We start from the raw sequence: 71241 nt of genomic DNA, 5'->3' as shown, positions 1-71241 counted from the left end.
ATATGCTGGTGACTCTGAGTTACCCTGGGCACCCACACATGAGTACATGGCTGTACACAAGGGGAGACAGGGAGGAGAACTCTGTATTTTTCAAATTGTAGCTTGGGAAAAGGTGATGTATATTAGTGTAGCCTCCTAACCTCGTCTGCTCATTTCCTGTAGCAGTGGAGCTTCTTTGCTTCTGTCTTCTTAATAGGGGAGGGCAATTATTTCTCTTCTGTGAATAAAATATTTGACCTCCCCCCTCAGTTGTCTCAGGTCAAATTAGTCATATAGTTGCATCTGGAAACTATTTTTGGCCTAGGTTTACAACTCTGCAGAGGATATCCAGATACTTCACCAAATATTTAAGGCACTCAGCCAGGGTGTGGGAGATGCAGGTTCAAATCTCTCTGGAGAAGTGGAGGTAACTCTCATCAGCATCTTGCTGTGTAGGGAATGATGAGGGAGAGAAAATGAGTCAAGCAGCCCAAGGTCTGAGCAGCTCATTGTCCCACCTGAGCTGTGTGCCTTTCCTCAGCTCCTGGGCTGCAGGGGAGGTGGGAGGAGGACAAAAGGGGCAGGAGGCTCAGTTTGACCCCCCCAGGCTAAACCAGACACTTGTACATTCAACCATCATCGTTTCAGCCACGCAGAGCTGAGCCTGGGCTCACTCTCACCCCTACCCCTCTCCTAGAGAAACCAGGGGTTTGTTGCTGTGTTTGATTTCCCATTAATCCTCCTTAAACTGGAACCCAGAGGTTATCTGCCACCGAGCCAGGATCCTTACTCATCCTGGCAGAGATCAGGTTCTGACCTCTGGAACATCAAATAAAAGGAAGAAGGGAAGTAATATTTATTAGCCTTGTTAGTAACACAGAGTGAAAGACACTCAGGTGGGTAAAACTGGAGTGACTCAGTACCTGCTGAGTGCACAGCAAATGCTTGACCTCTCCTGCTGATATTTCACTACATGTGTCCCACAGCCTTGCTCCTCAAGTTTATCTTGAGTCAAACAGCTCACCAGGTTAACCCATACTTTTTGTGCAGGATTCCTAAGTTAGCTGGATGTTTATCATCCTTGAGGAATCTTGCCTGTAGAGGTTTGATTAATTTTTTTCATACACACATAAACAGATTCAAGATGTTCTTGCTCAGCCAGAGGATAAAGATTTCTCCTGCTATCTCAGTTCTTCATCAGAAAAACAGTCAGTCTCAATATGCCAAGATTCTCCCAAAGGCATAATTGCCATCATCTGCACTGACTAACACAGGCTTACAGGCATCCTGATTAACAAGGACACTGTCCTTTCTCAGCAGGAACTCTGAGGTGTGGATAGTTGGAGGCCTGAACTGCTTCTGAGGTGTACCCAGACCCAGGAGAGCTCTCAGATAAGACCAGGACACCCCATCCACATTGCAGAAGTGATGTTGGTCAGCTTTGATCAGTGGCCCAGACTCTCAAGAGCAGAAATGTTAAACCTGTGATTTCAGTTTGGAGAAGTAAAGAGCATGACCTAAACCTTCTTGGTTCACTCAAGATCTTCCCTTTTCCTCCTGAGTTGCCAAATCCCATTGTCAGACACTGCTTAGCTGCTGATGTGGTTTTGTGCTGTCAGTGGCACAAAGAGAGTCATTATTATCATCAGTGAATCTGCATGTGCTGTAGAAAAGCTCTACAACATCATTAAAAGCTCATCAGAGGACTGAGCCACGTGCATCCACCCAGAGCTCCCCAGGATGCTCCAGCCCCTTCTCCTTTCCTGCAGGGCAGAGAGCAGGCTGTGTGTCCAGCACAAATCCAGCCAAACTAACAGTCTCTAAGTGATTTCACTGGTCTTAAATGTAGAAAAGATTATTTGGTCTAGGATGCACAAAAGTAAAAAATTTCCACCATTCCACCCTTTCTTGCCAACCCCCAAATGTTTACATTGACTGTAACTGGACAAAAAAAAATCCAAAAAACCCCCAAGAACCAAAAGTGAGTATTTTGATTATCTGGGATCTCAACCTTCTTACTGAGAAATTAGGTTGCAGAAAGTGGAAAAGAAAGTACATTTTAGAAATCCTTAATTCCAATGCTACATCCTTGCTCTTCTGTCAGTGTCCCAATGGGACATGAGGTCATCATTTGAGGATGGAAGGCTCTTCTGACCAGTTCTTTTTAATTCTTTGTGGGAGGAGGAGGTGCCTGCCTATACAATCTACTGTAGCCTGCCTATACTGTCTCATTTCCAGCCTAATCAGCAGCAGCACAGCTGTATTTCAAGCTGACAGAATGTGCATCCAGGTTCAGGATCTCTGCTCTTTTCTCCCCTTTTATTTTTCTTTCTGATTTGCATGCATGCATATCCACATTTCAGGTATTCCCAATTATATCAGGCTTTGAATCTTCCCCTATCATTTGCTGTCACAGAGAATTGTGCAAACAAGAATTCTAAGTTCTAAAAGCCCAGAGCTTGTCAAAGCACTCCTCTGCACCACTTTCTACTGATGTGTGTTCATGTTAACAAAATAAAATGCCAGAGTTTGGGATTCTCTGCAGCATGTGAACAGCTTTCCACAGCAGTCTGGGGAAGGAGCTTGTACACTGATTGCTATACCTATAAAATGTTAGAAAATGTCGTTATTAATATATTTGCTTTATTAGGCACAATAATATGAATTCTTCCCTCATAAATTTTTGCAGTAACTCCTCCCTACACAGGGCTTCAGTTGATGAGAATTGTAGGTCTAATTATTGGAACATGTGCTTTAATGTGTTTTAATGTCATGTTTTCTTTTAATTGTATTATATTGTAAGCCTGCTCTAGAAATAACACTATTAAAGTTCCCTTTCAAAACAAAGATCAATCAAAGAGACAAGCAATTATTTCATTATCCTTAAGAAGCTCATAACATAATGAAAGGAATGTTAAAAATAAACTAAATGGGTGTACTTGATTGAAAGAATAGATCGGTCCTAGTGACTTTTCTCAGAGAGTAAAAAATCTTCCAGGATTACGTTTTCACAGCTCTGAGCATATTATGGATTCTCTGTTTCTAATAATTAAATAGGGAAGCCTTTCTCCAATAATAAACTACGAATGAAATTAGCACCAGTTGTATCTGAAGGGAAGCAAACACTGAGAAAGAGAAGCCAGAGCTGGAGTTCTGGGAGCAGGTGGGGTTAGAGGGTGTCTGGGGGACTGAGTCCTCTGCAGCCTGGCTTGGAGAGACCCCACGTGTGACTGCACACCCTGGGGCTGTGGCAGGAGGGCTGGCCTGGCCTGAGGGGTGTTCAGCTCCTGCCAGCAGGTCTCTGACCTTTGGGTGCCTCCAGCACGACTTGGGGGGAGGTTGAGGTGCAAGGCAAGGGGAAGGTCCCCAGCAGGAGCCCTGCTGGGGTGTCTGCTCTGGGGCTTTGCTGGGTCACTCTGAGCAGGCTGTGCTGGGAGCAGCCCTTTGGACACCAGCTCTACAGATGGAGCCATTGTTACCAACATAACTCTCTCAGACAGGTGTGTTTTTTCTCCTCTCAGCAGGACTGGGCTGGTAGTGCCTTCCTGATGTTGGCTGGACCTGAGCTTGGGGTCAGAAATAGTCCAACCAATACTGCTTACACTGAAAATAGTAAATAAATTCCAGTATCTCCAGAGATATTTCTTTATATAGAACCAAATACAGAGCTAAGCTCCAGAATAGGTTACTCTCTATGTTGTATATATTTAAATGTCCCTTCAAAGCTGGTCAGATTGTTTTTAGCTCCCACTGTTCCCATTCCCCTGAGCAAGGAGTGGGAGCAGCTGGGGGTGGCCATGACCCAGCTGTGGGAAGGGATGGCAGGCTGTGTTTGGGGGTTTGTTCTGCACACAGACAGCAATGATAAGGGTTTCAACACAACTAAACTGGACCCTGACTTCCAGAAAGAAAACCTCTCTTGGCATCACTGCATCCCAGCACGAAACCATTGTTGGTTTAACCAGTTTCTCAATCTATATAACCAGCTCATCCTGCCTCAGGTCTATGCATCAGTGTTCATTAAAGTGGACTCTTGCATCTTGTGTTTGCTGAAGAAAACTCTCTGCTTGACCCTTTGCACCTTTTGCTGTTTCTTTCTTTCCCTGGGGGGGGGCTTGCCCATGGCAATTTCTTTCATATGTAAAAGCTGTTGATTTTCTAACACTAAACACTATACATTTTCAAAAGCTTAGTATGAAAGACATATTTCTAAGTCATGTTTCTTGCCAGAGGAGTAGTGAACACTGAATGTTGGCTGTAGACAGTGGTAGACATGGGATTTGGTAGTTAACCAGTAAAAATATTAAAACAGGCAAAGTCTGTCATCGTGTAGGAGACAGCTTTCAACTTTACTAAATGTCTTTCTACTTACAAAGTTAATGGAAACCAGTCACAATGATAAAATCTGTGACTGTCTTAAATAGAAAGAATTCTTGGTTCCTTGTGGTAGAAAGAAGACTGGAATTTATATTCTTGGGCTTTCCCTTCTCATTTTTAATTCCTTTCATTTGATTAAAAGAAAGTTTTTTAAATGAACAGTCCAATGCAGGAAGAAAGAGAAACATACATCTTAGCAAGATAAAACCCCATAAAACCCCAACCCTTTAAAAAAATACCCAAACCTCGCAATTAGGAGAAATCCAACAGCCCCAAAACATGTGGACCCAGAGCAGAAAAAGAAGGTAAACAAAACCTTGGGCAAAAATGGGCAAATGCAGGAATGTTACTGGAGAATGCCTGATAAAAACATGTCAGAAGAAACCACCATGAAAACCACTTTCAGCTCAGGAAAAAGAATGGCAACGAGGCAGAGATGGGAGTCGCAGATAACAACGTGTGGAACATTTCTGAGAGAAATCAGGGAGAAAAATAAGAGCAATATTCAAATAAAGAGAAACCTAAGACACCCAGATGTGCTGAAATACCAACAGCGAAGAGAAAATCAGGAGGGAAAGAAATAGTGAGAACATGTTGAAAAGTTGTGATATCCCTGGGGAGCCTCACTGGTCACTGAGCATCAGGGAAGGAGGAAAAGCAGGGTGGATCTTCTGCCTCACCTCACACATCTCTGCCTGAAGAAGGAGGTGGGACCACGACACAGTGCTGCTGTTGCAGCCTTACTACAGGTCAGGGCTGTCAGAAAGCCTCAGCTCTGCTCTCCCCTCCCAGAGGCCACTCTGAGCTGTTTAACCTGCTCAGCACGCTGCAGGCTCTGTCCCTGCTGGGAGCTCTGAGACAACAGTGATGGCCCAAATCACACATAACAGAGCAGAGTCTGAACCTCACAGCACCAAAACTGAATGAACTGACTCCTGGCAGCCTAGAAAAGATAACACTGGCCATTGCACAGAAGCCAAGATGCAGTCAGCTGGTGTTAAGTGCAGATTTTTTGCCTGCCCTCTGCAATACTCAGAGTGATGAAAGGGGAAGTAATATTTTCTACCCTGTGAAAACTTCTATTGTAAAAATGGTCTGATCTGGTCTGTGCTAGAATGGAGCCATGACTCCCTGATGTTTTCCATTGACAATTGGAGAAAGACTCTCATCACAGCACATATTACCCAATGACCTTGACACCTGCCTGGTAAGACCTACTGCTGAGGTCAGCTCTCCCGAATCTCAAGTGGGTCACCACAAGGCTTTTGTGTCTTAATTTGATATATTGGAGGCTTTTTATAATGGAACTGGAAGGATCCTCAGTCTAACCCAAGTCTATGGCAAACCAGAGTGGAATTAATCCCTGTGTGCTTTGGCAGTGCAGTTTAACAACGGGGTGACTCGTGGGTGTTCAGCTACGTGCCTTCTTCCATTCATGGAGAAACAGAGGCTCCAGTGAGTGAGACTGTGAGAAACCAGGGAATGAGTCAGCCCACCCTGAAACAGGTACCTGCAGCAGGTGACTCAGCATGGTTACTGCTCTCTGGCTCCACGGACCAGAACAGCAGCTTAAGGATTTGCTCAGTTTAAATATCCAGCTCACATATGTCTCATGCTCAATCAGAAGAGTCCACTCAGAGGACTCTGACATGTTTGGATCAGACCCTACAAGGGCATGTGCATTTGGAAGTAGAATTTGCTGGGGGAAAGGTCAGTTAAGCCCTTTTATTTGGAGGAATGTCTGTATGGCTGCTTCTCCAAATTAAAAACTCTTTTTTTGGTCAGGCAGGAGGACCATGTTGGTTCTAACAGCAGCTGGGGAAGATTTCTCAGTCCAGGCTAGAATTGTTATCAACATGAAGAAAAGACCCCAGCCACAAGAACTGAAGGTTCTGCAGTCAGAACTGTTCCTGTTGGAGGAACATGAGTTTCATTTGGGAGGCCAAAACAACATCTGAAAGCCAAAGATACAAACCTGTCAGAATGGCATTCACTAAAACTAGGTTTGTCTTTGACTCTCTGCCTCATGCTCTCCTCTAGTGAATGGCCCTGTATCTTAGCAATGTTAACATTAAAGTGTTAAAATATGCTGGTTACCTCTGCAAAAGCTTCAATTTGACTTTAAGAAGTACCTCAGCAAGTGGTCAAGTGTAGCTGGCACATATTTATGCTGCAACATAGCTCTTAAATGATTCCTCTTAAATGTTTAAACTTAGTAATTTCAGTCAATTCTGAGAAATATAGGTAGTTTTACTAGTTTTTAGTAGTAATGGACAGTACAGAATTACTAAAAATGTAATATTTTTACACCTGGGTTCTTTTATGATAGTGTTACTCCCGTACAAAATTAAATGTCAGCAAAAGAAGAGTGATTCTAAAATGTAATTTTAAATAAATGTATTATTACGCTGAGGAGGTAATATGGTGATTTAATATGGTGACTAGTCACACCTGAATAACTAAAGAGTTTGTTTTTACAGGGAAGCACTAAGTTTACTAAAGCAAAGGAAAAGTATTTTGTTACAAATAGATTATCTGAGTGCTTTCACTCAGTTTGCTGCAAAACTTCATGTAGAAACTGGGATTTGACAAAAGTGCAGCTGGGAAAAAGGAAAAATAAAAAAGCAAAGGAAATACAAGTTATCAAAGCAAGGTCACTAAACACAAAATGCTGTGGAGGAGAGCAGTCAAGGACCTTCCTCCCCAGCTGTGGGTCCGTGCTGAGACCCCACGAGGTCCCACACGAGTTCCTGAACAGCCCAGCCAGCAGGGCATGGGACACCCACAGCTCCTGGGGGTGAGGTGGGCACTGCCCAGGGCTGGAGCACCTCCCTCTGCCACTGCCAGTGCTCAGCCTCCTGCTGCCAGAGCCTGCTCTCCACACACTCCAACCTACAGGGCTGGGGAATTTGGGATTGCTCATCTTTAAATTCTGTTTAACCAGTGCACACCAGGTGCTGAATGAATGCAAAAGAACATCATATTTTTTCATCTAGAAATTTCTGGAAGGAACCTAGTTTGTTATGGACATAAATTCCATCAATCCCTGTCATGACTGCATGGTGCAGTGGAGTTCAGGGTGCAGTGGAGTTCAGTGGTGCAGTGGAGTTCAGTGGTGCAGTGGAGTTCAGTGGTGCAGTGGAGTTCAGTGGTGCAGTGGAGTTCAGTGGTGCAGTGGGGTTCAGTGGTGTACTGGAGTTCAGTGGTGTACTGGAGTTCAGTGGTGCAGTGCAGTTCAGTGGTGCAGTGCAGTTCAGGCTCTGCAGAGGAGTTCAGGCTCTGCAGTGCTGAAGGTTGTTCTTGTTCTGACCGGAAAGGGCCTGTTTTCCTTGTGGCTCTCAGAGCTGGCAGGCAGGTTTGTCCACAGGCATGTCCACTGTTCCTCCTGCAGGAAGGAGGGATGTGTAAGAGGCCACACCACTGAACCATTAGTGAGAGCCAGAGGGTGCTCCCCTGCTTTTCTGACAGCAGACCAGAATGTGTGTCATTTATATAATCTCGGATTTTTTTTCCTGTTTTTCTGTTTCAGCAGCACAAAAGCTGTGCAGGAGGTATTGGGGACCCTCAGCCCAATGACAGCAGAAAGATTCTGAATGTCTTTCAGAGTAAAAGAAGAGCGAGAGTCTTCATCCTACAGAAATTTTTTCTGCTTTCTCCTGAAATGGCCTCTAATTTTTTACAGCTTCCTTATTTTCCATCAGTGCAGTTTTCCTTCTTTGCTGATTTCTTGCATCAGACTATTCATTAGATAGGAGGATGTAAAAGAGAATTAAAAAATAAGGAGAAAATAAGGATCTGTTCCCAAAGCCAGTGAAAACAATGGGAGTCAAAGAAACTGGCACTGACTAAAGATTTTATTTCTCTCAGGAGAGAAAGAATGGTCCTAGCCAAAAGTTTATGAAACAACGATTCCAGTAATAAGTGCAACAGAGCAAAACATAAATGGACATCATATTTAGGTTCTTTCTTCCTTGCTAACAGTGACACACACCTCAGATTATATTTGATGAGTACAGTAACAGTCGTCATTATTGTATTAACTGCACACAGCAGGGCCTTTAATCTTCCTATGGGATTTTAGGCTGAACTACTGCACATATCATTTCTGACTGCTGAAAGCTGAGGGTAACCCCTAAAAGAGATAAAATCTCTTTTTGTTTTTTAGCTTTGGAAATTACAAACAGAAGAGCCTGTGATGTAGAGACACACACAGAAGGAAATGATCTGAGAGAGGAGACTTTAATAAGCTAAATAGGTTCAGCCTAATGTAGATTCATGTCTTCGTTAATTTAGTGGATGATTTTCAGAAGAGTGAGCCTCTCTTCCCCTGGTGTAGGCAAAATGCAGCTAAACTCACCCCCTGCTGATTTGCTATGGGTAAAATCATCCAGAAATCACTTAATCTGAAAGCAAAAATCCTCTTAGGTATTTTCCCCAATACTTCCCTGAATGGGCTGAGCACAGGCAATCGTCTGTGGGAGATGCTGCTGGAGCTGAAGGTTTTCCTGCAGCACAGTCCCTGCTCGGCTCCTCTTGCTCAGCTGCAAACCAGGGCTCTCCTCCCCTGGCCTGGGGCAGGAGCAGTGGCTGCCTGTGCCCCGAGTGACTCACAGCTGAATTCAGATTAATAAACCAAGCTGCAGGAAGTCTCTTGAGAGGGAGCTGTCACGTTGGGGCACACAGATGGAAATGCAGCACTCAAGGAGCAGGCATGTCTGGGGATGTGGGTGCCAGAGCACTGCTCTGAGGAGCTGGCTGGATGGCAAGAACATCCCTGTTTCCATCCCATCTCTGTCCTCATTCATCCACAGAGAGCCACCACGTGCCAGCTTCTCCCGTGGCACCCAGGATAAGACAGGCAGGAAGGGAACAGGAGCTCCAGGCTGACACATCACCCCAGCACCTGGATGTGCTGGAGCTGCAGGAGGGGATTCAGAGTTGTGTAAAGCTCTTAGGTTTAAAAAATTCCAAAATGTATTCTAGTATGGAAATAATCCACTTCTGCTAAGGAAAATTTAATGCAAAATAACAGTTTGCTGAGATGTTTTTATCTTTTCTGAAACTATTCGAATTTGGGGAAGTAGCTGCTTCTCCAGTGTGTTGGCTTTAGGGTGGCTGCTGGTTTTGTCCAGAGCTGTGGTCAGGAAGGTTTGCAGGAGTGAAGGGTATTCTCTAAATAGGGTTCTTCATTCATAGGGTACTTCATTCTCCTACTTTGAGCATAGAAAATACACTAAACTACATGAATTCACTTAAATAAACAGGTCCCTGTATCTCAGTGGTAATCTAAGTGCTGCAAACTCTATTGCTTCACGCCAACCTAACACTTTCTTTTGGGAAGCCTGGTTTCAGAAATGGAGTTCAACTTCCCAAGCACCAAGTGTTGCTCTTGCTATTTTTTCTTTCTTTCTTTTATTTTTTCCCCAAGGCTTTTTAAAAGCCCCCCTGATTACAAGGCATCACATTTCAGTATTGATTATCCATGCAGCTTGTAATTGATATTATTTTGTGGTTTTAATAGGATGCTGGACCCTGCATTTGGAGGCTCACCAGATGTCTAGAACTTTTTATTTGTTTGCTATGTTATTTTTTTTCTGATTTCTTATTCACTGAAAGTGACCAAAAATCATTTAACTGTAGTACTTGTCTGCAGTGAGATAAAATTATTCTGCTGTGCAACACATACCCCCATGATGGTCTTTGCTACATGATAGTAAGGCAAAGATCCTTGGTGGGATCTGACATGGCAATCTGCATGAGTTGATCTATTTTTTGGTCTCATTTGATCAGGTTAAAGGCATTTTACCCTTTAGTGGCTCATTTGCCTCTGGAAGCTCTGCATTTGTTGGCAGCAAAGTTGGTGCCATGGATGGACTAGTGAATTAGTATTAGGCTTCAGTAGTGAAAGATGAGACTTTTTTTTCTCCTCTCACAGTCTTTAAGTGGTGTTGTTGATCCAAATCCATTAATGTTTTTGCTACTATCCTCCAGCAACGTGGGAAAACAAAAGACAAAGACTATTCATGTCAACAAGAAATTGGGGCAGGGGGAAAAAACCAAACCAAAACAAAACCAGGCTTTCATAATCAAAGCCTGTCTCTGTCCTTATACAGTGTAAAGCAGGAGTGAAAAATGAAACATATTTATGATTCCCCAGCAATACCCATCTGTAGTCTGAAAAAATGGCATCAACATACACAGAGATAATTGACATGCCATTTTAATTGCATATTTCAGTTGAAACCCCACAGCTTTGAGAACTCAACAGAAAACCTCCCAATCTGAGGCATACAGAGCATGTGTTCCCACTGCCACATGAAGGCTGCCTAATGATTTCCTCCAGACAACCAACCTTAAAATATCTTAGACCTTGTTGTGTTATTGGTGATTACAGTTTCTGCTGCAGTTAAGCCCAAGAGCCCAGGGCCACAGTTGTGCTGTGAATGGCACAAACAGAGCAAAAGCAGTGTCTGGCAGGTCCTGCAGTGTGAGTGAACCCTCCTCTGCCACCTGCTCTCTCCTGGAGCTCACGGTCTGTGCTTTCTCCAGCCTTGCTGTCAGTGTGGAACCTCTCTGAGTAAGATGTTGTTAACATGTCTGGGTGGCACTGGGTTGTAAAGGGTTGTTGAATGAATAAACAACAATACACTGACCAGAGCTTTATATCTGCCTGTTTGTTTTGTGGATCTTTTTTTTTGCAGGGAGGGGATTGGACTCCAATGGCTTTTGGAATATTTACACTGAGCTGAGTTTTTTTGGAATTCACACAAATACAAGCCATAATAACCAATAAATTTTATATTATGTGCTGTTGTGTAATTCCATTGTAATTCTCTGGAATTCTATTGAAATTCATTTTGGAGATGCCTCTGTCCTTTGCTGGATCTGGCCAAGGAATTGAATGTGGGCTCATGAGGAGCCTTGTTATGGTGGTGGAACACGTCCCTCCACGCTATTGTGATTCCAGGCAGCTTCTTTTTCCATGTCTTTCTTAAAGGCTGTGGCACTGAATGAGTCAGCACTGGAGTCAAGCAGGGCATTAGAAGTCAATAAACCTCCTGCTATCTGACTTGTGGCATTTTCATAGAGCCATAGAATCATCAGGGTTGGAAGAGACCTTCAAGATCATCCAGTCCAACTGTCCACCCAGCACTGTCACTGTGACCCCTACACCACTAAACCACATCCCCCAGCACCAGACCTAGACACCTCTTGAACACAAACATTTTCTTGTGCTTTGTTCTGACATTGTTTTACTTTTTACCTTTGTTGCTTCTGTCCTTCCAGCCTGTATTGTCACCTGTAACATCTTGTTAGACTCACCCTCTAAGAAAACTTCTTCAGTGGGCATCTCCTCGAAAGTACAATTAGTGACCTGTGCTAAAGGTTCATCTCCTTCCCTGGAAAGCCTGGATGCTTCACTGTGCCCCTGCTGCTCAGCCAACACCCTTGCAACTCTGCCTGCCTCCACAGAGCCTGCCCTGGGCCCTGGAGCTGCTGGGCATGAGAAGGAGGTTGAGCCTCACCTGGCAGTGGAGGTGTTCACTCTGTTCCCACCCCCCTGCTTTCATCTACCTACTCCAGGCAGTGGCTGCTGAACTCAAACTCTCTCCCTGAGCAGGGCTGGGAACCCCATTCCCAGGGCTAGGAACCCCATTCCCAGGGCTAGGAACCCCATTCCCAGGGCTAGGACAACACCACCTCAGCACAGCTCAGGCAGGAGGGCACTGCAGTGAAGCACAGTCCTCTAAAGGTGTGACACAGGCACAGCTCAACACAGCACCTGAAAAATCAAGGCATGGAAAGCCCTCTGCTAACTCTGACCTGAGGCTGGTGCTTGCATTTGTTGCTGCCTGTGAACTGGGTGGCACGTTAGTCCCTTTGGATGATCTCTTGCATGAAGCCCTATCCCTGCTCCTGGCACAGCCAGACCCACCTCCTGAGCTCTCCCCTGCCTGATTCTCATGGCAAACTTCAGGCTACGTTGCTCTCTCCAGATTTTGGCAGCCTGATTCTGCCCCTGCCCACTCTGTCTTTTACTAAAGCTGTCTGTGAGTCCCTCAAACCCACAAAAGTCTGCTTCGTTTCTTCACTCAACCCTGTCATGATCAATTGTTTCAGCCACTCCGAGTTCTCTGCAGAACGTGTGCCAGTTTTATTTCCAAGAATGCAACATCACCAACATTTTTCAATTATTCAGATAGGTTTTAGCCTGTCATCATCTCCATCTCCCTGGAAGGGATTATGCACGCCCGCCCTACCTCTGCTCTCGCTGACACTAATGTGATGACACTGACTCTGCAGAGGTTACTTCCAGTGTCAGCAGGAAGGAGGGAGCAGGATCCATGCCTAGCATGCTGCCTCTCCTGCCATGTGGAGCAATGCTGAGCTGCTCAGTGCATCTGGTTTCAAAATAAACCCTCTACAACAGACAAATATGTTAAACCTTTGAAAGACTTATTTCCAGGTTTCAACAACATTCTCTTCAGAAACGAGCACTTAATGGAGTTCATTTAAGGTTGTTGAAGCCACAACTTGCTGTCAGCACTATTTACCACTTCAGTGGCTCAGCGAGAGCCTCAGCTGCTGTGAGCCAGTTCAGTGCTAATAACGGAGTCCTCCTGATTTACATCAGCTGAAAGTCTGACCGAGGCTCTGCCAGGCTGACAGCCTTCCTCTGCTGGGTTCCAGGAGCTGTTTATATGCTAGCTCAGTGCAGACAGTAGTAAAAGCAGTTTTTCTTCTGACACTCCTGTCTGTGCCCTATTTTTAAAGCAAACCCAAAGCAGCCTGGCAGATGCTCCTCCTGGTGTCCTCCAGTGACTGGGCACTCCAGCCAGGCAGGCACCAGGACTCACTCACAGCCCTGCAGTGCAGCTGGATCACTTCAGCAGTAGTCCCTTGGATTCCTCTTTCAAGGGCTGCATTCAGGGTCTCTTCTCCCCAGTCCTTTGGGTAGAAGCAAATGGTAGAAGGAAATCTCCACATCTCACTGCAGTCCCTGCCCCTACTGCACTCCTTGCATTTGCTCATCTGGGGTGAGAGGAGAGACCTTCCTTTTTCTTCAATCATTACATTTAAATTCTACTTTCCAGCCAGAACAGCTCAGCTCCTTTAAAACCATTGGGCTTCTTACTTGTTGCTGCTGTAATTTCTACTCCTGCTCCTTTTTGAGTCTAAACTCAACTTCCCCAGATCCAAAGTAAAGATCCACAGATCTTCCCAAAGCCATGGATGGCACTGGCCCATTTCCTACTATGCAGATTAAAATCATCACCTTTTTTTACTTCAAGCCTTTTCTCCTCCTCCAGGGTTCTGCCCTGGTTAGTGCTGTGTCTGAAGCCTGTAGAAACTGTATCACCAACTCACAGAGCCAAAGCCCTGCACAAGGGCAGCCATCTGCCTCAGGATGAACTGGCAGCTTCCAGAGAGCTGAGTGGATGGTTTTAGTGAATAAAACTGTAATGCCTTCTGTCATTTGTTTCAACAGGAAATTTAATTTCATTATCTCTCCCCCAGTTTGCCACAGAAACTTGCTGAGAGCCATCACGACTGAATTGCAGTATGGGAGGTTTTGAGCCCCTGAGTTATCAGGTTGATAACATTTCAGTTCACACCTCCTGCAGAAGCCCAGCTGTTTGAACAGCAGGAAATGACCACTTGCAGTCAGACCCAGACATCCCAGTTTGAAAGGTGCCAAGGGAATACCAACTTCCACAGCTCCTCATTATTCAGGAGGTGGAGAATGGTGACAGCAGGTCACCAGCAGGTCTCTGAGGGACTGGGCTGGAGCACAGGGACATCACATCAGGGGCCCTGGGGACTCTGAGCTGGCACTGGGGAGAGAGCTAAAAACCTGCCTGGGGGCCAACTCAGCCCTTGGGGTGGAGAAATCAGGGTGCAAAGGGGTGGGGGGACCTGGCAATCCACCACGTGGCCCCAAACCAAAAAGCAGAGAGGCAATTTCTGACAATTGCCAGTACTGGAAAGTTTTAAAGAGAAAAGAGTAAAGTCTCCAAATGCATGGGATGAGCTCAATAATAAGAGCATCACATTAATTTCCCTTCTGAAGGGAAAGATACTTTTGAAAGATACTTTTCTCAAAAAAAAAAAAAAAAGAAAAAGTCCAAGACTTTCTTCTGATTGCATGCTTTCCTCAGATGGAGCTTTAAAGGAATGTGTTGTATATGACATGAAAACAATAAATCAACAATAAATTTTGCTTGAGAGAGCTGTTCCCATGACAACATTTGTGACTTCTGAATTTAGTCTTAATGTATCTCACCCTTTTGTGTCTCTATGAACTAATTTTAAAGGGCATATCAGGATATTGTGCTCCAGCACTGTATGTTAATGGATTCCTGCCTTCCTGCAGGAAAAATGGAATATTTCTTCTCTGAGCTTTCACTCAATCTTCTGCCAAGTCAAAGCAGAAAGGAAAAACTGTGTACAATGTTTTATTAGGCCAAATGTCAATTTGTGTTTCTGAAATCTTTACCAATCTTCCTGGCATTTAATATTCAGAGAAAAAGAAAAAGGCAGAAAATCAATAAGGCTTTCATTTCATCAGTGCCTGAGACATCCAACAGATCATGATCCATGGAGCCACATTTCTTTCACACATAGGAAAGGGGGGGCAGCCAAACACTCTGGAGAAGGTGGATGGCACCTGGGAAAGGAGGACATGGATAGAACCACATTGTATTTGTGAGCCTTTTAAAGCAGTTTTCATCATTCCTGCTGAACGTGCCTAGAGACAGTGTACCTCTCATTTGATCAGATCTTGGTCTTGCCCACAAAAAGTGGGTTTTTTCCACGTATAAAAAAGATTTCAGTTTCCACTCCACTCGGAAATCTTCCCACATTTTCAGCTCACTGGACAGCACAGCAAGAATGTGAGCTGAACCTTTCTGCATGTCAGCATTGCTTGGTGCTTGCTGTATGAACCAGACCAGTGCAGATGCCTTGGTCAGCCTGCAAAGCCCAGCTGAGTTGGGTATTCCTTTAACACGAGAGCTCCAGAGTTTGCAGCTTCACTCCCAGTTCAGGGGGCAGTGCTCCATCACCCCCTGGGAGATGCTCCCCTCTGCTGAAGCCCAGCCTCCCACAGCAGCTCTCCTGGCCAGGCACACACCCAACCCTGGCCACACCCTGCACTGTGTGGGCATCCCAAGGGCATGGCTGTGCCCTCTGGACACCTTTGCTGTGCCCACAGAGCAGGGGCAGGGCCTGGGCAGACCCTGCCTGGGTGCCCAGGGGTGCAGAGCTGCTCCAGGCATGTCCGTGTGCCTTTGGGCTTCAGCTCCAAGGGAAACACTTACTGTCTCTCCAGGGAGTCAGAGAGAGACAGAAGTAAGTAAGAGACAGAAACAGGTTTGCTTTTCTGCTTCCTGAGGGTTGTGGGGAGACCTGGGTAAGCAATGCTTCCAAGCATTTGACACAAGAACTGGTGTCTAATCCAGATTTGGTTCTGACAGGGACAGCTCTGTGCCCACAGTCCCCTGTCAGCAGGATTTGTGTCGTATTAAGGCTCAGGAGAATCAGCTGCAGATTTAAATGACTCCTATGAGTTGTAACTCTTCTGTGTTTTCAGGTCCACCCTTTTTAATCAGGAAAAGGAGCCTGGATTTTACTTAAAAGGTCTTTACTCCAAAGTTTCAGTGTGTTAGCAGCCTCTGGGATCACTTTTGTCCACTGAGTATTACAAAGGGATTAGATTTGGGACCTTAGGCCATGTCAGGGATGTGGCTGGGAAACAGAATTCATCTTCTTTCACTTGAGCATGGCACAGGCTTTTTGCATTAACGCCATGCCCAGAGAGTGGATTCTCCCCAAACCTGCTGGACTCTGGCACTGAAATCCCAAAGAAACCTGCCATCATGGATCATCATCTTAATGTTTTTGCAGGGCTGTAAAAGCAATAACTCATCAGGGGGAAGTAAGAGACACTTGAAAGTAAGAGATTCACCCAAAAGTACAAAGTCAGTAGCAGAGCCTTGAAAACTCCTTCAGCATATTTATTATTTGCATAATATCATATATTAACAATTACTTAGGAAGAAGCTTATGAGTTTTAATATTCATCTGATTAATACTAAAATTATCATTTCATCAAGTAGTGCCATTGGCTTGGGAGTGTTAAGGGATTCCTAAGACTGACTTTCAGCACCTGTAAGCCCCCAAAGCCTACTGAGGTTCCCAGGCCAGGGCTGCTGATGCTGCCAGGAAGGCTGTTCCTGCATCACTGCTGCCTCTCCCTGCCCACCCAAATGTGACAGCCAGTGCCAGGGCCCTACAGACCTTGTCTAGAATCAGCCCACAGCCTGGAGGGAGGGCAGGCACAGGCACCTCTGTGCAAGTGCTGACCTGAAGGCACTTCCCTGATAGCACAGAGGGAATTCCACCAGCCTGCCAGGAGAATCCACTGCTCTGTGGGACCAAACTTCACTGGAGACAGAGCTGGAAGGAATAAACATCAATGACAGTACAAGTAAGAATTCACAACTGTTCCTTTGAAGTAGCACAGAAACATGTCCAAAGGATGGAGGTGCTCCTTTGCTTGATGCTCTACCTCTCTGAAAATATTTCACTTAAAAGTACAGCTTTCAACAAAGAGCTTTTTGCCCAGCTCAGATCTTTTCCATCTGGTGTGGTCTGTGCAGGATCCATTCACATTTTAACCTTCCTGGCTGTTAGCCCAAGGAAGTGATCTGGCTAGGATAAAAGAAAGTGGTGAGATTACATTTCCCCCTTCTGGCATTCTCACAGTCTTCTAATTTTTTTAGTAATAATCCTGTTTACAGAAGAGAGGTTCCTAAGGAGTTACTGTATGTTAGACATAGCCAAAAAAATTAGCCATAGGCAAAAAATTGCCTTGAAATATATTTCAGCAGATATTTATATTTTATTGAACCCAAAAATATTTATCAAAAAATATCTATTTTCCTCTGCTTGGGGGAGGGTGGATGATTGGGGGGGGGGGGGGGAAATCTAATAATTTCAGCCATTTTTTTCTGTTAAAAAAACCCCTGGATTGGCTGAAAACTAAAATATATTTTTAACAGAATGTCAGTGACTTCTCCAATACATGGATAGGTAACAAAAGTATGGCACATGGCCCAAACAGTGTGCAATTAAAGAGATCTTTGGGCATTTTTGAAACCTTGGCTACCACAGAAGACACTGTTGATTCAAGCTCTCTTTTATCTTTTCTTTTTCTGTGCCTTCAGCCCCCAGCTAAAGTATTACCACAGATGGTTCAGGGTAGGGGAAGGAAAGGTCCCTCTCACTGGGTTTTGACAGTGACATCCATTGTTGCCCCTCTGGAATGCCACATTCCTGCAGCAGATCAGGAACAAGCAGGCAGATGGGGTTAAACCCTGTCTTCTCCTTGAGACTTCAAGGCTTGCAGGAGGACTTGTGGTTTTCATTGTGCCTCCTGCAGTGACTCAGCCTGGGGTCTGAGCTCAGCACGTGCACCTCTCCAGGACCTGGAGACGTGAGGATCCTGAGTTTTGGTTGGGTCTCCTGTTTAAAACCTGTCATTGCCTTGGGTAAATTGTGATCAATGTGTGTTTAATAAACCCCAGGGAATCGTGCAGCTATGCAGCACCTTTCACCAGAGCCTCTGAAAGCACTTCACAAATAAATAGCTGAGTTTTGTAATAATGTCTCAGGTTTTCTAGATAGTAGGAAAGCTGACATCCAAGTGGCTTTACCACAGTCACACAGCAAAACTGCACCAGCCTGTGAACAGAACTAATACATCCCAATTCCAGCTTTAATATCATTCTCGAACAAGATTTGTTATTTCTGCACTGCTTATTCATCCAAGGTTGCCACACAGCTGGACAGAGACAAACATGACTATTTACACCACTGCACCTTTTTTTTTCCTTGAAACTTCTCACCCTCTTTAACATGAATAAATAAAATGCCTACATTGGAGCAGTCAGAAGAGAAGCCGTGCAGGGACAAGGAGTGACAGGCTCAAACTCTGACTGCACACACCAAACCAGGCTTGGCAGCTCCTGAGCTGGTGCATGACCCTTGGGAGTCCCTTTGGAGGTCACCTACGGTCACCTCCTTCCTGTGCAGTGTAAATACACAGGTGTGTACACCTCCATGCATTTGGTTGGTTTTGTCACGAGCTGCCACGGGGGATTTGCTGAGTGATGGCTGTAGCCACGCTGACAGCAAAGCTGGGAAGAAGAGCAGCAGGAAGGGTGGACAGCAATAGGCTGTGTTTGGAAAAATTGGAGAGCAATCCAGTCCTGGTCAAAGCAGATGTGATTTGGAGAGGAGCAAAGCTGAGCACTTTCACTGCATAAGTCATTTTCTTGTTGTTGTTTATTGGGTCCTGAATTCCTGCCCTGCCATGGAAGAATGATGTCCAGGGCCAAATAATTATTAATAATACTCATTAATTAATAACAACAGTAGTGCTATTGGAAAATTTCAGGTCCCATACTCCCAACACGTTGCCAAGCTAGTCACTTCCCAAACTGAATTCTAAAATTAGAAACAAACAGGCCCCTTCTAAAGGCAATAAACAGCACTTTAATTGGACTAAAGCCTATAAATCTGTCAGCAGCTAGTTCCTCTGGGTCCCTGGTGTGATCAGCAGCCCTGAATACCCTTGTGGGTGTTTTCCAGGGGGTTCTGATGTCACCAGCACAGAGGTGTGATGGGCCAGGGCAGGGCACGGTGGCTCAGGGCTGGGCTCTGGGACTGCCATGCCCAGCTGGGTGTGCTGCAGGGAGGGTGTGGGCACCAACAGCCCAGCAGGGAGAGACTGTGCTGCAGCCCCTGGGCTGTGAACACATCTCACCCTGGGAACCTCTCACACCAGGGCCACCTGAAGTGCATGTTACAGTGTATTTCCCTTGGATAATCCTGGGCATTGTCAGCTATTCTTTTGTACCATGGGAGACTTTGAGAGTGATTTTCACACATCTCAAAAGCATGCCAAGTATTGGTGTTGTGATGCAGGAGATCCCACCCAGAGAACGGGTAGTGATGCCCTGGTAGCATCTCCCCTGCAGGGACATGCTCTCAAGAAAAATGACTAAATAAATGCACAAACCTGAAGGGAGGAGGGAGCATTCCCTTCTTGCTTAGGCAATCCTGGGAAAAATCAGCAGTAGCTGCAGATCCATGCTACTGTTTACACTTTACTCACTTTTTATTGCTTTAATTTTCACCCGTGAAAGAAAATATTTCACCAAGCATAACTGAGAATTTTACTCTAAACTGTGTTGAGGCTTTCATACAGTGCAGGAGGAGACATCTCTTTCCAGCAGACATGCAGCATTACCTGTCATGACCCTGGGACAGGCTGGGTGGTGACTGGGTGACCTCCACCAAGCTGTGGTCATTTCTACCACTGCAAGGCTGATCCTCAGCTGCAAATGTGCTCAGTGCCAGGCTCAAAAGAAAAATAATAATAAATTTCAGCAGCGTTCCTGTGAAAACAACTGATTCTCTGGGCCTTTAAAATACCTTGTGTTTATAAACAAAAGAGAGTTTTAGTTTTTCTTGTCCTGGAAAAACACACTGCAACCTTTCACCACCATTTTCTTTTGCTTTAATTAGCAAGGAAAGAGGGAATGACAAAGAGCAATTATACAAAATATATACTGTGCTGATTAGGGGTTTCTTTTCCGTAGCATAGAGAAGGCAGCTTGAAGTTCACATTAAATCTCTCTCCCCCTCTAATGAGATATGCCTTATCCAAGCCACTAAGATACAATTAACTCAGGAAAGAATGCAGCCACTTTCTCAGGGGGAAGAAAACAGAAGGGAGGGAAGGAAGAATTCATGTTAAAAGGTGAAGTGTGAAGGGCTGATCCTGCAGATCCTGAGTATGTATCTGACTTGAAAGAAACCTCCTGGGCAGATCCAGGCCTTTAAATAAGCTCTCAGTTTAACAAGGCCCAGTCCTGGCCCTGAACAGTTGTAGGTTTTAGCCTGAAATCAGTTCTCCCTCTGCCCAGAAGTGCTGAGACCATTTTCTTCCCCTCGCCCAGCAATGGTTGTTTTGGAACAGGAAAATAAGGAATGAGGAGACTGAGCTGTTGCTTAAAAGCACCCCAAAGGCCACCACCCCCCCTGCAGGCTGTACTCTCTGGGGGCTGTGGCTGGATTTGGTCCTGGCTGACCTAAAGTGTCCATGAGAAAGCTGGGGTGGGGCTCTTCACCAGGGCAGGCAGTGATGGGGCATGATGGGGAATGGCTCTGTGCTGAAGGAGGGCAGATTTTAGTTAGATATTAGGAAGAAATTCCTTGCTGAGAGGGTGGTGAAACACAGGAACAGGCTTCCCTGAGAGGCTGTGGATGCCCCCCCACTGGAAGTGTCCAAGGCCAGGTTGGATGGGCTTGGAGCAACCTGGGATGGTGGAAGGTGTCCCTGCCCACGGCAGGGAGGATGGAACCAGGTGATTTCTAAGGTCCCTTCCAACCCAAACCATCCTATGATTTTATGATTCTGTGACCAGCCAGCCCTATCTGGTCACCCCACTCCCCCCAGGGGTGTGTGTTCCTGCAGCCCAGCTGTGCTGCTCGTTTATTCTACTTCGGGTTGGGTTTTGTTGTTGGTTTGGTTTTTTTTGTTTTTTTTTTCCCCTCGGCATTTGTTATCGTTTTCCTCTGCAGGGGCACGGCATCCCTGCCCTCTCCTTGCCCCCCTCCCCTCCGCGCAGCCCGGCGGTGGGCAGAGCATCCCGGTGCCGGAGCCGCTCCTGCAAACCCCTGCTCGGCGGACAGCGGGGTCACGGGGGGGAACCAACAAACCAGCAGCAACCCCGGGCCATAAATTGGCCCCAGCAGGGCCGGTGCGGGCCGAGCAGGAAGCGGCCCGAGGCGAAATGAAACAGCTGCTGCCATTGTTCTGCCCTGCGCGCTCGGGCCGCGCAGCAGCTGCTCGCAATTAGCGCGCAGGAAAGGGGGGCGCGGGATTAGGCGAGTGACGAAAAAGCGAGGGGACGGCGAGATTTATCACCGACGGGGCGAGCGGCCCCGCTGGCAGGGCGGCGGAGCCCCGGGATGTACCCGCGGGCAGGGACCGGGACACGGGGGATGCTGCTCCCGGCATGCGGCTCGCTGGGGAGCGGATCCAGCCGCGGGGATCTGCCCCTCCGGGATCTGCCCCTCCGGGATCTGCCCCTCCGGGAATCCCAGCGCCGCCCCCCGGGATCTGCCCGTGCCCGCGGAGCCGCAGCAGATCCTCAGTCGTGCCCGGCATGGTCCCTCCCTGGGGATCCCACTGGTACTGGGCAGCAACCGCGAGGAGCCGACGGACGAATTCCAACACGTCTCTTCGTGAGAGCAGGGAAACAACAAGCAAACGAGACACGAGCTTAGCGTTCCTTGGGAAATTTCTTCGGCTCTTCCATATAATCAGAGTTGTAAAATAAAAATAAAATAAAATAATCCCTCCCAGCTTTCTTTTTGCTAGGAGTGATGAGTATAAGAAAGGTTTTTCAGAAGGTAAAGCATGTGTTTGCCATCTTCGCTTCTGATATGGAAACCATATGCTTAAATGCCCCACCAAACATAAGTAATATAACACTCTTTTTTATTAAAGGTGGTTTTATAAAAGCTATCCACCTTCCATCCACTGGTGACTCCCAAAGAGGTCACATATTCTTCATTGCAACTATCAATACGTATTTGGGGTAAATTAAGCTCCAAATAGACTGTTTCTGATTATTATTGCCAAGGGAGCAAGAGGCCATCTTATTTTGCCTCACTGATAAATTAAAAGAACTGTAATGGGTGATTTCTGCAACCTGTAAAAAGACAACACCATCTGTGACTCATTTAATGTTGCTTTAAAGAAAATTTATTTTATTAATTTGGGCAGAGTATAAAGAGAATATACTTTTTTTTTTTAACTCTACTGCTAAAGAGAAAGAAGCAGCAGCAGATTTGCCCCATTCCTGGAAGTGTTCAAGACCAGGCTAGATTGAGCTCTGAGCAACCTGGTCTGGTGAAAGGTGTCCTGTCCACAGCGGGGAGGTTGGAACTAAATGGTCTTTAAGGTCCCTTCCAACAAAAACCATTCTGTGGTTCTAAGAAGAAAACCCTGACCCAGTATAAACATTTTGGGAATGAAAAACGCCTAAAGTGTTATTAGTAGTGCAGAGCTCCTGCCTTGCCCTTGACTTTGATGGTTTTTACCCTGACAGCTGGAAGATCTCACTGTGAGACAGCTCTGTCAGGGTCTGTGTCCTGGAAGGAGGAACAGGCAGAAGCAAAACATGAACAAAGGCAGCACTGAGATTGAGGCTGCTCCACTGCTCCTCTTTCAGAGTCAGAAGGAGCCAACCAGCCATCCCTCTGGTGTGATCCTTGAAAAGACCCACACAAGATTATTTTCTTCTGGTTGTGCAGCCAGGAACAACACCGTCTTGTGAAATGGGCTTTTAGTTAATGCAGCACCTGAAAACTCCAAGGGGAGTAGAGAGAAAGAAGAGGGAGAAAGGATGGCAATTCCTGTCCTTCCAAGCAGAGGTCATGGCAGCAACCACAACGTGACCACTTTGTCTGGCCTGACAGGCAGGAAGTGGAGAAAAGATCAAAAGCAAGTGGAAATCAAAAGGATTAAGATATTGAAATTCTTCTGTTTTGCCACAGGCTGTCACCCTAGCTCCACATATTGCTCAGCCAGACAGGATACTCTGTGCAAAGCAGAGAGAAATAGCTGTAGGGTCATGAAGCTTGCTCCTCTTGAATTTGACTGGCCTGCAGGTTGCCCACAGCCTCAGCTCCCCTGCTTGCAATTCAGAGAGTAGTATTAAATAGCAATGATAATAAATACTAATGAATTAATCTTTGTAAGTGATGCCAAATTATGTGGCAGATTACGCTGGCTCAGCAAGAGGGTTCTGCCTCAGCTGTGCAGTCCCCAATGACACCTTTATTGCTGCAGGGTTTGCACGTGGACGAGGGTGTTGTTTGCACTTCCCACAGGCTGACTGACCTGCAACTGCTGACATAACCAGAGGCTCACTTTGGGCCAGCCTGGCCAAACCTTCTTTAAATCAAAGGATGAATTTGCCTTAACATCTCTGGGCTGATTTTCCCTCCCCTTGGGAAGAGGCAGGAGACGGGCAGTGTTCCAGCCCACTTCCGTGAAGATTAAAGCTCCACAGCTGATCACTGAAATTATGAAGGCTCTTTTCCCTGACTTCAGTGAGCTGTACAGCAGGACCTGGGCAAAGCTGGGGCTCTGCTTGGTTATTTATAGTTGGTGACCCCATACCATTCCTTGTTCCTCTCTTCTGGGCTATCCTAATGTCACATTTTATTTTTTTTTTTTTATAGAAGTTGGAGTCTGGCCTCTGATTCACAGAGAAAGGTGTTAAAGTGCTTCACCCCTCTGCAATCAGTGGGCATTATACACCTGTACTGCTCCAGGGATCTGGGTCCAGCAATTATGCACCTCTGATGATCTGGATCTTCCTCACCAATTGTGACTCCCCCAATTGCATTTTTTCTCACCACTAATATCATCCCCGAGAAAGTCCCATAGGAAGTTGTCCATCAGGCACATATGGCATGTGCCACCTCTTCCTCTGCCAAACACTTCAGGAGTCAGTTGGATCCCCAAAGACACTCGGGTTGCTCTCTGCTCTTTCAAGATTTTGGACAGACCACCCTTTCCAGATGGAAGGATGATAAGGATAGTTCCAGTTTCATAACTTGCTGTGGAAACATAGATGGACCTTCGAGCCGTAAATGAGAAGGGAGGAAAATGTGTCATTTTTCTCAGGGCATTTGGGGAACCAGACAGGAGGGTGTAGCCAGGTGGGGATTGGCCTCTTCTGCCAGGCAACTGGTGACAGGACAAGAGGACACAGTCCCAAGCTGTGCCAGGGAAGGTTTAGGTTGGACATGAGGAGGAATTTCTCCACAGAAAGGGTGATCAGCCATTGGAATGGGCTGCCCAGGGAGCTGGTGGAGTCACCATCCCTGGAGGTGTTTAAGGGAAGCCTGGAGGTGGCACTTGGTGCCATGGGCTGAGTCAGTCATGGGTTGGACTCAATGATCTCCAACCTTAATGATCCTGTGATTCTGTGATTATCTAAAACACAATAATGCAGTGTTTGCTCTTCTGAGAAAAGGGCAGAAACTTCAGAAGTACTCATCAGGATATGTCATTGTTGAAGATCCATTTTGTTAAAATACTGCTCATTGAATATGTTGGTTTTCCTCATTAATAGTAGTTTGATTTGTGCCTAGTTTACTAACAACTAGAGTCATCCTAACTTATCCAAATATCCTTATTTGACTTAATGGTCAAACCTTCACAAGTCTCTGGCCTTGTTGTGATTTGTGCAAAGAAAGATTTGATGATCCCATCACACCCTTCATTACCTTTTGCCACAGAGGAGCAGCAGTGTCAGGCCTGGAGCTGCTCAAGCCTTTCAGCTATGGTTTTCATACACAAAATGTTCAGGTTGGGTTGGTTTTTCTAATTGGCTCTTTACTCTGAGCTGTCCTGGTTTTGTCAAGTGGAAGATGGGGGTTAGGAGGGTGGGGTTAGTACTTGATGTGTTTTTCTAAATGTGATATTTAAAAAGAAGTTCCTTTAGCACAGGAGAAAACAATACATTTCATAGTGATCAGCTAGTTTGGCTTTTTCAAAGTAGCTCTGGAGCTACAGACAGAAAAAAAAAAGAATTAAATTTGACTTCATGTTAAATTACTTAAAATTTGGGATCTATTTATTGTGAAGTATGTACCAGTACAGGCTTCTGGCCTGTGAGACAACTATGTTGTGTATTTATGGTATTGTAAGACACCACACGAAGGGAAACCTCCTGTCTAATTTTTGCACAATGCAACTGTGTCCTCAGTGGAAAGCTATTGATGCCTGAATTTGCAGGTGATGGCTTGGGGAATTAAGTCTTGGGAAATTAAGCCTTATTTTTTCCTTCCTCTTTACCTCCCTCTGCCTTCTATTTGCTTTATTTTGTGTTCTGCTGTGAGCCTTTAGTCAAATATCCCACATACACACTCATCACTGGGACAGCTTTAAGCACAATACGTGGGCATGTCTGGGCACTGCATTAATACATCTTCTTGTTGTCTCTCTGTAGATTATCCTCTGTTAGTGTAATTTATAACTCCAGCCCTTTGTGTACATGCTTCCATTCTGAAAAATGTGATATCACTGCTAATTAAACAGTGGTTTAAGAAGTCAGCTGGTGGCTCCTCACAGCATCCAGGAATTAACCTCACCTGGGAGCAAGCTGCTGGTTCAGGCTCAAGTGAAGCTTAGATAAAGGCGGGGGAAAGAAAAGACATCAAAGGACTAGTCATCACCAAAACCTCATCCTCCACAAATTCTAGGTGTGGAGATGTTTCTCAGCCATAGGGATCCTCCCTCTGCTGGATTTCCAAATAACTATAATCATCAGAATTCCCTCTTTCACCTCCCCCTGGCCTGATTATCTCATCTTTCTCATTTGAGCTTGCTCGTTATGAGCAATGCATTCACATCCTCTACTCTTGTTACCTTGGTTCCAAAAAAGCCTAATTTGGTTCAGATGGTGCTAATTTAGCAATGCAGGGCTTAGGGACAGCAGTGTCCTGCTGAGCTGCCTTCACCTGTGAACGAGGTTTTGTTCCTAATCCAAAAGTTCTCCTTGGGATTTGTTTCATGTGTCCTTTCCTTTCCCCCAGAGCCCTTGTGTCCATACTGGTGTATGAAGAGGATGGATCTGTCTGGGTACCTGACCAGTGCCTGAAATTCCTGCCAGCTTTGGGAATCTAATGTTCAGCAGCCTCCAATTATTTTTTTTTCCTCCATTAAATATACTTCTTAGCAGAAGGCATGGAATAAACAAAGAAATCACAACCCAAATTAGACTCATTCTGAGTAGCTTTGTGTTAAAATCCAGATACCAAAATCACTAATCACTCTGGCTATAACTTTTAGGATGTTGACAGAGCATATATTCCGTGATAAAGAGTACAGTAGGGATATACAGCTGAGATAAGGAGATGATTTAATTCTGAAACAGATAAGTAGGGTAAATTTCAGGGGCTACACAAGGAATTCATCCAGCTCTGTGGGTGGAACAGGATCCCTCCTGAGTACTATTAATGCACCTCAATTCTTTGTTCTCTCTCCTTTTTTTTTTTCTTGTGTGTGTTCACAATTCTTAATAATATGTTTGGAAACTGATTAAACTTACAAATCAAGACTTAGGGTTAAAGACAACCCTGTCTAACTATCTTATTATTTATAAAAAGATTATCATTAAACATCTTGCAGATAAATTCTGAACCAGTGCAGAATATGAAAAAAAAAAAAAAAGTGCAGCAAAAAATAGCTAATGTGTCTACTTTTTAATTAAATGTAAATATAATTTGTAAGGCTTATGGGTTTTAAACAGACAAAATTTATTCTGCATAATTTCCTTTCTGGTTAACCTCATAGACAGAAGTGTAAGTGGGGTTATTCAGAATTTTGTAGCTATTAAGCCAGTTACAGCCTCCAGATCCATTGTCACAGATCACTTTGACACATCCAAGCTTTCACCTGAAGTCTGAGTTCCTGATTTGCAGTGGCAACACAGTGATTTTAAGCATGAAAACAAACTTTGTTAAACAACCTGGTTTACAGCTTGTTTGGGATGTCAGCAGGTTTTTCGTCTTTATTATTGCAGACAGATAGCAAGGCTCTGATCTGCACTTACCTCATCAGGATGGCTCAAATGTGCAAAAGTGAATTCTTGGTTATTTTAATGTGACAAGTAAATACAGCCCATTTACAAATACAAAGGCAGGATAAATATACCTGACAATACAGCAATGCCTAAATTACTGCCAGCTTAGTATTACAAGTTCTGTCGTGGTTTCTGGTTCAAAGAGTCCCATAAAAATCAGAGTTCATGTAAAACTTAGCCATCCCTGAGAATATTCCTTATTTGCACAATACAGGCTCTCTTGTATAGGTCTGTTTGTGTGTTTCAGCTATGGAGAAATTTTCATTTTCAGTTCAAGAAAGTACCCATATTCAGTCTAGAAAAGTAATTAAGCCCATGCTTAACCATGCACTTTAGTTAGGTGTGTGCCCATTTCTTGTCATCATTTCACCTGTCACAACTTCTTGAGCCACTTGCTTCATTATTTGCTTTTCTTTTTTTTTTTTTTTTTTTGAGGCAACTAATTCCTGACAAGATTGTGATCCAGACAATATGAAGAGTCCATTAAGCATCACTGCCTAGAGAGACTTGAAATTCCTGATCATCCTGTGGAGATCCGTGTAAATCTTCCCTAATTTCATCAGGAGAATAACCCAACAGCCCATAACAGGCAAGAGGAATGAAGGAGGGGATACTACGAGGAGGCAGATGGTCCCCAACCCTGTGGAAATACTGTAGGAGACCAAACGCAAAGAACTACCAAACTGATCTGCAGATTTGTAGGCTGGTTGTCCAGTGAGCATGGGGACCACCAGCACCCCAGCACAGTGCCCTCCAGCAGGGAGTTTCTCAGTTCAGTAATGGAAGATATTCTTTGGTCAGCACTGCCAGAAAGAAAAGATACTTTCACCAAATGGACAAACCAAAATAGCTGTTAACCCATCTCCAGTCATACAATTACTGGCAAAAAGGACCTCTGGAGGTCTCCAGTCTAAGCTCCAGCTCAGAGTAAGGTCAACACTGAAATCAGACCAGGTTGCTCAGGGATTTGTTCATCTGAGTCTTGACAACCTCCAAAAGTGGGGATTTCACAACCTTTCTGGGCCCTGCTCCACAGCCCAGTTAGTGCAGCCCCTCTGTGCCATGGGTACCACTGTTCACCCCTCAGAGCACCAGACTTGGCCCAGTTTTCAGGAGTTTTGTCCCAGCTTTTGGATACCTGCTGTTCTACAGCTGCCTGCTGTTCCTGTCTGCTTCCCCAGCTTTTCCCAAAACACTGCTGCTGTTGCTGCTTACACGATGCTCCTGGCTCACCCTCCAGAGCCCTGCAGAACCAGAGCTCCTAAGTAGGAACTGCTGGCCTTTCCCACACCAGAGGCCTCTCCTGGCGCGCCGGCATACGGCAAACACATGCTGTGTCTGCACTGCCAGGGTCTGCGATCCAGAGCTGCTCCAGCCTGACCCCACTGCTCAGGAAGCGACTGGAGCACATCTCGGGTCCCCAGAGCTCTGGGTCCTCACCCCATGGGCTGTGAAGGGGCAGGAGGCTGAGGCACGTGCTGGCCCTGGCACAGAGCGGAGTGTGACGGAGCTGCACACCCACACCACAGAGCAGGAAACTTTCCTACATGGCACATTGCACTGGGGCCTCAGTGCCCAGAAACAGGGCTGGCACCAGATCAGTCGGAGAAGGAGGAAGGGAGGTCTGGCAGAGATGGATGCTTATGGCTTTCTCTTTTCTCACCAAATATCTTGTGCTGCTCCATCTCTTAACCTAAAGATCTGGGACTCCAGGCAGTGGCTTTCAGTGCCTTTCCCTGAAGCCAGTGTCTTGGAATGGCATGTTTGCTCCTCAGCCTGCACCTAGTTGTAAGCCAGGTCCTCCAGGCTTGGTGCACCCTTGCCCAGCTGGAACTTAACTGATGGGGGAAACCAGGACTCAGCAGCCTGGCTGAGCTCTGCAAGGCCTGTGCTCTGCCCTCCTCATGGCAAGAGTAACTCCTTACTCTTTCTCTAGACCTCCTTCCACCAGGGGAAGAATAGAAAATCTCCATCCCAGGTTGCAGCAAAATGTTGAAAAAGTCCTTTTCTTTATGCTCTCCTCTGAAGGAGGCAGGCAGGAAACTGCTGTGAGGAGCCACTGACAGTCTCTGTCCAGCTCTGCTGCAAGAGGAAACACCTTTCTGTCCAAGGAGCAGGGAGCCAGGACAGAGAAAGGCATGTTCCCAGCTGCTCCTTTGGAGAGACCAGCAGGGCTGTTTGGAGGAGGAGGAGGGTGTGGGAGAGATGCAGGCTAGCCTGTGATCTGGGTGTGAAAGAATCCACAGTTGAGCAGGATCAATAAAACAGTGCCAAGGCTTGTGAGGAAGGGAGCAGAGAATAGGATGGGGGAGAGTAAAAGAGAAGGAGCCCCCCTACAGCTCCTGAGAAGAGAGGGGTAGGTAAAAAGGGAGCTCCGATACCACCAGGCCCACGGGAGGCTCAATGGGTTGTCTCATTATTATGGTGAACAGAGAGAGCTCATGAGCTGGGAAAGATAGGAAGCTTTTATTTATTTTTTTTTAAAGAGCACAGCCTCTAGGAGGGTTTTTGCAGCTCAAACGCTTTTATTTTGTGCCAATTACTTATACAGGGTCTGCATTATTCCCGTAATCAGTCTAAATGAAAGTCAAACACGAAAGATTCCTAACAATGAGCTAATTGGAATGCCATTACCATTTAGATTTAATAAGGTATTTGTAATAATAAACTTGCCTCAGTCTATAGAGTTGTCTTATTCCTACTCAGATCTTGCAAGAGTGTAAGGACTGACATTTGTCATTCGTTCTGCAAGACAATGGATATAACCTTCAAAATGTTTTAGTCTTGCAGTGCTTAGTAAATGTCAGGGATGGAAACAAAATGTGTAGCCTGCTCTTGTTCTGGCTCTGTCAAGCTCAGAGTTAACAGGAATTGTGCTAAAGCTCAACAGCAGATTATATCCCACATATCTTTCTTTATTTGCAGTCCAAACATCTCACGATTTAGAATGAGTTACTCAATGTGCTCTTATGCAGCTTTGTTCATTATTTGCTTTGAGGTCTTGCTGAGGAACTTCAGCCCAGTTCCAGCACTGCCAGGTACTACAGGGTCTGTGCCTTGCACAGCTTAAGATGTAAGTAATTAAGTTCAATGCAAGCTGTATCTTAAGCCAAGATGCCCCATCTACAGAGGTAAAAGCTAATTAGAGCTCCATGCACAGTCACTTCTGAGAACAGTTCACAAAACCCCTGAAAAAAACCCAGAAAAAACCCCACCAACCAACCCAAAATTCTCACTTTACATTTATGGGTGGGCGAGAAGCTTTTCAGAGAAAGCACGTGTGGGCTTAAGGACTTGGTCTCACTGTGCAGCCAGGGAAGCTTTGTGCAACTGTGGTTCATACCACAAAACCCAGGTGTGATCTTGGCAGGTATTTCTTCTATTATAAAGGAACAGAGTTTGGAATGAGCACTTTGTGCAGTCTGAGGGAATTCCCTCAGGAGTAGACTGAAAAGGCAGAGGTCCAGCAGGTGTGTGTGCACATGTAGGAAGCATAAAGGTAAAAAGACAAAAAGCCAATAAAAACTCAAGGCAGCACAGACAATACAGAAAACAGCATGCTGGGGGCATTCTTTAAAATCATGATATTGCTTCTTCCTCCCTCCTCTCACCCCAGAAAGATGCTACAGATATTTCTTCTCCCCCTGAAGAGATCTAACAAGTGAAAAAAGGGACAACAGAATGCTTAATTTCTGTTTTGACAGGAAATGAAAGCCACCAAATTTCCTGGTGGTGTATCTTGACATGAAGAAGCATTACCTACCCAATAAACTGTGCTGCCACCAGCCACAGATGAGTTATGTTCTGCTGACACTCTGTGGTCCCAGCAGCTAGTCCAGAATGATCTGACTCAACAGAAAACTTTGTACAACAGCTCAAATAAACGTCAAATCATTGGAAACTGGCAAAGATCATGGAAATTTGGAATGTTCCTTTTTGAGGACCGTCTTCTAATACAATCTGACACTGGGGATTCAGCTGAACATTCATAACGTCCAGGAAATTCTAGGCACAGTTGGTAAAATGACCAATGCTCTTATAAACCTGCTTTTTTTCCCCTCAAAACTGTATGTACTTCATGCCAAAAGGTTTTTTCAGAAACACAAGCCAACAGTCAATGGCCTTAAGTTAACCATCTGCCTGAGCACTGTGCTGGATTGTTGGAGAAGGGCAAGGAAGCATAAAAATCAATAGCTTCCCTGCATGTTTTCATAGAAGATAGTTTGTCTAAGAGTTAAAATGTGAGTCTAAAATTCAGACATTCTTGCTCTTGATGATCTGGTTAAATTACCTCCTCTTTTTCTGATCCACTTCATCCATTAGAAAAAAACGGTGCTTATTGCTTAGATCACAGCAATGTTGTGAGGCTTAATTTTTTGAGAGGTGTTTTGGGATCCTTGTATGAAAAGTGCTATAAATATACACATTCTTAGTAGTGTTTAATTTACTTCCTTTACAATTCCTTTGAGCCAGCACATGTTGCCAAAAATGCAATATTCTCTAGGATGTCTTTTCTTCTTATATCTGTCTGGAGCCCAGGACATATCCCAGCCATATAAAGCATTTGATATTGATGTATCCACATGCAGTGTGGATATATATAGCTAATACAATCAGACACTTTTTTTTTTCTCCCCACAGGAACCCAGGCTTGCTCAATGTACAAGATGGACGTGCTTAGCAAATGAGGCAGCTGTTCAGTTTTTATTTTTATGCTCATTGTTTGCTGTGCAGCCACATGTCTCATAGAGTGCATACCATCCAACCTTTGGGGTGAGTCAGACCAGGCTCCACCATAACTCACTCACTTGGAGGATCCAACCCCGCCTTGCTCCTTGTTTGACACGTGTGTGTGATCACGTCATCAGGGACCGGATCATAGGGAAGCTTTAACTTTGCAACTTCCAAACTTCATTTTTTAGCCTCAGATTTTCCCTCCATGGAAGTTTTTACTAAGAATCCCTAAGGATGTAAAGCTTTTCGGTACCAAAATAATCCTCTGAAAGTTGCATCACATTGTCCAACAGCATCAGTGCCCTGCAGACACGAGGACATCTGTCCCTGAGCATCAGCCAGTCCCTTTTCTTGCATTTCTGAAAGAACCAGCATGCCTCCAGGGCTGCTCCTGGTTTCCTCTTCTGTGTTGTGTCATGGAGCACTTGCCAAATACACTTCAATTAACTTTCCTAATGAAGTTTGCAGCAGATCTGCCTGTGCAATAAGAGATGGACTTTTCAGTGTTTGATAATAACAAGATGATCACCTGTGCTTTGCCCTCTCTGGGGCAGTTGAGGGGAGGTGTTTAAAGCATCACCATCTTTTGTATTCCCTGGGTTTTGAAGTAACAGATTTTCACGCATTTTCCAAAAGGACTGTGTTCCTTGATTCTGCCCCTGGAGCTTGTATAGACACCTTTTAAGCTCTTTTAGTTGGACTGGCTCGCAGCTTGGTAATTGAATATGTCCTGAATATGTATATTCTCTAAATAGAATAATGCTAATAGCTTTTACTGGTTAACCAAGAAATTTGGAACTAGACTAGAAGAACAGGGAAACCTGAGTTTAGGAGAAGACTGGAGAAGAACAGAGAAATCACAGCACTGGATGCAGAGCTCCCTTCTTTTGCATCTTCAAACCCAAACACGTACAAGAAGGTGGCAAGAAAGCAGAAATTTATGTACAGGCAGAACAAAAGACCAAGGGCTTTATCTTGCAAAGTTTTATGCACACTTATCTTTAGACTTATGATTAGCCTCATTAATTTTGGTAGTACCTTGGCTTCAGGAGGCTCCTAAGCATGCAATATTACACTATCCCATTAGCATGCACTGCTGCAAAGAGCAAACTCCAGGAGTGAACAAAATATGCTGCAGAGGGTCATGGACTCAGCAACTACTGCAGGCAGGGCTAGGCAGACAAGATAGACTGTTGTTCCCTCCTTGATATGATATGATATAATGAACATTTACCCAAGCATGGGTGGTATTTTTACATCTCAGAGGCCCTGATTTTAAATCAAAGTTAAAAGGGGGGCTACGAGAGAGCTGGAGAGGCACTATTTACAAGGATGTGTAGTGACAGGACAGAAGGAATGGCTTAAAACTGAAAGGAGGTAAATTTAGATTAGATACTAGGAAGAAATTCTTTACTGTCAGGGTGGTGAGGCACCTGCACAGGTTGTCCACATAAGCTGTAGGTGCCCCATGCCTGGAGTGTACCAGACCAGGCTGGATGGGGCTTTGAGCTATCTGGTCTAGGGGAAGGTGTCCCTGCCCATGGCAGGTGGGTTGGAACTGGATGATCTTTAAAGTCCCTTCCAACCCAAACCATCCTGTGATTCTGTTTAGGTGAGAGGAGGGTGCTGGAGAAGCAAGGGCAGAAGGGGGTAAGTCCTTCACAAGTCAGGGCAGGAAACCACCTGGAGAAGGACATCTGCCTGAGCTGGCTGAGCTGAGGGTTTGGAAACCACTGGAGTTAGGCAGTGCTTGTCACAGCACCCCATGTCCCCCAGAGCACAGGGCTGTCACACAGTGCAGCACCACGAGGGGCACAGAACCAGGTAGTGCTTCTGCAAACAGCACCACTGCATTCCCTAAGCTCTGACTGTCACTTCATGTCTCCCCTGTTATTGCACCACTGTATTGCCACTCCTCAAGGTATCATCTGCCTTTTCCCCATTGCTGGAGGACTGCACATCACACCCCTTGTGCTGACCCCCCACGTTATGCAGGTTGCATCATGCAAAGGCAGTGCTCAGATCTGGAGGATCTGGAGCCCTGAGCACAGTCCCCACACCATTAGAGTGCCCCTGATCATCTGTCCTTACCATGTGAAGAACAGTGGAGCCCCCTCTTCTGACTGGGGCCTCTAGGATCTCTTCTAATATAAATAGTAATGACTGTAATTATTAATCATTACTGTGATTATATGATTATAATTAATAATCATAATAATGAATCATTATAATTACTCTACTAAATGACAAGCCCTGCTTCCTCCAGCAAGCTTCAGAAGCTCAGAGAATGAGCTGTTGTGTATATTTAAGGAATCTCAAACACTTCTGTACTAACAAGTCCAAGCGTCTCTGTTTTTTTAAGGGCTTCCACATTTTATTTAATTTAGAAATCTGCAGCTGCCTTGAATTTTGACCAATGGAGTGCTGCTACCATATGCAAGGTCCTTTGCTTAAAATCCAGCAGAATCATGAACAGGGATTGGGAAGACAAAGGAATGTGTATATGGATATTACTTGAAGGATGGAGAGCCAGATATGCCTAATATTGCATTTTTCCATCTTAGATGTACAACTGAAAGTAATTCAGTTAACTGAAGAGCATTTTCTGAAAGCCCAAATAAAACCAGCAAATGTAGAGGCTGCAGACAGTTGAAAGACAGATGGTTTGATGTGCCCAACCACTTGGGTCTGGGGGTCTATGAGCACAACTGCTTTGGGGCTATTAGCTCAGGACAAGGGAGGGGAGTGTATAAAAACATTAATGCAATGTTTAAACTGCACTCCCAGTGCAGGGATTTCCCCCTTGATGATGTGCATGGCCCAAGCCCGGGTGGCTCAGACATGCCAGCTGAGAGGCTCAGTGTTTTACAGGAAATCCCTGGAATCTGGTTGGTAGCTCGTGGCTGCTCCGTGCCCTGTGGAAGAGGGTGTGGAAGAAGGGCCCTTGGGGAACCTGCTGGAGTCACTGTATATGTTGCATGGTTCCCCTTGGTTACTGGGCTGCTGTGAGTCACCACACTCCTTCCCAAGCACAGAGAAACTGATGTTGCAGAATGTAAAATCCCCCCAGGAGATGTCATTGTTTGGGGTTAACATCCCGTTCTGGCGAGTTCAGAAGGGTGACCGGACAGGCATAGGAACAAAGTAGATAAAAAGTACATTTTAAGGTAAAATGTTTGCTAAGGTTTGGTTGATGTGATTTGACTTTAAAATTGTATTATCCTTTGGTCTCCTTGGGCACGTGTGTTTGAGATTGTGTATTCTGAGTTATTGTAGCAATTACTGTAATGAGAAGGGTGCAGTCAGCAAAAGGGCTGCTGTCACCATTTCCACGTGGCTGAGTACAAAGACAATAGATGAAAACTTTCATATTGACTCTTCATATTTTTGCCACATTTTGGAAGGAAAGGAGCAGTAGAAGGGCCTGTCTCTGTTTCTGTATCAGGACTGGCCCAGCACACAGCTCTCCAAATTTGTGCTACCACAAAGTGAGAACATACCTGCAGCAGCTCCTCTGTAAGCAAAGTAAAGAAAGAAAACAAAGCTGGCAGGTAAGAATATTAGAGAGATAATTTGGGCTACTCGTAATTAATTGTCTAATTTAGGAGTGCACTGTTTTAAGATCAATAGGTGGTTCTAGAATTAGGTAAGCAGAAAGATGAAGGATTGATTTTATTTATAATATCTTTGCTATAATACTGACAGGTTAGACTTTCCAAAGGGTGTATGTGCAGGATCCCACTGTGATGCTGAGCAGTGGGATGCTGTCTGTCATCTCCCTGCAGTTACAGTGTGTCCAGAGGCAGGGGACACCTGAGGGGCAGAGGCAAGTGCACTTCCAGCCACTTTGTGTGGTGGTACCAGCCATCACCCCGTGTGAAGCAAGGCCATCCCTGCTGTTGGTTTTGCCTCTTCTAAGAGAAGATAAAAACTTTTGAGCTTAGAAAAAAAGGAACTAAAAAGTTAAGTAACTAATATGGCTTAATTATAACAACAGCTCTCAGGTCTGAACTTGAAGCAGAATTTAGCCATCGGTTACCATATTCCTATTTGCAATGGCTGATGGGCACTAGATATTGTATGCAAGGAATAAAAAGATGAAGGCACGAATCCTGAAGGGTTTTAGTGTCTAATTCCATCAGCTGCTGGCTAGAGTCAGGCTTGTGAGTCTCCACTGAGAAAGCAGTATTCCTTCAGGGAACAGTCCTGAGAAATCCCAAATGAACAGCCAACAGCAGGACTGACACCCAAAGCCTTCTGGCAGGATGGGGTTTTTTTACCCTACACTCCGAGGTGGTGGGAGCACAGAGGAGATGAGGCCTGGGGCAGTCAGAGCTTCTTCAAACAAATATGTGGATGTATAAATGATTTAATTACCAGACTGTTTAGGAGAATTTCTAATCTCTCTTCAACCACTCGTACTGACATCTATGATGTGTGATACCATTTAGATTGAAAAGAGAATCCATTTAAAGTCTAAATACTCCAATTACTTTTTTAGATGCCTGGGAGCAGCTCAGAGTTCGAGCACATGATGCTCTTAAAACCCTCCTAAATTAGAGGCCATGGGGCAGGGGGGAGCGAAAGAATGCTAAAGTACATTATGTTTTGAAGTATGTGGTTTTCAAACTGACATGAACTAGTTCTTAGCTAGAAGTGTAACCTAATATGGGTCAAGGTTTCCAAAATGAGGTGTGCATTGTGCCAGACACATGCAAGCAAAAAAATCCCAACAGAACTGGGGCAGTCCAGCTCCTGCCCTCACAGTGAGACAACCTCCTGTGAACATCTGGCAGCTCCTTGCAGGAACCAGGAGGTCCCAAATGCTGCTCCCAGGCTCCCTTCAAAGATCAGGCTTGCCAAGCACTGTGTGGGCTGCTAGTCAGCCCGAGGTGACTTTGCCTGCAATTACAGCTTGAATAGACTGGGGGGGGAAGAAAACTTCCAAGCTGATTCTTACACATCACTTGAAGCTGACGGTTAGGTTTTGTGATTCACAAATTTGCTCTCTTGTAATAAATAAACATTTCTTTTCATGACAGTGTCATGGGGACTGAACTTGAGAGCCTCAGTGTGTTTTTTTTCTTTATTCTTGGCATATCAGTGCAGTTGAAAGACACACACTCTTGCCTCCTTATACTTTTTGCCAAGCCACAACCACAAACCATCCTTACAACCCCAAAGCGCTTTTGGCAGTTGTGACACAAAACGTATGGCTCATGTGGTAAAATGTGCTGGCAAGTTCCCTCTAGGCCCCATCCAGCCATCACTTATGTGAAGAATTCGATGCCAGATAGCAGCTGTTACGTTGAGGCTGCTCAGTATCACACTAATCAGTCCTGTCTCATCCTTTTTTTTCCCTTCCCTGTCTCCACCTGCTGTTTTCTTTTCCTTTTTATTTTTTCTCCTTCTCTTTTTTGCATCTTAGATTACGACTGGAAGTGCTCTGGGGCCGGGACCATCGTTTTGTTCTGTGTTTCTGTCTCTGGCCGTGGAGTCTGCTTGCCTGGCAAACAGCAATGCCAAATAATACAGCTGGAGCCCAGGGATCTCTGGCAGGTTACGTGGTGAGCGACCTGAAAACTGACTGCTGTGGGTAAAAAACACAGCTCCAGGGAAGCTTTTAATGAACTTTATGAAGGTAACATAGTGCTGCTTTTCCTCACTGGAAGTATTTGCATAGCAGAGGCCTGACCAGTTATTTATGCAATTCTGCCTGCCTGCATGTGTTGCATGTTTTTGTTTGGTAGTTGCTAATGTTTCTGGTCTAAATTGCAGGGCATGTTTATGGCTCAGGAAAGTTGCCCAACGTACAGCCTTAAGGGAATAGTTCTCTCTGAAACAACGACATTCTGCATCTTCTCCAGAACATGTCTGACAGCAGGAATCATGCTTGCAACTGGAGGTGGAGCTCATTGTTGGTTAAGGTGCAATCTCCAGCCTCATGCAGCTGAAGGGAAAGGCTAGGGTGGAGTCTCTGAAGCACTTTACCTTTCCCAACTATGTCAGTGAGCTTCCCTGGCTACTGGCAGGTTTTGATTAAGGTGAAGCAGGAAGCTGTGACTGGAGCTATAGTTCCTCACACCTTGTCTGAGACTCTCCAGTCTAAGGATAACAGATGAGGAATCATCATCTATCGAAAAAGTTGGAAAAATCAAGAAAAATACCAATCTACATACATCTGTTGTGACTGATTTGCTCTGAGGAGTCAGTGTTCTGCCTTTGCTTTGCCCACAAATGCAGGTTTATAGAACATCATTGTCAGAAAGAGAATTTGGTAGTAAACTCCCTCCTTGGAGCTCACGTGGCTTGATAACTATTTAATTGTTCTAAGTATGAAAGAAGTTTTCTATAGGAAGTATTCACAAAGCATTTTTCATAGGGATAGTGATACAGTAGCTTAGAGAGCAAGTGTTGCAATGTAATCCTAAATTGAGCACACACGACGCCTTCATGCCTTCACTGTGGCTGCACATTCTGCTTCTAGAGCTTCTCCCCTGAGCTGCTTCTGACCTTTTTGATGATCCTGCCTCTATACCAAATAATGCATAGTGTTGCATGACGAGGCACATGTTTAAGACTTTATAAAAAACAAAACAGATGAGACATGCTATTTGAAAGCTAAATACGATCGTTACATCACCATGCAATAAGGTTTCGTCTTGCATTCTGATACCATTTTACCACTGCCTCTGGCCAGAGCAGAAAACAGTTCATAATCAGTACTCTGGAGTTAGGAGTATCATTTTGTCCTCAGCTTCACCATTTCTGACCTATTGTTTCTTACCTATTGTAGTCTTGATACTTTGTTTCCTGGCTTTGTTCAAGGCACAGACACTTGCTGTGCCCTCTTCCTGAGACTACTGTGCCAGGGATTGTCATCTGTGCACTTAAGAAGAGCTGCCATAATTGATCCCTAGCCCTTGACAGGGTACACTAAATGTTATTGCAAGGCAAATGAACAGTCCATAGTCAAAGTCTCCTCCAGGGAGGCTTTTAGATGCCAAAGTACCCATTGAACTGTACATGACTGCAGTGAGCAGTGCAGTGATGAGATTCATGAGGGCTGGGGTTCCTTTGGTGTCCTAGATGTTCACATACGCTGTAACGCAGAGTGGATGTGCAGATGATCATAATTCCCCTCTTCCTCCTTTCCTGTCCATTTTGTGGTGTCCAAAACAAGAAAGAATCAGCTCTGGACAAGCAAACACTGTATTTTCCAAGAGTGTCCTGGCTGGCCTCCCCCGCATGGACTCTTTGCACCTTCTGCTCCAAGCGAGGTCAGCCACCAGTGGGCACTGTCCATCTGCGTCCCGAGCCCGGACAGGCTCCGGCAGGAGCGGGCCGGGGAACTCGGGGCTAAGGGATTTGCTCCCAGCGTTAGGCAGAGCTCTCCACGAGAAGTAAACCAAGGCTCTGGGGGCGATTTGAGGGTGGTCAGCTCCGCTCACGCTTTGCAAAGCATAGTTTTACATGAAATGTTCTGCCCGTGGTGGCAGCGACAATGAAAAGGTGTTTAAACGTAAGTGATGCTCATTCCTTTGTCAGCGTCAATCTGAAAAGCAGTTGTTTCTGGATGTGCTTCTCTCGAGCACACACCCTGTGTGCTATGTTGGACGGCTCTGCCTTTATCCTGACTTCCTTCCAAGAGTTCATTCCTCTGCAATTCCAAGAGTGCCACTTGAAGCTAAGGCTTCTCTTGGTGTCTGGCCATATAGGCTATAGGATTCACCATCCATGGGAAGTCTCCCATTTACCAAAGCTGTAATATTTTAGCTAGTACTAACATCTCTAGCAATTAAAGCTGCCACATAGTTTAGTCAAAGACATGATTGTGCTGTTTGCTTCTGTCTCCCATAAGGAATTTAGTTGTCTAAAACTTTCCGTGCTGTCCAGCAGAGTGGAATGGGCTGTTGACGGCTATGCCCTATTTTTTTCAACTGCACTGGGATACAAATGGGTTTGGTAGAATATTTTCACACTGAATTGCAAATGATCCCATGCAGCTATTCTTTTCTTCTTGGCAAATATTTTCCATCTCTGGTCTCCAAACAGTTAAATGAAAGACAGCCAGTAAAATGGAGATCTCTTTAATCCTGGGATAGGCAATTGCAAACAGGATAGAGGACACCAACCTCTTTTTATTTCCCACTTAGGATCGGGAGGTGAAAAGTCAATATTCCTCTGTGAGATGCGTCCAGCTAAACAGATGCTGAACCGCATGTGATCATTTTAGTCTACTCTGCAATTTTTGGAGAGCAGAAATATTTACACCTCGAAATAAGTCCCTCAACCTCCTCCAAACCACAAACTCGACTTTCAGACCAGGAGGCTCCAACGCCTAGTGCCCGTAACGCTGGTTTAAAGCGTGTTTACCTGTTTGGCCGGAGCCCCCTCGCTAGGAGAGACCCCCGGGTCCCCCCTCCCCGTGGCTCTGGGGCTCGGCAGGGGGAGCAGGGCCCGGACCCGGGGAACGGTGAGGCCGAGGGAGCGCAAATCGCGCGGTTTTGCAAACTGGCCTCTTCTGAGGTGGGGAGAGTGGGGGCAGCGGGGGCAAAGCCCCCGGTCCAAGGTCTTTGCAAACGGGCAAGTGGCCGCGGTGTTCGTGTGCGAGGGCCAGAGCTGGGGGTGCTGGGGAGCGGAGCGGGAGGCGCCGCGGCAGCGAGGGGGGTGTTCCGCGGGACCCCCCTCCGGGTGTGCCGTCAATGCCGCCTGCCTTGGTCACGCACCCCCGGCCCCGCAGCCGGGCTGGGCTCCAGCTCGGCCGCCCACGGCGCCCCGCAAGGACTGGGGCGCCCACAGCCTCCCTGTCGCGGGGTGCTTGGAGGGGAGGGAAGTGAAGTCACCGCCAGGGTCGCGGGTGCGTTCGATCACGAATTTTTTATTCGTATCGCTAGTTCTTGTTCTTTAGTTTCTTCACTCTATGGCTTTGCCCGACGGCGTCGGAGCCCGTCCTGCTCCCTCCCATACCCTCCAGCCCAGGTCTGTGACACCCGTCTCCCCCCCCCCGTGCGGAGCCGAGGTCGTGAGAAGCCCCGGGCCCGGTGCTGCCCGGAGGCCTCGGTGAAGGGTGCGGGGGACAATGGTGAACACTTTAAGCGCCGTCTGCTGAAGAAACATAGCCAGGCGCTCGTACAATGGGCTATTTTCCATCAGTCGTGTAAAGAATGGTTAGCTGATGGCTTGAAAATTCAATTGAATACCTTCACGGACCTATGTATAAATATTATTTTTAAAAGAACAATACGTAATTAAAAACTAATATTTAACAACTTAAACGCCTATCCTCTAGGAAATAACAGCCTTTCTTCGCAAAACCACCGAGATTGACTTCGCTTCCTCCTGTAAAATGAGGCCAGATTTAATTCTCCAAAGATCAGTGAGATCAAGTATTTCAGCGCTCAATTTACAGCTCCGGGGTATGTGGGACCCTTTCCCAGCTATCTGGGTAGGCTAGGAAATAACTCCGGGAAGGAGGAGGGGGAAAGGAAGAAGAATTAATTCCCGAACACCGCAGTTACACCTGTAGTATTTCCTTAACTCAACGTCACGGCGGCGATCGCCGGGAGCGGGTTTCTCTGCGGCGGTCAGATTGCGAGCAGGAAAACAGCGCAACTCTTGCAAACAAACAGATAAACAAACACGCCAGGTTTGCTCGTTTGTAAGGAAGCGTCCTAAGCTGGGAAGATCGCTTCGTGGAGCAATTCGGTCCCGCCGTACAAGCGGGGAACCAGGCGAGGTACCACCCCCACCTCCGTAAACATCCTCGCCTGTGGATGCGTGGGGTTGTTCGTTGGGCTGGAAGGAGCGAACTACAAATAAATCTGCTAGTTTCACTTAAACATTGAAAAAAATTACATAAAAAATACATTACACCGACTGTGGGGGTCACGTATTTCTTCCCCACAGCGGCTCGACTCCTCTCCGCAATGTCATATTGTGGCCCGGCTGCGACCTTCCCCAAACCCTCCGCAAGCTTACCCTCTTCCTGCCCCGCTCCCTTCGGAAACGCAGTGAAAGGGAAGCTCACCCCTGCTAACCTCTCGGGAAGGTGGGAAGCGGAGACCAGGCGGCCTCCCTCCCTGCCTCCGGCCCCCCTCGCCACCGCCCTGCCCTTGCCCGCCACGGTGCCTCCGCTGCCCGCTCTTTGCTCTGCCTGTGCGGGAGGTTGCGGGGAGCTGCGGGCAGCACTGCCCGGGGCTTGGCTGCGCTGCGCTGGGGCGCGGGGAAGCTGCAGAGCAGATTTTCAGCAGCGCGGCTCTGCTGCGGCACTGCCTGCGGAGCAGACCCGTCGCAGCCGCACGCACTTCTTCCCACAAAGAGGATCCATCTCCTGCTCTGCCTTCACGATCCCTTGCCTTTGGCTATGGGGAGCACCCCCTCTCCGGGACAGCCGGGGCTCCGGGCGGCACTGCGCCTGCCCCTCGCCGGTGCGCGGAGAGGCTCCGGTTGCCTTCTCCGACTTGCTGTCAAAAATATCACTTTCTTTACTATATCATCCTTTTTCCCCCCCTCTTTTCCCCCCCTTTTCTTTCATTTAATTTTTATTTTATTTATTCCCCGTAACTGTCTGTGGAAAGTGAAAAACAATTGGAGGTAGGTGATTTCTTGAGAGAACGGCCGTGTGCGCGCTCCCTCGCCCATATGGAGAAAATTATCCCTCAAGTTCAGACTTTCGTTGGATCGCAGCACCAAACAGCCCAAATGTGGCAGGAGTCGGGAGAGAGGGTCACTTTCGATTCCTGCCGCCTGCACGGCCAGAGAGAGGAGCGAGGGGCGGCTGCCGGGGCCGCCGCAGCTCCCCAGGTGCCCTCCCCGCCGCGGGGCCCCGGCCCGGGCAGGCGCTGCCGCCGTCCCGCTCGCTGCTCGCACTCCTGTGCCTGGCACGGGCTATTCCAGCCCGGCCTGACGCCGGCCCGCAGTGTGCGGTGCTGCCGGAGGGGTCCGGCGGCTGCGCAGGGTTTCACCGAGCAGCACGGTCGGTGTCCACCCGCGGAGCAGGGGTCGCGGAGGCGGGCGCCGAGCGGGGACTCCCCGCAGCAGCCTGACCTTTCCCGGTGTTCCTGCGGCGAAAAGAGCCGGACAAGCGATGAGCGATCCGCGTTCTCCCAGAGGAATGGCCAGCGAAGCGACGCGGGGAAAGGCAGCACCTCTGCCCAGGTATTCTCTCATCTGTGCGCTGCACTGCGGTGAAGTTTTCTAAAACTCCGAAACAAGCTTTTCCCTTATTTTTTTTTTTTCGTTGCAGGAAAGAAAGAAAGACGAAAAATTAGTCTGTAAAAGCGCCCTTAGTTCGGAACTAATCTAGGGCAAAAATTGTTATATGGGAGCAACGTAGCGGAGCGGCAGCCCGATGGAATCACACACCCAGTTTAAGCAAATGCCCCCACGTGTATATTTGACATACATTATGCACGTTAAAAAAGGAACACCGGGCTTCGGGGGCCTGAAACACCTACGTAAACCGCTGATTTTGCTTTAGGAGCTCTGTTTTATTACACTCGATATAAGTTCCACAGCGCACATACATGAGCTTCAATATTTGGGAACACATCAGCGAGTAAAGGAATTCAGTGAGGTTATGCCTTTCAAACCTGAATACTTATATTCCTATTCCAAGATGCCACTGCAAGCAATTATGCACTTGAAGTCCTCGGAAAAAGGTGCATGTTTTAAAATGAAATACGTATTATTTAGTATTCTTAATGACACTTCAGTGTGCTAAAATTTAGCCTCTAAATTTTAGAAACTCGGAGAATTACTTGGGAGTTATTCAGTGTCTCTCACTGCAAACTCCTTCAACCTCATGAGAGTCACCAGGACATAGATATCTGGGGTGGATGGAGAGGCGGGGGGCGGGTGTCGTGCAGAGTGAATCACCCCCAAAACCCCTCTGCTCTTTTGCAAGCTCGAATTTCCCCGAACGATGGACGAGAGTGGACACATACACATACACACACACACACAAAAAGGGCCCGAACATGGAGGAGATGCAGTTAACTCCCAGCAGAGCTAACTTTCTTCAAGGCTCTCTCCAAGCCAGGTGAAAGCAGCTGAAAATAGCGACGACTCGTTGCCCAGAAAAATCCTTCGTGAAATGCAAAGCAAAGTTAGGCGGGTCCGCGAGATCGAGCCCTCTAGGAGCAAGTTAAAGTTGAATAATTCATAAAACTGAATGTCTGAACGAGAAACGAAAAGTATTCCGGTGGTACCAAAAAGTGCGGAACAGAAGTAGTGGTAAATGGTAGTGTGATTTTCTAGTTTCGCTCAGAAAAAACGGGGCTGCTTTTGAACACATGTTTTAGTTTGCTTCTTCCCTCTTCCCCATCCCCGTACGGACAGCGGTGCGCTCAGTCCAGAGGAAAGTTTAGGGAAGTTTGTGAGCACAGCCCCCTCCTCGGGCGGGCTCTCTCCCGCCGCTCCGGCCCTGGCCAGCGCTGGGGCTCCGCTGGGACCTGCCGGCACCCGGGCAGGGCGGCGTCCCCGCGCCTTCCTGCCGGCTGCAGAAGGAAAGCAAGGCTCTGACGGGGAACACTAATTGGGATCTGAGATGGGACGGGGAGCGAGAAGACCAGAGCCGGGGAGATAAATCAGCTTCGCGAAGGGCGGCGAACGCTGCGCGCTCCCGGGCAGCGAACGTCCCGACAGCGTTTCGGTGTGCATTGACTTCCACCAAGAAAAACAAGCACCCGGTGGAAGAGCACCTCCCGCACGCTCTTCCCACGCAACCTCCACGTCAGGGGAAGCTCGGGCACCTCTTCGCTCCCATACGGGACAACGAGCGTTTTCCCGAGGGATGTCTGGAGCGGGGACACCTGCAGCCCCTGCCTGGCCTGCAGCTCCGCCTCTGCTTAGTTAATTATTTTTTTTTTAAGTCTGACGAGTATTCCTCCAGGGAGAGCCCTCGTGGCAGACACGGGCCCTCAGAAACCCACAATTTCAGCTGTTCCCCAGGTAGCTGCAGCTGGGCAAAGCCGCTGTGTCTGCTAGTTCAGCATCCGACTGCTGGAAACCTGCAGTAACTCACCGGCGTGCGGCACCGCACCGCCGACGCCCCCAGCATTTCCGAGGCCACGGAAGCCACCACGGGACCGTTCCTTCGGGATGGAGCAGGTCAACCCGCCGGGCGGGCGGGAAAGGCAGGCGCCTTTTCCAGCGCCTCTCGCCCGTATCGCACCACCCACGACTGCGAGAAGTTGCCGTACACGGCGTGTCGCAAGCCACGATTTCGAAGGAGGTGTGAAAACAAGCACAGGGGCTGGATCCAGAGTTTGGGCGCTGTTCCGGCGGCTGCCCCTGAAGGACAGATTTCAGGAGCGCAACTGGTCTGAACGGCGGGTAGTCCAAAAGCTGCGCTTAAACTAGGTGCTCTGCCGGCGGGTATCGCACTGGGGGGCATTCAGAGCGCGTGTGCACGAACGCGTGTTCACAAACACACACGCGGGGAGGTTTCTCCGCGCCCCTCAAAAAAAAACCCCAAAAACCCCAACAAGCCCTTTAGGACTTTATTAATTTTATTAGGAGACATATTGAGCGGCCTTTAAGCTTTTGGACGGGACCGGAGGGTCCCGGGGCCGGAGGGGCCGCGGGGCGGGGGGAGCGCTGCGGCGGCCGGCAGGGGGCGCTGCCGCCCCGCGGATGCGCTGCGGGATAGACCGGGATAGATCGGGATAGACCGGGATGGACAGGGATGGACCGGGATGGACAGGGATAGACCGGGATGGGACAGGGATGGACCGGGATGGACAGGGATGGACCGGGATGGGACAGGGATGGACCGGGATGGACAGGGATGGACCGGGATGGACAGGGATGGACAGGGATGGACCAGGATGGACCGGGATGGGACCGGGATGGGACAGGGATGGGACAGGGATGGGACAGGGATGGACCGCGATGGGACAGGGATGGACAGGGATGGAAAGGGATGGACAGGGATGGACAGGGATGGACCAGGATGGACCGGGATGGGACCGGGATGGGACAGGGATGGGATAGGGATGGACAGGGATGGGACAGGGATGGGACAGGGATGGGACAGGGATGGACAGGGATGGGACCGGGATGGACCGGGATGGACAGGGATGGGAACGGGATGAACCGGCATGAGCCTGAGATGGGACAGGAATGGACAGGGATGAACCGGGAAGGACAGGGATGGACCGGGATGGACCCGGGGCGGACCGGGATGAACAGGGATGGACAGGGATGGGACCAGGATGGACCGGGATGGGCCCGCGATGGAGCGGGATGGACAGGGATGGGCCAAGATGGACAGGAATGGGACTGGGGTGGGATCGGGATGGACCGAGAAGGGAGCGGCGGGAGAGAGGATGCTCCTCGGGGCCTCTCGGTCCCGCGCTGCTCACCGCGCCCGCCCGCAGCTCCGGGTGTTTCCTCCCGCTTCCCCCGCACGTGTTGGCGTTTAAGAAGAGCCGGAGTCTGGCACGGCTGGGTGCGGGTCAGGGCTTCGCGTGTAAACCCGGGGAGGCTCCGGGTGTCCCGTGCTAACTAACGTCATTTTGGAACCGCGAGTCCGACACCTCCGGGATGGAAGCAGCTGCGCGGAACCACGGCGGGCCGGGCCGGGCAGCGCCCAAGGCGGGGTGGTTCGGAGAGAGGGAGGAAGGGACTCTGAATTAGCGTCGAAAAGAAAAAAAAACCAAATGGTGGTCCATGATCGCTGTTCCGGGGCCGGAGAGAGGAACCCGGGCAGCAAGGCCTTTTCCCGGTCCTGGACCCTGTCCCCCGCCTCTGAGACGGGCCCCCGGCGGCACCACCGCTGGCCCGGCTGTGCAGGACCGAAATAGAGGGGTGAGGGTTTCTGGGCCCGTCTTCTCTTTGGGGAGGCCCGTGGGAAGCCCCCCGTGTATTCGCCCAGCTCTGGATCCCAGGTTGAGTGGGGGGAGAGGCCCCGTCCACGCGAGGCTCCGGGTGCTCGGGGGAGCCAGGCCTGCCTGCGACACCTCCTCGCATGGGATCCACCTGCTCGGCAGAGGCCGGGGGGCCCGAGCCCGGGCTCTCCCGGAGCCCCCCATCCCGGCCCAGCTCCTGGGAGCCCCGCTCGTCTCGGCGCTTGGCGGCCCGGGATCCCGTCCCTCCCGCCGAGGACTACACTCCTATGAAGGGCTCGCAGAACGCTCAGACATACTGACGGGGGTTTAGGGCGTCCGGAAAAGAATTAAATTAGGCATTTCACCCTCTCCTTTAAGTCAGCCCCCCTCCAGACACGACCTGCCTGGGTCACGTCTCCTCCCCGCTGTGGTCACGAATCCCTGGGATGGGAGAGAGAAGAGGGAGACGGATTCTGCCTTGAAAAGAAACTTAAGGGGAGTCTGAAACTTGCCTCACCTCCACCCTCATACCCGAGAAAGTTCAGCCTGGTTCAGCCCCTGAGCAACCGTCTTACCCCGAGGTCTCCTGCGTCTGAGACCTTCCTCTCATTTTCTTCGTCTTTTAAGGGATGAATATTAGTTTGGAAATCCGGAGCTAGTGCCTATGAGGCCAGCCATGTAATCTGACTGCGAACGTAGCGCACCCCTCCCTCCGAGAGAGGCTGCCTCTCAGTGCGCTTGGAGCAGATCGGGGATTTCTGGGAAGGAAGCCCCTGCCAGATTTTCTCCATGTAGACGCCAAGAGGACAGCGAGAGCAGCCTGTCAAGACCTTGGGCAGGAAAAGTTCAAGAGAGGGGCTTCGGGAGGTGTTCCCGGGGCAGGCCGGGCTGGAGCTCAGCGGCCGCGGCCGGGCTAGGAGAGGCCGGGGGTTGTGCGGGAGACACCCCAGAGAAATGGCCACGGCGACGAGTGGGAGAATGATGCGAAAATTTAGGGAGAAGAGGAAAATTCTGGGCAATCCCATCCCGAGTCCCCTTGGTTTTTGTTCTGACTGTCCCCGGCCTGTTTTATCTCTGACAAAATCCAGAGATAGCTTGTGCTCTCTCCAGGCTCTGCTTGGGATTTTTCTGCGTGTGTGTATCCCCGCGCACACGCACACACACACACGCAGATATGTGCATGTGTGTACAGAGCACAGAGAGTGTGCAGGATTTGGGGCTGCACAGGGACCTCCAGGGTGCTGCGGCCGAGATCACCCGCGCTCCCGAACGAAATGGGACTTTGCCGTGGAGAGCTCCTCGCTGCAGCTGTAGCCTCCTCCGCTCGGCTCCAGAGCAACGGGACGCCCCTTCGGAAAGGGATTTTAGGCTGGAGGATATTTCCTCGGCGGTAAAGACGGTAGAGGGAAATTTACCGAGCGTTTTGGAGGGTTATTCCCTCTCTGCATGTGTGAGGTTTCTTTTCAAACGGATATAATTCCTCCCTCCCCAACTGCTAAATTGCTTGATGCAGTTTTCAAAGGAGCCCCGTGATTATGTCAGGATGTCTGGGGAAAAAAAAAAAAAAAAAAAAAAGAAGTAAAAAAAAGGAGTTGAAGTTTTTCCAGTTCAGATTCATTCTTCAGTCCCGGAGAAGTGTAAATACGCAGATGCAGAACACGGCTCTTCCTAGGAGAAGAATAAGTTTCTCTTGTCTTTTTTCATTTTCAGTGTTCTGGAATCAAGAGCCCAGTCGAAATCAGCACTTCAAACACCCGTCGTATTTAGGGCACTTTCTCAGCCTTGCTCGTGTCCATAACCCCCGAGCTGTGCGAGAAGAGCCGTAGTTACTGCCGGTTGAGGGGAAAAAAGTTTCGCGGAGAAAGGGTGAGGGGACTTAAAAAGTTAAGATATTAGCAATTCACGAGGGATACGAGTGGGGCTACAGACAAATCCTTCTCTCCCTTGCTCGACACTCTCAGCTCAGTGGGGTCGGAGCTCTGCGCCCCGGGTGTCTTCGGGCTGCAGAGGTTTTTCCAAACGTGTGAGACCTGAGAGAATGGCACTTCGCTGCAAAATCTGTCCAAAGACTTGAGTTACGCCGTATAAAGCTCTCTCTCACTCTGCTCTGCTCTCGTATGCACGTGTGGGTACGGATGTCTATACGTACAGCCGCCCCACGCCTGGAGATCAGATTTACATTTCCTACATGAAGTGAACTTCTCCCCTCACAAAGTGCACACAGCGCGGGGTACACAAAGGGAAACACGGCCCCGAACAAAGGCGCAAGAACAGCCGCATCCTTGCGTGCCCAACGCTGTTTTGTCACTTATATTTAGCCCGTCGATTTGGTATTTTGTTAAAAATATCGGCAAGCTGCGAACAGATGCTTTTAGTAGAAAGCGGGGAACGCGAATAGAATTCATCTCGCCCTTTAGTGGAAACAAGCGAGGACCGTTCAGGCGGCGATTTATTTTTTAGCATATTTTAATGCGGCGAAGTAACGGATTCTTTGTGTATAAAGTGGAAAGAAAATAGAAAACAAGGTCCGGGAACGAAGGAAAGAAACGCTAGACTGGTTTTAAGACTCCCCCCATCCCTTGGTTCAACAGAAACATTAATTTACATTAGCAATTCCGCATCTTTAAGATAAATTACACAGCGGCGTAATAGATTTAAAGCACGCCAGATTTTTTTTATCATTAATTGTAAATGTGCAAAATACCTGCTGGTACTTCACTTTAGAAGAATGTAATTGGCAAAAATGGGAGGCTGATGAATAGATAATAGATCCTTAACTACCAATAAACAGTAAGCACCAGCCAAGAGTATTAGGATGTGATCATAATTATTCTGCAGCCCCAGCCAATGAGAGGAGGAGAACTCAGCCCTAAAATCATCTCCGGACCCAAAGGTAAACGCGAAAATACGGACAAGGCTGGAACCGGAGACGTGATCCCCTGTCCCGTGTGCGAGCGCCCGGCGTGTCCCAGCCCCGCGCGATGCAGCCGCCCTGCGCTTTGTGCTCCGCGCCACGCGGGGCGGGCAGCGCGGGGCAGCCCGGGGGGAGGAAATAACTTCGGAGGAGGAGGAGGACGACCCGTTTTCTCACCGGGACGAAATCTTTCCCAAGCGGGGCATCTGTCCCTGCCGCCCCGGGGCGGATCAAGGTAACCTCGCCGGGCCGAGAGCCCCCGAGAGGCGGCAGGGAGAGGGGTGTCACGCTGGCCGAGGAGCCCGAACCCCCCCCGAGCCCCCTCTAGGAGATGTGGCGCCCTGCACCCCCTGCCCGCTGAGCCCCCCCCCGACCCCCGTCCGCCTACCTTGGTCTCGGAGCGGCGGCAGGGGAGGGAGGGAGGGCAGCGCGGCGGCGGAGGGGCGCGGAGCGGAGCGGGGCGGGGATGACGGCGGGGCGGGGGCGGCTGCGCGGGGCGCCGCGCTCCCCCCGCGTGGCGGGCGCGCTCCCGCCGCACTCCGATCCGCGGCTCCATCCCTCCCGATGGCGCTGCCCGGCGCTCGCCTCCCCTCTGACGCACTTTAAAGAGTCTCCCCCTTCAACCTCAAGGCGAGTAATAGCGACCAATCATCAAGCCATTTACCAGGCTTCAGAGGAAGCTGTTTATGTGATCCCAGCACTAATTAGGCTCATGAACTAACAAATCGTTTGCACAACTTGTGAAGGGGCCGATCACATCCATGGATTGTCTTTGGACTTAGGGGGGGAGGGGGGGACGACCGCCTTTTCCTTGCAGGAGGGAAACTTCTCCCAGCAACTTTTTTTGTGTGTGTGTGCGTGGTGCGTGTGTGTCTCCCTTTTGGGTACCGCTGGCTGCCGCTGCCTCCTTTTCCTCCAGCCCCTGTCTATTTATGTGTGTATCTATCCCTCCTCAAGTCACTCCCTGCTGCAAACTTCCCCGGATCGTCTCCCGCGCACCAGAGAGAGACGGGCAGAGATTGGGTCGGGGATTCTCGTCGCGGCAGCATGTTTCAGCCCACACCCAAGCGGTGTTTCACCATCGAGTCGCTGGTGGCCAAAGACAGCCCCTTGCCCGCGTCTCGCTCCGAGGATCCTATCCGGCCGGCGGCGCTCAGCTATGCCAATTCCAGCCCGATGAACCCTTTTCTCAACGGCTTCCACTCCACTGGCAGGGGGGTCTACTCCAACCCGGACTTGGTCTTTGCAGAGGCCGTCTCCCACCCGCCTAACCCGGCCGTGCCGGTCCATCCCGTGCCCCCTCCTCACGCCCTGGCCGCCCACCCGCTGCCTGCTTCGCACTCCACGCACCCGCTCTTCGCCTCGCAGCAAAGGGACCCCTCCACCTTCTACCCGTGGCTAATACACCGCTACCGGTATCTGGGCCACAGGTTTCAAGGTACGTGCAACTTTTCTTCTCCCTCCGATCCACTCTCCCTCCCATCCACCCTCCCGGAGCTCCCGGCCGGCCCCGCCGTGCGGGTTTTGGGGGACTGCGGTGGGCGGGCGGCCCTTGCCCGGAGCCGCGGGCTCGGCTCGACCGGGCCCGGGGTCTTTTGTCCCTGTCTCCCCCTCCGCCAAACTTGATGAGCTGTCAGAGACGAGGGGCTTGGGCTTCGTTTTGTTTTGCTGCTTTTTCCCGGTTTGTTTTGGTTTCTCGTGAAGAGGGGGGCAACCGGGAAGGCAAGGCCGGCTGGGACTTCGTCAGCTTTCTGCCCCCATTAAAAGCAGGGGAAAAGGTGGATATTTTTTGTTCCGGTGTGTTAAAAGCTACAGAAGGAAGCGGCCCCGCAGAGCGGGGAATGGAGAGGTGCTGAGGCTGAGGTTCCCCCGGGAAGGCGGCGGTGCCCGCCGGGCTGCGGGGCCGGGCTGCGGGGCCGCAGGAAGCCCCCGCCACCGCCCCAAGTCCGACCGCTGCCCTTGCTGGAGGGGGAGAAATGAAGCGAATCTCAGAGAAAGGAGAAGGGGAATGTGAGGGGGGAAATAATCCCAGCGCCGGAGCAGCACGGGGAGATGGGGCTGCGGAGGATAGCCGGGGAAGGCGCAGGGAGGGCGATCCCGACCGTGTGGGCAGCGAGGGGCTCCAAATGCACGGCGATTAATACCCGGCTGAAGGGAAATAACCGAATCCAATGGCGGACAATCAATAAAATCCCCCTTGTTTAACCCTTTATAACCAGCAGCGCCTTCCCCGAAGGGTGAGCTGATTTCTCCCGTAATGGATCCAGCTCCTGCCTCTTTCGTTATAGACAAACCAAACAACAAACAAACAAAAAAATCAGCCTCCACTCGGAGGGATCTATCTGCTTTTTTTTTTTTCTTGTATTTTTATTTATTATTTCGGAACGAAAACAAACCACCTGCATGTTGCATTTTCCCCGGCCTTCTGCAGCCGGGCCGCTGCAGCCGGGTTGGAAAAGGAGCCACTCTCTCTGAACCCAGGCGGTCTGAGACAAAATGGATTATTACCCTCTGAGAATAAAATTACAGGTTTCGCTCACCAAATTATTTGTCGCAGCCACCAGGCGATTGGTAACGAGGGCTAGATGAAAGGCGGAAATGTCCTGGTGTTGAACCACAGTCTGATTTCAAACACACCCTCCTTCTCCAACGATTTTCAATGCGCTTACAGCGAGAGCCCCTCGGTGCCTTTCCCACCTTGGAAGGGCCGACCCGGAGGAGAGGCACAGGGACACCCTGGAGGGAGATGCCCACCGAAAAGCCCCAGCTAACCCACCCCCCGCTCCTTCCCCCGCTCCGATGCGGGCCGGCAGGGATGGATGGGATGGGATGAGATGGGATGGCCGCTCTGTGGCCTTTCCGAAGTTTGGCTCTTTATTTCCACGCCGGTTCCCGTCGCCGCCGAGGCAGCGTGGAGTGGGCAGTGGGCCGGGAACGGCGGCGGTGGGAGCCCCGCTCCGGGCAACACACCGGCAGGACGGAGGGAAGCAGAGGAAGAAAGGCCCCGGCCGAAGTTCTGGGGGAGGGAAGCGCAGACAGGCCGGGGGAGCGGGCGGGCGGCTCCCGGAGGCCGGTGGGCGGCCAAGGCGTCTCGGGGGGCTCGGCCAGGGCGTCCCGAGCCCCGCTCCCCAGCTGGCCGCGACGGGAAGATGAGAACAACAAACAAATACGGAAAGATGTGAGGCTGCCGGTGGTCGAGGGGAAGGGGGGCAGCCGCGGGATGAAGCCGTAGACACCGCAGCCGGGCTCTGGCCAATTCTTTCCATTTATTTTTATTTTTTTTTTTTTCTGTAGTCCTCCCCAGGTTGGGTTTTAGCATTTTAATTTCTCCCAGTCCTCTCCTTCCCCCGCTCATTTATCATTCCCCTCCACCTATTTATCAAAGGAAAATTCAATACCAAAAAAGCGCTGAAAAATAAAAAAGAAACCATAGTCGGATTTCTCCTGCGGATAATGGTGGGAGAAAAAAAATTTCTTGTGCTAGAAAGTCCTGTCGAGTGCATTTGGGAAAGGTGTTTTGCTAATCTCCGTTTTACCCTGTTGCCCAGGGAATGAAACCAGCCCGGAGAGCTTCCTATTGCACAATGCACTGGCCAGGAAACCCAAACGGATCCGTACAGCTTTCTCCCCATCCCAATTACTGAGACTGGAACATGCCTTTGAGAAGAACCATTATGTAGTAGGAGCGGAGAGAAAACAGCTGGCACACAGCCTAAGCCTCACAGAAACTCAGGTAAGGGGGAAACATGGAACGGACAGTTGGGAAAGTGAAAGTACCGGCATCTCCTTTGGAAAACCCACCCGGCAGGGCCGAGATTCGAGCAAAAAATACGGGCAAATTCTAGGGGTGTTTAGGCCTTCGGTCCCGAGCCGGTGGAGCGGAGAGAGGGGTCCCCCCTCGCCTGGGTGTTGTAAAATCCTTTCCCGTTCGTGATTCCACCGCTTGTGCCGGGGGTCGCGGTGCCTCGGCCGGCCGTGGGAAGCCGCAGCTCTGGAGCAGGATTTGGGGTCCCCCGGGCAGCCCCGATGGGAACCCGGGCCCGAGCGGGGAGGGAGTGGCGAGATCCGCGCTCTGCGGGTCCGACCGTTTTGCTGCGGGGCTGCTCCGACCCTCAAGAAGTAGTTTGATATTGGGGGGGAAAGCCACCAAAACAAATGGGGGGAGGGGGAAGAACCCTCCTCTTTGGACCCTACGGCAGAAACACAGTTTCTTGGACGATTTTCCACTCGTTTCTAGCCCCGCGTCAGGCAGAGGGGATGTGAGGAGCCGGTTCAGGAGGACAGAAAGATGAAAAATAAAAGCAGAGAAATTATTAACGAGGAATCCCCCCCCTCCCCCGCCCTCCTTCCCCCCTCCCGCCGACTGGCTGCGGGCCAGAGCCGCACCGGAGCCTGTTTGTGTCGTGTATCTGGCGGGACGAGCAGCGAGGTTCCCGCTCCGGTCGTGCCGGGGCGAGGGTCTCGCAGGTACCGAGGCCGGGCACTCTGGGGCAGCGCGGAACCGGCCAAGGGCTGCGGCGGGGGCGGGCACAGGCTCCCCCCGACGGCGGGGGACCCACGGACGGCGGGCCCGCTGTGAGGGCGTTTTTCACGCGGTTTTCTCCCCGCCGGAAGAAAAGCTGGAGTTTGGAGGGTTGGTGGTGGTTGTTGTTGTTGTTGTTGTGTCGGGCTTTTGTTTTGTGCCCTTCCAGGAGACTCGCGGAGACAGGATTCCAGATGGGGATTGTCTCTGCTACAGTATGTGGCACTGTACTAAGAAAAAAAAAAAAAAAAAAAGCCAAAATACCCAGCCGCAGCCTAGTTCAAAGTTCCCAGTAAACACAGCGTTCTCTGGGCGGATTAAGTTGTAACACTTTTTTTTTTTCTTAACTCCTTTTCGTGGGGGAAGCAATAAAGAGGTTGGAGCTTTTGTTTTAAAATGTCTCCCTAACAAAACAATAAAAAGGGATCGCCACTTTTATGAGGTTCCCCGAACAAGGGACCGGTCACAGGCTTATTTCTACTGGAAAGCTGTATTTAAGGTGGTCTTTGTGCTGCTTGATTCCGAAGCTGGTTGGGGTCTTTTGTCCGGATGTCAAACCCCCAGTCCCCTACAAATGAGCTCCCTTTTGGGAGATCAGCGTGCAGAAATGAACCGTCCTCCCCTTCAATTAGCAAACTAAAAGCAAATTAAACTCACCCCTTGTTCCCCGCTCAGCTTTTTAATGGGGGACTTTTGGAGAATATGAAAATGCAGCAGAGATGTGTGTCCGGCCAGTCAGGTCTCTGTTCTGAAGAGGCAGCGAAGCGGGTTAAACCAGCTTATTAAAATGCTCCAGTTCTCTTCGCCCCCCCCCCCCCCCCCCCCCCCCTTGCTGAGGCCTTTATCAGGCACTTTCAGACAGAAACAGAGTTTAAACTGCTTTAAAAAAAAAAAAGTGTTTACCTTTGGACGCTACAAGGAGTGTGGCCAGCTCTGGAGATAGCTCAGAGATCAATACTATCTGTAATTAAAGCACTGAAGTCAGCTGCCGGATGGTTCAGTCAGATGTACTCGCGCTGAACAAAATGAGAGGGATATTTACGATGGCACTTACAGGTTTCGCGGCGCTACGATCGCTCCTGGACGGCGTGTCCCGGGGAGATGTTGCGGGGAGCGACGGACGTTTTTCTACTCGGGGCTATTTTCTTACATTTTATGCACTTTTCCAAGAGGAAAAGATCTCGTACGGCCGGCCCTCAGCCCCATCCTGGAATGGATGAGGCCCTGTCTGCTCTGACCCGCGGGGCCGGGCCGTGCCGTGCGGGCAGGTGAGCGCCCCGCAGCCGGCCCTGCCTCCCGCCCCGCAGCCCCTGGGCCGCGGCACAGCCCGCCGAGCGCGGGGAACGGGAGCGGGCCCGTGGCGGTGACAGCCCACGGCCACGCCGTGTTCTCCCCGCGTGGGGCACCGGGGCATCGCTCGGGGCCGCTCGTACGCGGGAGCTCCGCGCCCGGTGCGCGCCCGGAGCATCCCCCGCCGTGCTGCCCCGTCCTGCACGCGTGGCTGCTCTGGAGCGGCCGGCGGGCGTGGGACAGCCTGTCCGGGCCTTTCCCGAGGGGGTTAGGAGGCAGGCGGGCCTCGTCTCTGCTCGGCCCGCGCCAGGCTGGGCAGCGGTGAGAGCAGGGCACGGAGCGGTGAGGACGCGGTGCGGGCAGAGCGCGGTGCGGGCAGGGCACGGCCCGGGGGCACCCGGAGCCCCGCGCCAGGGCCAGCGCAGCAGGCATCGGACTAACGCCCGGTGCCTTTCCTCCCGCAGGTAAAAGTATGGTTTCAGAACAGACGGACAAAGTTCAAGCGGCAAAAGTTGGAAGAGGAAGGTTCAGACTCACAACAGAAGAAAAAAGGGACTCATCACATCAACCGGTGGAGAATCGCCACCAAACAGGCCAGTCCAGAGGAAATCGACGTCACGTCGGACGATTAAGGACTGGCTCTTTGGGACTTTTCAAAGCCAAGCACCCCACTAACCGAAAGTGTTAAAGGCTCACCCCCCCCGGCGTGGCGGTGCGGGGAAGGACACGGAGATCTTCATCAAAACACGATTCCCGTCTGGGAGGGAGCTGGGAGCGAGCGAGGGCCAGACAGCGAGGGGTCCGAACTGTGACACTGCCGGCACCGCTCTGGCAAGGGGGATCTGTCAATCAGAGCCAAAACAGCGGGACGAGGTGATTGACAGGTATTCCGTTTATCGCAGTCCACTTTTAAAAGCATAACGTCAAAAAAATTTAAAAATATATAGAAAAAAATGTTAAAAAAAAAAAAAAAGACAAGCCGCCCCCCCCATCCAAATCAGAAAGATTACCACCTTACTGGACATTTTGCACTTCACAGTTTTTTCCGTCTTTGAAAGAGAAATTTCCATAAGCAGCCAAACCCCACACCTGTTTCAGAAACTTGAATTGCATGTGTAAAGCCGTCTGGGCAAAAAAAGAAAAAAAAAAAAAAAGAAAAAAAAGCGAAAAAATTACTCCAGTTCCTAAAGACAGAAATTAATTGTAATTTTTTTCCCTTTAAGACAGGTTCCGTGTGCTTTTTAATTTTATTTTACGAGAAATGTGCAGTCTGTAAACATTTTATGATAACTTCTGGCGTCAAAGTGTTTGTGAAAGCTAAATGAAGTAGCAGTAACAAAGCATAGTGTTCCTTCCGGATGGACAAACACGGTGGGGAGGGGAGGGACGGGAGGGAAAGGCGGGGAGGGGGGGGAGGTTGGGGTTGGTCATAACTTTTGCTGCAAAAAAAAAAAATTCAAATTAAATTAGCCCCCCTCCACCCCCCATCGTATCCCCATTGCAAAACCGGATGACGATTATTTTTTAAGATTAATAAAGCGCAAACCCAGCGACCAGTTTTGGCGGTGAGGACACCTTCTAGGCTGGGAGGATCCAGAGAAAAGGGACTTAAAATCGCAGATTGATTTTTTTTTTCTAATGGCCATTTTCATTGGGGCAATTTTCAAGCACTGACCTTATAATATTCCGAAATCATAGAGCTACTAAGAAAAAGTTACAAATGTTTCCTTCATGTCTCCTATACCAGAATGTAAATATTTTTGTGTTTCGTGTTTAATTTGTTAGAATTCTAACACACTATATACTTCCAAGAAGTATGTCATTGTCAATATTTTGTCAATAAAGATTTATCAATATGCCCTAAATTTTTAAGCAATATCTTTTCCGCTTCACCCCTAAATTTCTCAGGAATCAGTATTTTCCCCCCACACCGCCTTGTTTTTCGCTGCTGAACCCCTGCGGTCGGAGCCTGCGCTCCCGCGGCCGCGCCGCGCATTCCTGCGGCCATAGGCGCATTTTCTTAATGTATTCGCCGGCTGGTAAATAGACCTCTTAAAATACGCCGCGGAGACCCGCTTGATGTAAATAAATACCTGAAAAAAAAAACCCGAACGAAAAGAAACAAAAAGAACACCCCCAGCGGAAAACCCTTCCCTGGTTAGGATCCGGAGTGTGAACCGGCTCGGAACCGTGAAACCGGCCCGCAGCAGCCGCGCTCCGCTCAGAGGGGCTTTCCTTTGCAAAAATATGTGTTTTAATAGCGACAGGGTGTTTTTTATTTCCCCCCCCCCCGTGTTTAACATCCCCTGGCCAGGTCGCTGCGGTGAGGAACAGGTCCTGTGAGCAGGGCCTGTGCCCCAGCTGCTGTTCTCCCCGCCGCTCTCAGGGAGCGATCCTGGGCACAGAGTAAAACTCTGACATTAAAGACGTGGGGGAAAGAAAAAAAAAAAAGTTGCTCTGGGTCCTTGAGGAAACTAGCTGGTTTTCTGGGGGTACACAGTTGTTTTTTCATGCTTCATTTGCTCTTTAGCCTGATAGACTGCATTAATCAGTTTTATTTCCATTGATAGAGAAACCTCGTCTGCTCTGTTCGAGCTACAAAGAATCCTGCAAGCTTTTGTGAAAGTGCAAATCAGTTTAGGCAATTATCATACCAGGAATATGAAGGGGAAAGAGGAGGCATTGCCCAGTGGTCTCCTTTAATCTCTTAATCCGTGGATCCAGGGGGGCTAGTTGGACATAATTTAGGACAATCTGACTACCCTTTACACTGTGATAAGGCGAAGTTACAATGCATCGCAAAAATACGAGCTTTGTTAAACATACTGCCTTGGAAAGTTAAGATTAGACATTCTGTGCACGTGTTGGCTCTATCGGGTACTATGTAAATTTAATTTTTTTTTTTTAAATCCGATCTTATTTTTTTTTAGCATCGGTTCTTATACAATCCCGGTGACTTTCCATTCACTAGTGCTACAAATACGAGAGAGGCCCAGTCAGGGTTAGGACGCATGTCGCAATGCAGTCCCTTCCATTTAAACCTAGGCTAATTATTTAGTAGAGCTATTCCCAAGGTAAACTTCTCGTTGCATCTCTCCCCTCCTCGAACAGCTGATGATGCAGATCTGGAAACCAACAGGACGCACATTTCCCCTGAACCCACCCAAGCTGGCTTGCGCTCCTCTTCAAACCCGGGCAAATGGGCAAACAGTAAAAGGATTGCGGCTGAACAGCAGACTTGGGCCTTTCTAGAAATTGTTTCCCATCTTGATAAAAGCCTTATTTCGGCAGGAACCATATACTTCTCCCTCCACCCTTTTTCTTTTCCTTTTTTTTTTTCTTTTTTTAACCGTGAGGGAAGAGAGGGAGAGAGGGAAAAAAATTAAGCGTCCTATGTAGCGTAACAGCAATAAAATCTTCAGAGAATGCCATTAGCTTTGAAAAAAAACCCTAAAAGCTTTATTACAAACCCAGCTTTGAAAATAGGGGGGATTAGGAGTCTGAAAGGGTCCCACAATGGTTAGAAGAAAAGGTTTCATGCTAATGAGGTTAATGCCCTTTGTATCTCAGGACTCCACAACTTCATTACTCCCTATCTCCGGCTGCACCAAGCGGCTCAGAACACTGCAATCCACTCCAGCTCTCCCCTGCCTTGCCTAGAGAAGGATTTGATAGCAGCTCTGTTCAAACTAGATAATTATATCTTTTCAAGTCGGAATTAAGATAAAGAAAGTGAAGCAAAGGCGGCTAGCCTTGATCCACTGCAAACAAATTTGGCGCACTTTCTAGTCTCTCTCCCCCTGCCTCAATAGGCAGGACAGTCAGCTTATTAGACCCTCATTTGCTTTATTAATTCATCTATTTAAAGTGGCAGGATTAGAGAGAGGGAGAGAGAGGCAGAGTCTAATGTGGGACAGTGGATGCCAGGCAACGTGGAAATATAAATATTGGCGAGATGCTATCCGAGCGGGTGTTTAAAAATACATTTTATATTAAATAACTGAGAGGAGTGGGGGAGGGGGAAGCGGAATTCGGGTGGCGAATTGCAGACTCGGGTGGATTTTTACTGCTCTTTCGAAGGAAAGCCGGGGCACGGCTGCCGGAGGCCGGCTGTCCCTCCGGAGGCCGGCTGTCCCTCCGGAGGCCGGGATTTGGGCCGCTGCACCCCCGGGCTGCGCAGGGGGCTGGAGGCCGAGCAGGGCCCCCCCGGCAGCGCTGCGCGGGGCGCTCCGCGGGTGCGGGGCGGGGCGGGGCGGAGCGGGGTGGAGCGCGCTGTCCCGCGCACCTCCGCGGGCAAATGGGCCCCGCCGGTTTCGCGTGGTTTGCCTCGTCCATCGCTGGGCTCTGTCTGCCGGCCAAGGTCGGCGCAGCCCGCTCCCCGCCCCTCGCCGCCCCGGCCCCTCTCAGGCTGTCACCGCCCAGCAGCGGCCCCGAGCACCGGGGGTCCCGCCAGTGCCGCCCCCGCGAGGGCCGGATCCCCACCCTCGGCAGCTCCGCTGGCTCCGTGTCCAGGGTCTGACCCCGCCGGCCTTGGACTTTTAACCCTTTCCTTTCGGACAAAGCTAGCGGCTCCCAGCCGGGGTCACTTCCCACCGGCGGGATTTGCACCCCCCACGCGGGCGCAAACCCGCACCCACGCACCCCTCTCTGTGCAACTGGAGCGGGGTGATGAGGCCAGAGGCCTTCGGAGCCCTCGCTTTGTTGTGTTTAAACGCTGTTTATTTACCTTCCTCCTCTGATAGGTCGCACTGTTACCTGTGAGGGCTCGGCGGAAATTAGCGGTCCCCCCTAATTAGCACCCAGGCTCCTCATAGCCGGTAGGAAGCAGGCAGAGCAGCTCTGGCCGGATTCCCTGATGAACAGGATCCTCCCAGCCCCTGCTCCCGTCTACATCAGCGGTTCATAACTGCTCGGAGCTAATACGGCCATTGATTTATTTCTCCAAAGGGTCCCGCTGCGAGGGGGAAGCGGGAGTTTAGAGAACCTCCTGACCCCGAGCCGTAACCTCTCTCCTCGCCAGCCTCTCTCCTGGTGGGACACTCGCAGCCGGGGAATCCCAGCCCGTTGCCCACTCTTGAAACGGAAAGGACCATTAATCACCTTCCCTGGCTCTCTTTTAATTGACCTTTTGCAATTAGCGCCTGTTGCAGGGAAGGCGACCACGCCGGCTGTGAGCGAACCCCCCCGGTGCCCCCTCGGACCCCTGTTGCCGGGATGGGGGGGCCGTGGCCGCCCCAGTTCTCTGGGTCTCCCGCAAGGCGCGGGGCGGGAGGTGCTGCGGGCATCGCTCCCGCAGAGGGGTCAGTGCGCCTCGCAGGTGGCTCCCCTGGCCGGAGCGGGGAAGGCGGGATCTGCCTCCTCCTCATCCTTCTCCTCCTCCTCCCCGCCGTGAGGCCGCTCGGCCCGGCTGCCTCGGGAGCCCCGTGTCCCCCGCACGCCCTGGCTGGAGCCCCGGCTGCTGCGGGGGCTCCGGGAGAGCATTTATAGTCCCGCTCTCCGTCGCCCACGGCTGGACCTGACGTCAGGAAGAACTTGATCTCGTCCGCTTTGCTCCTGCTTCTGAAACTGATCCTTGAAATGAGAGAACAGACTCTACACAATTCCCATGGCCTTGACATAAGGTACAGCGATAAATATACACCACTAATGAGCAATTACCATATAATCACCTTCCAATTAGCTCGCATAATGATGAATTAAACATTCTAGCCTGCTGGATTAGGTTTCTTACTTTGTATATTATTTACGAAGGCTAGCTTCTGCTGAGCACCAAATATCAAATTAGATAGGGAATTTTCAGTTGGGGGTACCAATTACGCATTCAGAGCATGCCCGGAGTTTTTGTCACCAGCCAGCTAAAGTGTATTGGAAGGTAGTGTCCATCCTTTTCTGTCTTCCTTTTTGATGTCTTAAAACAAACTCCACGCTTTTCTGACAATGCTCCGCACGTCGCCTACCCCGCGTTAATCCTGCTTCCTTCCCCAAGGCTGGACAGACAGGAAAACTGGCCGATTTTTTCCCCTAGGACAGTTAAATAAGAGAGAAGGCTGAGGCAGGAGTTGGGGTAAGCAAAGGAACTCTCAGGCACACAGTCCTCTCGGTCATGGTTGCTCCAGCCCTGGGAAACAGGGAGAAACCCCTCCCGTTATCCCGGGCAGGTAGAAAAGCCCTGGTCCTCCGCTCGGGGTGGCGAGGACCGGCCGGGCAGAGGCCACGACATCCCCTCCCCGTTGCTCTCGCACAGATCCCATGACACCCTCCCGCCGGTCTGGGTTCTTTCACATTCTGGGGAGGGGGTTCCAAAAAGAATCGAGTCCCTGCGGCATTTGGTCCGGAACGGGGGTGAGAGAAGGAACGGGAAAGGCTGAGAGTGGCGATTCCCCGTGGAAGGGGATGTGAGGAGAAGCATCAGCCCCATAGCAGAAGGATGCGGAGGTCGGGCAGCCTCGTGAGGGATGGAGGGACGGCGGCTCCGGGCGGGGAGGGGGCTCGCAGCTCGTGTGGCAAGCGGGAACTCGGCTCGGAGCTGCCTGGATTTTGTTGGTTTAAGCTGGACCCTTAATGTTTTCTTAATTAACCATTTGAGTGTGAGCAAACCTCCGCGAGGCGTTTACAGCCCGGCTATAAAGTGGGCACGGGGGATATTCCTGCCTCCTGAATTGCCTGAAAACATTCCGTGGCGGCTTGAAGGGGGTAGAAAGTCGCCTGACAGCCCCACCAGAGAACAATGTTCTTAGCCAGACTCTTGCTCGAGATTACCTTTTTAAAAGTCCTCTACCTGGAAAGGAGAGGATAAACAGGTGGTCTCCTCTTTCCCTGCTCCACTCTCCCCCGCCTGACACACGGAGCTCTGGAAAGTTTCAGCGATTCCCGGGCAGGAAAGGAACAGCCCAGAAGAGCAGCCATGATCGGGTTCACCACGGTTTGTTTTTTTTTTTTTTACTTTACAATTATTTAAAAAGTAAAAAACCAAACAAACAAACAAAAAAAAACCAAAAAAAAAAAAACAAACCAGGAGGAATTCGGAACTATTTCAGTTCTCGAGTGAAAGTGTTGACTGAATGAATATGGGTGACCTGGCCCCAAATAGATTCAGATAAGATGTGGAAACTCATCTGTCAAGTCCCGCACGTCTGGAAGCAGCAGCTGATCCCAGCCTGAGTAGTGAGAAGCTGCTGAATTTCCGTGTTTTTTGGGGTTTCACTCATAGCTTTATCAGTATTTGAACAACCTTTTTGTGGTTTTGCTGTGTTCACAGTAAGCTCAAAGTCCTGACTTTCTCCATAAGGCCGGGGAATACAGCCACGGCTGTTATTTTATCTTTAGATCAGCAAGTTGGTATAAGAGGCAGGGAAGAAAGTGCATTCTTGTGGGTTGCGAGAGTGAGATATTCCCAGATAAACTCTTCTGTGATCTCGTTTATAATCCACACGATTACAGCTATTTTATTTCGCATACGTATGTCGAGAGGAGACGTTTGCTGTGACGGGATGTTTAGGATCCAAATATTATTACAAAACCTTTTTCAGAGAGTTATCTGCTGTGTCACCCTTCTCGTCCCGGTAAGGACGTTTCCTTTTTGCAGCGGTTTGTAAACCCGAACCGTACTTGCTTCCCAGGGGGCTGCCAAATGTCTCTGCTCAGTCACGGAAAAGGGAGGAAAGAGGAAGATATGATTTGGAAGAGTAACGGCTGCTCAAATAAACCGTGAAAAGGTATTTTCATAAGAATAACGTTATTTTATTTTAATTCCCGTAGAATGCAAAATAATAGGAAGGCAGATCGACGCAAAAGCACTGACTAAAATCTATTAGGAAACAGAGAGGAAAAAAAACCAAGAGAAAAAGAAATAAAGAATGAAAAAATGCAGGGAAGAGATAGGGGAAAAGAGAGGAAAAGAGAGAAGAAGGAAGGAAAGTAGGAAGAAAGGAAGGGAGAAAGGAAGGAAGGAAGGAAGGAAGGAAGGAAGGAAGGAAATGTCATGTATATAGGGAAACCAAGGTCATGGTGTGGGACGGAACGAAAGCGTCGCAGGGACATTGTCAGAAGGAGCAGGGGAAGGGTCGTGAGTTCAATGTCGGACAGACTGGGAAATTCACGCCAATTTGTCTTTAGGAGAGTCAGGGGCTGTCGGAAATCCTCTCTCTTCCCACCTCTCCCGAGAGGTTGGGGTGGATCTGTTCTGTCGGTTTTCCCTGGCGAGTCAAGGCGACCTCCCAAGAGCCCCGCTCGCCCAAAGAGCCCCGCTCGCCCAAGCGGAGGGTCCTGGCGGGCGATGGGAGCGGTGCCACCACAGCGACACCGTCGCCGGGCAGGGCGGCCCCACGACCAGGGCCTCTTTCCTCTCCCCAGTGGGTGTTTTTCCTTCCCAGGTGCCCGATCCTGGCCTTGGGAGGCAGGAAGGGACTCGGGGGGCTGCCTGGGGTGGGCAGCCGTGTCCTTACGTGGCGGGGACCACCCTCCCGCTGCCACCCCGCGCATTGCCATGGAAACCGCTGCAGCTGCAGAGCAAAGTTTCCCTGAGGCTCAGCCCCGGGTGCCCCGGCAGGGACCTGCCAGGGACCCAGCAGCCTCCCCGCCGCTGCCGGGCGCGGGGCGCAGCCCCCGGATCGACCTTCCCCGGCCCCGGCCGTCGGTGGGCACACGCGCGTCTTGGGGGCCGCTCTGCCGGCAAGAGCCATTCTGCTTCCTTTTCCAGCCTGACACGAGGGTGTCAGAGAGGCGAGGGGTGGCCTTAAGCTGGGTGACAGCAGTCGGGGTGTGACACCAGCCGCCAACCCTCTCTTGTCCCAGTCTTGTTGGGACGACCACGGGGAAAGGATGGAGGTACGGGGCGGCAGAACGCCGGGCTGGCAGATGCGGGCGCAGATCTGGTCCCTGCCCTCCTTTACCATCCCCTAAGCTTCGCCGTCGGCTCCCGCATCGCCCCAGGGTCCCTGTCCCCGCGCCCGGCCCCGCGGATGCGCCCAGCGCAGCAGGACCCGCAGCCACGGCCAAGTCCCCCCTCCCGCGGAACGGGGATGCTCCTTTTTCGGGTATAAGGGTAAAACTCGGGCAATCTCCCCGTTCCTGCCCGTGACTTAAATGAAAAAGGAGTAAAAGACAACATTTACACAGGTTTAATTAAGGAGGGCTCTTGTACCTTAGGGGCGATCGCAGCATTTCACATGAAATATTCATACAGGAGGTTTCGCGGGCTGCTCCGTTTGATCATTCCTGATGCCAGCGAAGGGCTCTGTCTTTATACATGTCTCTACTTTGTTTTACTGTCCCCACTTTTCCACCTGCACGTGTCAGGAAGGTGAGTTCCCGTGAGGGAGGCACGGATAAGGAACACTGCCCAGGCCGGCGGGACCCGGCGGCCCCCCGGCCCTCTGCTCCGGACCTGCTTCCCCCGGGGATGCTCGGGACGGGCCCGAGGCGCACGGCGGCCGCCCCGCCGCCCGTCCCGGTGGGTGCCGGAGCCCTCCGCGCCTGCGGAGCCCCCGCAGCCTCCCGCGGGCAGCGCATCTCCCTCGCTCACCGCTCCGGCCGCGCCCGCGGCTTCTCCCTCTCCCCCACCGGACTGTTCGGCATTCAGCTGGTTCAATTACCGCAATTATATACCCCTCTTTAAAGGGGGGAAAAAAAGGGAGAAAACAAAACACACAGGAGGAAAAGAATGTGGCGTCGACTAATTTAAACCAGTTCGAGTGGAAGGGCTGTCAGTTCTGTAAGTAAATGATGCTGTGTTGATTCAGATATTTCCCGCCGTAATTGCTGTCTGAGGGGAGCAGCCGAGGCTCGGGCTCGGGGACTCACAGCCCGTGCAAGCGGGGCCGGGACCCCGGGGCTCCCTCGCTCCCGGCTAAGCGGGATGGATGGCCGGAGGGGCTGACACTCCGCTTCACAGGCTCCTGGTCACGCCGCCTGGATGGAGAAGAAGCTAAAAGGAAGGGGAAGGGACATTTACCCCTGAAATGATGAGCCCCCGCTTCTCCCTGGCCGTACCCAGGCAGACTTATCTATCACTCCCGATGTTTATTGGGTGTCACCAGCTGGGGGTTGGGAGAGAAGTGCATGTGAAATGATGCCACCGGACTGGAGCGCAACAAGCAAAGGAGAGGTAAATGGCTGCAGTTCTCAGACCCAGTCCGGTGATCTGTTCATCTGTTGCCACCAGCACTCAGGGGAAAAAAAAAACCCAAAAAAATCTGCAGAATGGAGAGAAAATCTGACTTACCTCAGACTTGTTCAGTTTGTTAAAGTTCCACTCGTCAGGAAAGCAGGATTTCTGGGAGAACCCTGTCTGTGTTCAATCAGACTGTTACTCCTTTTGCTGAGTGTAATATATCGTCCGTGGTTTAATTTGTTCCCCCATTTTTTTAAAATTTTATTTTCTTTTTTTCTTCCCTTTCTTCATTTGGATCACATAAGGTTTGGCATCACACTGTTGGAAGTATGAACCAGAGGGTCTCTGCAGAGCAGGGAGCACCGGTCAGCAGCTCTGCATTTGCAGTTCTCATCCAGAAACTTTGCTCACATAAACCTCCCTCCAGCATTCATAGTAAAGTGTAGAAAGAGCTGCTTTCCTGCTCACACAGGTGGGACTGTTTATGTGGGAAGCTTTGTACATCCCTCGGATCCTGAACCAAACATCCACAGTGGCTGGAGGTGTGAAAGAGAAACTTAAACAGGCTGAAACCAACTGTTTAAAAACAACTCCTTTATAAGGTTACTTTGCCTCTGAAACAAGAGACAGCTCCTTGAGTAGCTTAAAGGAAAACAGGTTTTTAACAGGTGACTTGGGATCAGCAGTGTTTTGAAGAGCTCAAGGTAGAAAGAGTGATGGTCCCAAAATTAAAGTTGTTTTACAGAAAGTTGCAATCAGAGAGGACGCACGAAACTACCATCACAATGTATATTTTCAGCATTAAGCAGGAGATATAAAGTGTGTTTGAGCTTGCTTTATTTAATTGCAGCTTTGCGACCTTCCCTGATATTTTTTTTTTTAATGGAAAGGATTATCCGGAGACCTCCCTAAAAAATGATCTTTTGGTCTTACCACAAATACAGGGCTTCACTGGGCTGAGACCAGTGGGCCTTACTCAACACTAAACCATTTTTGAAACGGCTGCTGGGTCACACACAAGCAGATTCAGGTTATTTTCCATTATTCATAAATATTTCAAGCAGGTAAGTTTAAGACTTTTTCATTGCTGATGAGCTATTCTCTCTCTCACACACATGCACACAGACAAGAGCTACTTAGAACACACTTGGATTCAAGTCCAAATCAATGAATAAATTACACAGATGGGTTTTCATTGCTTCTATATTTGCTACATATAACAAATCAGCAAAAATGTTCAGCTCGTTAGTAGGGACAATACTGTGTTGGAGGGGTCAGAAGTGAGAATGAAAGAAGTGTTTGTTTTTTCCTGTGATGTGGCTGATGTCTGGCTGAACAACTCTGATTTATACCAGACCTTTCCCTTAATATAACATATTTCTGCAAATCTTGTGAGAAAGCCCAAAACATTCATACAAGACAGAATTAAAAATAACTCCCCCGAAATCCAGTAGCAGCTAAACCATTTCAGTGGGTATATGTAGCATATTTGGGCTATATATTAAGGATCAGTAACTGCACATGCTCTAAAATACAGGTTTTACATTTTATCTTACAAATGAAGGCCAGTAAATTGTGAAAGAGCTGTGCACACATTATTAGCCCTTGTTTCACTCTGTCACTTGTTCTTACTTTTCTAGGGGGATGCAAAAAATATCTATCTTTTCCTGCCTATCCTCTGTCACCAGAATTATTCATTCAAGATAAGATTGCTCTTCCAAATGGAGCCATCAGGTCAAATATTGGAAACCCTTCCACTTCTGGCCCAGGGATGAGGTACAATTGAAAGACAATGACTGAGCATTGCTCAGAATGCAGAAATCTGTGCAAAACTTTTAGCTACCATGCACTGACTGGGGGCAGGAGTCACCTTTTTGATTTTTGAATGAACAGGACTTGCACACTGTGATAAATGAGACTGCTTTGTGTCATGACTGGTGTAGAAGCCTTTACATTCACTGCTGGGGTACCATGCAGGTGACCTCACAGTGAGAGCCCTTTCAGCTACTGGCACAGCAGAGATACCACTGGTGAGTTTAAGGTGTCCAAGGTACATGTATGTCCTTTTAATTCCATGGCTATTTGAGGCTAAATCTCTTTATCTCTGTGCTGCTGACTGGTACAGACTGTGCTGCAAACATGGCCCAGAAAATCTTCTATGGACTACAGGGATCGTTACCACTCATGCATCTCTTGGACCATTTCCATTTAAGGGGAACCTCTTCTGGAGTTACTGATCCACTGCTGATTTGTACAGCAAGTGATTTACCAAGGGAAGGTTGCTGTGGCTCCTTCCTTTCTCTGTACATGACTGCTGCTAAAGCTTGCCACTGTCTCAGGGACACATGCTCCCTCAGGTGCACTGCTTTTGCAGAACACACAGCCAGGTATCAAACAAATTTCCCCAGTGCATGCAAAGTTCCTTTCAGAACCTTACATTTCTGATCTTTTCCTTACCTAAACTCTAGTCAGCACCTAAGTGAGATGTCCGTAACAAGTTGGCAGGCTGGAACTGAAATGACCTTTCTTCCAGTGAGGAAGAACTGTATTTCCCTGTGTAAAGGGAAAGAACTGTACACAAGGGTTTTCCACGGGAACCTGAGTCACAGCCCACTCAAGAAAACATGCAAATATTTTACCAGGTTTGCCCCATGTGTGCAGTGTATTTTGATGTGTCTTGTGACACAGATCTGAGTGGCAGCTGAAGTCACCACAGCACTGAGTTCTGCTGCAGGTGATGCTCTCAGGGCCTGTTGCTGAGCTGGCCAAATCCCCAGCTGCCAGCCTTGGCCTGGTTGGGAAATCTGGTTTATGCCAGGTGAATATTTGGCTGGCTCCTGGGTATAAAATCTGGGAATATGAGCTTCAGAGTCGACTAACTCTTAAAAAAAGGGCCCCTTTAGCCTCTGAGAAGGCAGGACCAAACAGAGCCCCCTGCTAATGCCTGCTCTCCTGCTGTGCCCTGTGTCAGGGAGGGATGGAGGGATGCTCCCTTGCTGGTGGAAGACATGCTGGGGAGATGAATATTGACTCACAGGTATTCCCAAGCTGCTTTGGCAAACCAGAAAGACAAATCCTTTTGCTCTGTATTGGTGCAGCACCTAGCACAGCACAGTCCTGTGTGTTCCTGGAGTTGCCAGGGACTTCTCCAGTACAAACAACAAGTACAAAATGCATCTGCTACAGAGCTCACAAACCTTTTGTGTTATTTATGTACTAATCTGAACAGCGTGGGCCAGATTTTGATCTTAGTTATTCTGGAGCAAATGAGATACGGGTTTGGCCTCACATCCAGAAGATCTATAGTCAATCAGTGTTTCTAATGTGCTCATCATGGAAATATCTTGGCATTGTGTGGCTGGCCCACTTCAGTGTGACTAGAATAGCAAAGCATTATATTAAGCAAACAGAACAGTTTGATTTATAGATTTGTGGTAAGAATAGTTCAGTTTTCCAGGGTGTTCAATTTAATTAACATTCTCCAGGGAAAAAACTGCTATTGTTTCCCTAACCACATGCCTTCCAATACAAAATAAACTCTTGCTGGTGTGTATGTGCTGCGTAATTATCCTAAATGGTTCCTTTTGAAAGTTGTCTATTGACCTGCTTCTACACTTCTCAAGTGGAGCATATCCTATTCACTCAAGAGTGTGTATCTACCTGCACTTAGCAAGAAAGAGATACCAGGTGAATTTTAACACTGCTAAAATGAGAAAACAACCTGCTGCCTGCAGCATTCCCAAGTGGTACGTGGGACTAGGACTGCAAGGGGAATTTATAAAGCCAAGTAAATTGCAGCAATACCTAGGTCCTAATTCCAATACCTAGGTCCTAATTCCAGCCACTGTTTGGTGTTTGGGGGTAAATCTACAGCAAGGAGCTCTGCTTGGATACAACTGGAGCACAAAGCAGGAGAGCAGGGGACAGTCTATCTCTTTGGCCCACTAGAGACCAAATACTGCTGTTAGTATTCACCTTGAGCTACTCCAAGGTTCTGTTGTGCTGTATTTCAGAGGGATGAGCTGCAGTAAAAGCAGATCCTAGGCTCAAGTCATCCCTTGCTGCTATGGCTGTGTAAATCACTGCCTTTTGCACCAACCCAGCATCTCATCTGCTGCCTTCATCTTTCAGGCTCTCTCACTGTTTTTCAACAGTGCCCGGGTTCAGAAGAAGAAGATGATGGTAGAGCAGTTTTGACTCCATTTTTTCCAACCCTTAAGTGGAAACAGAACTGGGCCCAGTGAGCATTGCAGTGTGGGATGACAGGAGGGCGAGATTTCGTAGTTGAGTCAGTAGTGAGAGCTGGCTGTAGCCGGCTCTGACTGAACACAATAAACAATTCCACTTGCAACATGCTGTACTATTTAAGGGCTCAGAGATGCCAGTGGGAGTTTTGCCTGAATAGCAGGCGAATAACAGGTCCTTATTCTCTATCCTGTCTCTTGAACTCTCCCAGCCCATGTGTGCTGCAGAGCAGATAACCGAGGGGCAGCGATAAGAGGGAGCCGGGCAGAGGCAAGAGGAGTGGTGGGGCTGTGCCACTGCCTCCCCACTCCTGGGGGGCTGCTCCCCTCTGGGGAGTTCCCATCCACGCTGGAGCCATCTGGGAGATCCTCTATGGACAGCATTGGGTGGGCCAGGGAAACTCCACGGTTAGGCCCTGGAAACTGTGGATTAACTCTGTAAAGTAAATGACAGGATTGCAACAATCCCCCCCAGATTTAACATTTATTCATCTCTGCCATTAGTTTTGCTTTCCAATGAGACTCTCCTATTTTTTTCTCCTTTTGTCTAAAAAAAGGAATCCAAATTTTAGGGAAAGGTTAGAAATAATTTTTTTATGCTGCTCAATGTGTAAGCAATTTATGGAATGGTCTCAGAAGACAAGATATGTTGTTTTCCTCCTGCAATATTGCTGATTCAAACATAAAGCAACAGGTTAAAATATATTCATAAGATATTAAAAAATAAAACTTGTCAAAACAAGCAGTAGATTTCAGCCTAATATTGTGGAATATAGTTTTCATAAGTGTGGAGGCAGCTTTTCTTAGAAGCATATTTTAAACACATCTAAATTATATTAAGAGTCAAGGCCCAATTTGGTAACAAGCTGTGAGACATCAAGGGTTCTTTTAATGAAGAATTCACGCTGGAGAAATGTATGTCACAAGACATATGACTGGATGCCTCCATGATTACTAACCCTTTTCTCCCCATGTATTGATTTACAATTAAATGTAAGTCCAGGGGAAGGGTTCAGATGAAGTCCTGGACTCCAAAGGGACATTTGGGTCTCTCTGTGAGCACACAGCTCTGCAAAACAAAGCAGCATCAGCAAAGATGCCTGAGGTTTGATTTGAATTTTGCTCTAGTTGACTGATACTATTTATACCCTGGGCTAATCAGAACCAGGGCTGTTTCATCATTCTAAATGTCAGGAAAAATATATCATGTGCATCAAGGGAGAAATCTTGGCCCCACTGAAGCCAATGGCAACAATCCCATTGATTTCATTGGGGCCAGGATTTCACCCTGAATAAAAACTCATGTTTTAGACATGGTTTAAATGGCAATGAGTTTATCAGTGAGCGTTTTTAAAAACTGTTTTGGAGAAATATACATTACTGAAATGCAATTAGGCATTTATTTAGCCTTTACGGAGCAATTGCTTCAAAGAGCAATTTTCATGAGCAGTGCAAAGGCGTTTAAGTGGAGAAACTCAAGGCTGAAGTTGTATGATG

The 71241-nt window shown here is 48.8% G+C and overlaps 1 protein-coding gene and 1 long non-coding RNA gene across 2 annotated transcripts; one reads left to right on the top strand and one right to left on the bottom strand.

Moving 5' to 3' along the window:
* Window positions 1–49425: 49425 nt before the first annotated feature.
* Window positions 49426–57254, top strand: EMX2 (empty spiracles homeobox 2). The gene is given in 5 exon segments (XM_064663681.1): window positions 49426–49763; window positions 49766–49812; window positions 50535–51015; window positions 53126–53310; window positions 55854–57254. Coding segments are annotated over 5 exon segments (1134 nt in total). The 5' UTR covers window positions 49426–49510; the 3' UTR covers window positions 56022–57254.
* Window positions 53938–55451, bottom strand: LOC135418376 (uncharacterized). The gene is made up of 4 exons (XR_010432415.1): window positions 55171–55451; window positions 55003–55060; window positions 54757–54847; window positions 53938–54329 (listed from the first exon to the last, which is right to left on the bottom strand). It is a non-coding gene; the product is annotated as an uncharacterized LOC135418376 (long non-coding RNA).
* Window positions 57255–71241: the final 13987 nt, after the last annotated feature.

This window comes from Pseudopipra pipra, chromosome 8 (assembly GCF_036250125.1).
Source record: "Pseudopipra pipra isolate bDixPip1 chromosome 8, bDixPip1.hap1, whole genome shotgun sequence".
Taxonomy (NCBI): domain Eukaryota; kingdom Metazoa; phylum Chordata; class Aves; order Passeriformes; family Pipridae; genus Pseudopipra; species Pseudopipra pipra.
This window is presented reverse-complemented; position numbering and strand designations above follow the sequence as displayed.